The 72089-nt window shown below is 34.3% G+C and overlaps 2 protein-coding genes and 1 pseudogene across 6 annotated transcripts; 2 read left to right on the top strand and 1 right to left on the bottom strand.

The window, feature by feature from the left end:
• The first annotated feature begins 28773 nt into the window (after window positions 1-28773).
• LOC138348551 (uncharacterized) lies at window positions 28774-30619 on the top strand (annotated as a pseudogene).
• Window positions 30620-45379: 14760 nt separating this feature from the next.
• Window positions 45380-62509, top strand: LOC101250798 (uncharacterized). Of its 4 annotated transcripts, none has more exons than XM_069297990.1 (11): window positions 45443-45576; window positions 45675-45779; window positions 55710-55818; window positions 56237-56298; window positions 56393-56476; window positions 56591-56622; window positions 56744-56825; window positions 59241-59469; window positions 60563-60790; window positions 60891-61183; window positions 61881-62509. In XM_069297990.1, exons 4-11 carry the CDS (start codon window positions 56288-56290, stop codon window positions 62239-62241), a joined length of 1320 nt encoding a protein of 439 aa, XP_069154091.1. In that variant the 5' UTR covers window positions 45443-45576; window positions 45675-45779; window positions 55710-55818; window positions 56237-56287; the 3' UTR covers window positions 62242-62509. The 4 variants fall into 4 exon arrangements, with proteins under 4 accessions (XP_004239295.2, XP_069154089.1, XP_069154091.1 ...); XM_069297989.1 differs by having other exon boundaries at window positions 56393-56479; window positions 56579-56622; XM_004239247.5 differs by lacking the exon at window positions 55710-55818 and having other exon boundaries at window positions 45380-45576.
• Window positions 62479-69218, bottom strand: LOC101259046 (transcription factor JUNGBRUNNEN 1-like). 2 transcript variants are annotated; one of them, XM_026031164.2, is made up of 4 exons: window positions 68805-69171; window positions 64455-64559; window positions 64294-64388; window positions 62479-63155 (listed from the first exon to the last, which is right to left on the bottom strand). In XM_026031164.2, the coding sequence occupies exons 1-4, from the start codon at window positions 69028-69030 to the stop codon at window positions 62769-62771; spliced, it is 813 nt and encodes a 270-aa protein (XP_025886949.1). In that variant the 5' UTR covers window positions 69031-69171; the 3' UTR covers window positions 62479-62768. The 2 variants fall into 2 exon arrangements, with proteins under 2 accessions (XP_025886949.1, XP_019069297.1); XM_019213752.3 differs by having other exon boundaries at window positions 64294-64559; window positions 68805-69218.
• Window positions 69219-72089: the final 2871 nt, after the last annotated feature.

Raw genomic sequence — 72089 nt, 5'->3', positions numbered from 1 at the left:
TGATTTCTCATATCTATGGTAGTGCTTCTTAGAGTCATTGAGATTTTCCGTTTCCATATCGTATTAAAGGTTCATAATCTTGATAAAACGTCAATCTTTGGTAATACTCCTTGTTGGTTCACGTTGATTGTTCTATTGAGTTATAAGATATGATTTTAATTGCATTTTGTTGATCATAATATTCTGCTCGTGCATAGAGTTATTTATCATTTCACCAAGTCCCGAGCCGGGTAATGTTCATGCGGAGTTTCTTGCATATGTCACTGAGTCCCTCACTAGAGGGCCGGGTATGTATACTATATATATAATTTGTTATGAGGATGGTTATGATGATGATGATGATGGAGATGATGTGATGACTATTTCACCGAGTCCCTCAGTAGAGGATCGGGTACGTATGATGTATATATATGATGATCATTTTGCCGAGTCCCTTACTAGGGAAGCTGGAAACCTTATATGTTAAAGATATGCATGATTTTCACTTAAAAGGTACATGTGTAGCGATATCTTGTTTCGACTTATCATGTTGGTATCCTTTCATCTTTACCTTATGCTCTACATACTCAATACATTGTCCGTACTGCCCCATTTCCTCGGGGGGCTGTGTTTCATGCCCGCTGGTATAGACGCACAGTTCGGTGATCCTCCCGCCTAGGATATCTACTCTCCTGATTGGGAGAGCTCCACTATTCCGGAGCCCAGTCGTTTTTGTACATAACTTTTTGTGTAGTCTTTTTCTTGTCTATGGGTATGGCGGGGCCCTTTCCCGTCGAGTTTCACCACTATACTCTAAGAGGTCTGTAGACATTATGTTGGTTGCATATATATGTTTTGGATAATGGTCTGGACATGGTTTGTTTAGGATGTCCACTTGTACCGGGGCAGCCTTGTCAGCTGTGTACATAATTGTGTACTGTGTAGTGGCAGCCTTGTCGGTTTGCATATGCTATTATGCTTTGGATAGTGGCGGCCTTGTCGGCTCGCGTATGTTGTTACGGTTTAATGGTTATGACTCCTTATGAGACAGGTCCACTTTATATATATATGGCGTTGGGGTTGTCTTGATTTGATTAAATTCCATATTGTCTTAGTTTCAGTTGGTTAAACTTCGCAGGTTTGTATGTGAGTGTCCAAAACGGGCACTTGTCACGGCCCATCAGTTTGGCTCGTGGAAATATTATAGGAAAACTTTTTTATACCCTTTTTGTAACAACGAACTCACCTACCTAAGTAGACACTATAACAGGTTCATGTAAAATATCAAACTTTTGGCTACTAGAGGAGGAACAAAGGATAAAGTAGCGTCGGGATCAAGTAAGACATATACATCAATAGAGAAGACTTTCAACATATCGGTTACCACGTCGGGAGAAGTCTCTTGCTCACCCCTAGAGCAGAGAGCATAAAGGTGGTTATTCTTTTGTGACTCATTAGAATCACTTGCTTGAGCTTGACCACCACCATTGTCCTAACTCCTCACATTAGAGCAATCCCTCACCTTATGCCCACTCTTGCCACAACTAAACCAATTATCCGTCCCCTTAAGAAAATCACCATAGTGCTTCTTGCCACACTTTCCACAAGTTGGCTTCTCGGTTGGTGAGCTAGTACCTTTTCCCTTCTTGAATTTAGGTTTAGACGCCCTATCACCACTGGCTTTTGGGAACTTTAAATGGACTTGACTTGAAACCTGCTTCTTAAATCTAGGCTTGTCTTGTATCTCAAGCCTATTTTTTGAAGAACCTCCATCAAAAGATCTTTCCCTCTTAGCATCATTACTCTGCTTCCTAGCCCTTGCCTCTTCTATATGCTTATCATGCACCATAAGACTAGAAATGTTCACGTTTTCATGTAGCATAGCCAAATGACACTCCTCTTGCAATTCATCTGGCACCCCCATTGCAAAATGGTTCATTTCATCCCTAGGATTGGAAACCAAAGAAGGAGCATATTTCAACAACTTACTGAATTTCCAAGAGTATTCAAGAACACTTATACCTCCTTGGATAAGGTTAATGAACTCTCCCCACTTTTTCCTCTCTCATCTCTCTAGGAAAGAACCAATCAAGAAAATTCTTCTTGAAGATTTCCCAAGTCAAAGGACCACCTCTCAAGTGCCTATTATCCCTCAATTGCACAAACCATTCTTGCACCATGACCTTGAGTTGATAAGTGGCTAACTGTCCTTCTCACTTATGGGCAACCCCATAGATAAAAGTATCTTTTAAACTTCATAGATGAATTCTTGAGGGTCTTCATCAACCTTAGACTCGTGGAAAGTAGGAGGGTTAATCCGAGTGAAGTCCCTTAGACGGGAAGCCATAGTAGTGACTTGTTGATGAGGACGGGGCATAACCTCCCGGTTTGTTTGGGTTGTCATAGCTTGGGCTTGATCCGTGGCCGCTTGTGCTTAAGTGGTATAATTTGGTCCATTTGTAGAAGAGTGGTTCTTATATTCTCATCCTTCAAAGGAGGAGGATTTACAGGTGCTTGCTCCATGTTAGCACCTTGTTTAAGTGGAGGAACTTGATGACCATGGGGAGGAGCTCCCACATTGGTAATTTCCTCTTCGAGTCTCCGAGCCGCATTTCTTTGAGTTCTCAACAATAGCATTAGATTCAAAAACACACCATAAGTATTCTCTAATGATACGATATAGGATTTCGAAGAAAGAGAGTGATTCCTAAGCATCACATAGGTTCCTATGTATAAGTGTGGCGCGCTTCACAATTATAAATACAAACCTACATAGACGTGGTAGAGACAGAGAGAGAGACATAACTCAACGATATTCAACCTCATGCTCTGGTACCAAGTTTGTCACATCCGGGTTTACCCCCTAGACATAACCAGTGTCGTCGTCCTTTCTCAAGGACTAAGACTAGCCTCTTAGTTTCATGTCATTACATTCATAGGCTGAAAATGTGGAAAAAGTTCAAAACTTTCATCACACGTACTTGGAGGTTTACATACACCTCTAAAGAAGTCATATATAGGATTTTACAAGTCGTACACAATGAAAGTGGAATGAACATAAAAGTCTTGGAAAAAATAAAGGAACTTCGTAGGCAAGATATTGGCATTGCCCTCGGAAAGTGAGGACCTACCCACTTGGATGATGGAGAATATCCAAGCCTTCTTCAAGTCATCTCGAACGAGCCTTCAATGATCGAAACCTAAAATTTTTGGGAGAAAGGAAGAAAATGGGGTAAGTACTCCACATGTACTAAGTATGAGACCATATGCACATATAAGAGCAAGAGATGCTAAAAAGGGAAATTTAGTAAAAATATGCCATTTTACCCTTTTAAAAGTCTAATGCAAAGTCAAGAAAGTCATACCAACCATCCAAACAAGCTTACCATCTCAAACAAGTAATATGCATCCCAACATACTGTAACTCATGATTTACTACAACCCTATCATCAAGGAATAACATCACAAGTATGAAAAAGAGTCAATTATATCATAATAAGTAAGACAACTACTCATGAATACATATCAAGTCAACAAGTGCAATGACCAAGCAAAGCCTCATAACTTTACTCAATCAATTAGCCTCAACAAGAAACTATAACCCATGTAAAACTTTACATAATATAACCTTTAGATACAAATTTCATCTTAGGTTAACAATATAACCCAATGTATACTCATAAGTGAATTAACCAACCTATAGTATCAACAGTGTGCAATTTTATCATGTACATATCACATATCATTATAACATAAACATATATAAGAACATCCTCCTAAGACTCCCCTCAAAGCTAACTAGTACAATGCTTAGGTAGAGTCCCATACCCCTACCTAGACTAAGTTAGACCCCTTAGGTTATCCATTTAGAGTTCAAATACTTTAATTCATTTTACCTTTTGGGAATATCTTTCCCTAACCAACATATACCACATAAGCTAGTGTGGAATTCGGTCTTATGAAACCCTACACCGAAAGTAGGCGAACTACTTACAAAGGTAGTACCAAAACATGAAACATAGCAACTACGTGGATCCACTAGCTAGTATTCCTATGGGACAACATAGTTCAAGAACTAGGAGATATAGTTGGGACCCTCTTTATGCGCTATGCATTATAGTCTCCAATTTCAAGAGTAATGTAGTGCTCTTACCTTCCTATCTGGGAAGATATACTCTTCAATCAACTTTACTCGATGCTAAGCTAGAGACCCTTTTTGAAATGTGTTTAAGCCTTTAATTATCAATCATAGCTTAGTTAGGTTATAGGTGAATTAACACATTACATATAAATTCATAATAAGGCACATTGGTATACATCACCGTCCGTATAGAATTTACATCTTAATCAACCTCACAACCATAATCAAGGCATTTCAATTCAACATCATTCCACCCTATAATCCTAATATAAGGCATACTCCGATATAATATCATGACTTAACCATAATTAGTACCAATTGGAAGTAAAGATAGAGATTCTAAAACTTACCAAGTCTTCCTCATAGTTCATCATTTAGGACTTACCATAAAACCTCAATTCAATAAAATTTAGATGTTTAACATCATAATTCAATAATCAACATGGTAACAATAATAGAAGAGTCGCTACACCATAATTCAATACCAAATCAATGCTTAAAACAAGATTACCTAGGCAAATTTTCATAACCTAGATCACTTCTCAAGATTAGCATGTACTACAACAATTCACTCTAATTTGTTAATTATTGGTGTAAAAACATCATATAGTAGTGATTTAACCTATAATCAAGAAAATAGAATCAATCACAACCCAAATATACATCAAGATCAACCTAAGGTTAAGGGTTAAGGATCATACTCTTTCAATTGAACCAAACCATCACAATTGATCGGAATGAAGTTAAAATGCATGTTAATATATAAATTATACCCTAAAGAAAATCATAAAAAACTTAGTTCACAACATAAATTTCATAATTGAATGAAACCCACATGAAAACACAACTTTACAAATCCATTTTAAAGGAGCCCTTTGAGGAAAGAGTCTCAAAGGTTAAGATTTGATGGTGATTCCTTCCTTTTCTATCCCCCCAAAACCTTCCCCTATATCGTCTTCAATGGTGGCTTCAGAGAGAAGATAGAGGAATTGATTTTAGAGTTCTTATTAGTATAATCGGGTTGAGGACTTTATATACGAGATTAACTAACTCAATTTGACCCCCTTAACCCCTTAATTAACCCCTTAACTAATTAAATGAACTTAATTTAAAATGTTCACGAAAATCAAGACCCTCCCAGATGGAATCCCGTCGATGGGCCTCTGTGAATCGATAGACTGACCCCTCCCCCCCCATCCTGCACATTCGTAGGTAAGTTCAGAGACTTGTGTAGGCGAGGTCTTCCTCAAATTGGTTAAGTGTGGGATGAAGGTGGAATTGACACCTCATCAATCCACACATAGAACGTAGCTTTTCTCATCGATGCACATTGCCCAGGCAGTGTTGCCTCAACCTGCAGGGGTCCTCCTTTAGGACCCTTGGTTTGTCCTTGGGGAGTTGTACCCGAAAGGTTCAACCATGAAACAACTTAAACGCCTATTAGCTACTATTTTACTATTTTTCATGGATTTCCAACTATTAAAAGCTAGTCAAATAGGCTAAGGCACGCTAGTACCTCTTAGAACTAGTTTCCGAACGTCATTGACGTTATTAGACATTTTAGTTCTTAAACCTCCTATATGACCTATATTAATTAAAATAGTTCTTAAAACAGTGCTTAGACCCAATGGAACCTATGTTAGGATCTAAGAGTCATCTTGAATTTTCAAAGTGTTACATGTCGGGCATGGACCGATCGTGGCCTGTGCACATCACAGAGCATTTTCCAAGCTTGGTCTCGCAAAATGGATATTCGAAGCGAACGTGGTCTACCTTAATTCTCCCTATATTGCACATTTCTCAACCTACGTTGGTTGTGGACTACTAGCATCGGCCGTGATATATGCCCATCGCATAGCCACTTCGGGCTTGGACTTCCCGAATTGCACTTGGCCTCCAAAAAATATTTAGGTGACATCAGGTGTTGACTACCTCCATTGACTTGTGCCTGCACAACTGTCAACTAAAGTCAAGCATTGTGTGCCCTCATCACCTTTGTCTAGCAGAAAGCTTAGCCGATGTTGAGTGTGGCCTTCCTTCATCACCTTTGTCTTGCACACAATAGTCAGCAGACGTCGAATGTGGCCTTCCCGCATCACCTTTGACCTGAACACAATGGTTAGTTGAGGTCCTACTGGCTTGCCCGCATTGCCTTTTTAATTCACACAATGATCGGTCGATGTAAGACGTGGGCTACAACTTTGTTCTGTGACGTGCACACATCGATAAGTCGACATCAGACGTGGCCTCCCAGCATCATCTGTATCCTACACACATAAGTCTGCCCACGTCTGACTTAACCTAATCGCATAACCTCGGGACTGCATATATCAGTCAAGAGTCATTGGGCGTTGCCTCCCCCATTGAATTTTACCTTCACAACGATCAGTGCATGTCAAGCGTGGACTGCCAGCATCGTCCTTGTCCTATATATCGCTTCCGCCAATATCGAGAGTTATCTTCCCACAATACCTTTGTCCTACACAGAATGGTCAGACAATGTCAAGTGCGGCCTACCCGCATCACCTTTGGCCTGCACACAAAGGTCAGCCGAAGTCAAACGTGGTCTTCCTACCTCGTCTTTGTCCTGCGCAGAAAGGTGTGTCGGCATAGAACGTGGATTTACAAATTCATCCGTAGCTTGCTCACAGTGGTGAATGGAGGTCGAACGAGGCCTACCAACATCGTGAGTTTTCTGCACACATCGATCTACCGATGTTGGATGTGGCGTGCCAGTATTGTATGTAGCCTAAAAATATCAGTCTCAAGATGTCGGACAACAACATATAGCATCAACCCAGGCTTACACGCATCTGACATTGAATGTGCGCATCTTGAAAGAGACGTCAGCCAATAACATGCAGCTTTAGTAAAGGCCTGCACACACAAATGTGGAATGTGCATATCTGGAAAGCTATGTCGACCAATGGCATTCAACATCAGCCAAGAGTGCATGTAGAGATGTGGTATATGCAAGTCTGGCAAGTAACGTGGGCCAATGAAATGTAGCATCAACCAAGGCATGCACACATCAGCTATGTCATGTGCACATTAACTAGGCAATTTCGGTCGTGATTTGTGTTCATCGACTAGGACATCACCCATGGCCTATGCCATTGGCAAACAAGAGGAAGCAACATCAAAGGTGTGCACGCACTAGTCATGTCGTGTGTATATCAACTTATGGACATGAAACCTGTCCTAGGCATAGTGGTTAGGAGATAACGTCTAACGGCAAGAAGTATCAGCCAAGGCATGTGTGCATTAGCCGTGGCATGTGTGCATCGACTGGGCGAATTTAGTCATGGCCTGCATGCTTCGTCCAAGTGACATCAGCCAATGGCAGGAACACAGAGCCAACGTCTTCACACATCTTTCATTATTTGTGCGCATCTGGAAACCGACATCAGTTTACGACATGCAATATCATCCGAAGCATGATAACACAGCATGTAATGTGTGTGGGTCTTCTGAGCAACATAGGCGTAGGCCAAAAATAGGCACCATCAACCAAGGATTGTGCGCATCGAGTAAGAAACATCGACAAGCGATAATGTAATACCTCTAAATTAACTCAGGTGAAACTATAGTCTAACATGGTTTCCATGAGGTTATAATATCCTAAAGTTGTCTACAATATGGTATTGAGGCAATGTCTAGAGTTTTGAGTGATTTGGAAGTGAGAAATCAAGGGACGACTAAGATGATCGACGACTAAGTCACCTATGTGCCTCGTATGTGGTTATATGCTTAAATGTGTGTTTTATGAGTTAATTAGGTCATCATATGTGTTATTATAGTTTTTATAGGCAGTGTGTTATTTTTCATGATGTTTGGAGGTCAAATGTCCCAGAATATCCATGACGTTTAAAAGGTTTGCCTTGAAATGACCTTGTGTGTCTTGGCATATTTCATCAAGTTTTATTTGTTCAGTTTTGATGAAATTGATGTCGGAGGTCCTAAACTCATATACAAACATATTCTAGTTTGAAAAATCTCGGTGAAAGTCCCCAAGTATCAACCAAGGGTCCTTGAGGGAGGACCATTTCCTTGAAAACAAGACAACCAAAACAGCCCCAAACGACGGAGGCACTACACGTCTTATGGGCGAGTCGATGCCCCGTCTATGGGTATTGTGAATTGAAACTTAGGCGTGAGAGAAGTACATCAAAGGACCATCCTCATTCCAAAAACACGGACCAATAGAATGGTACGTTGGTTGGGAGACGGTCCATTGGTGGCCATCCGTCTGTGAGGCTGTCTCATGCGCTGGTAAATGTTAATCAAGGGGTAAATTGGTAAATTCACCCCACGTCCAAAAAAGAGAAAGGGCGGTTACATAAGGGTCTTTAGGGTATTTTAAACATGTTTATAATATTTTAACACTTAGAAGAATTCATTCCTCAAAAAATCAAAACACAAAATCTCTTAGAAATTCTGTAGAACTCCATTGGAGCCAAAACTCAAGGAAGTTCTTTGATTGGAGATTTTAGTGTTTATTCTTCATAAAATTGGTGTATTAACATAAGTGAGGTATGGTTTTTTATCCTTAAAACTCTATTAATTAAGGAACCCAACTTCCAAAGAGTTTTTCTAAAAGTTTTCAAAGATGAATTGTCCAATTTCATGATCTATCCATAGGTGCTTGCATTAAAGGTTTTAAAGCATTGTATATTTATTAAATTGTTTTTAAGTAGATGATTAATAAACCCTACTTTTTAACAACTTTTTGGGTTCATTGATATTGATCTAATGCTTATGAATTCTAGTGTAATTTTCTATGGGCTATTGAATTATGTAATAATTGTATTGAATTGATTTTAGGTTGTCTTATATTGATGAACCAATATTGAATTGTCCTAGTTTCATTGAAATCATAGTTTATGTATTAAATTATTGGTTATAGTCATGGGTAAAGGCCTTATGGCATTGAATTGGATGATTTACTATGGATTGAAGTGGTGAGAATGGATTGGTGGTATGCTTCCCTAATTATCTTTATTTTATTTTAATTATAGTTTAATTATTTTGTGATTGGTATGGTACACTTATGGTGGCGGTGCTATGTGCTTTACTTGTAATTGATGTGGCCTTGTCGACGTTACTTTATATATAATGATGATCATCACCTTGTTGGCACTACTTGAAGTACTATGATTATTTGTTTAGTTTATTTATGTGAATTATGATCATATCTATCTACATTTGATGTAATGTGAAAGTATGTGTTCCTTCTATGTACATTAGGAGATCATGTTACACTATGACTATGTGTTCATGTGTGTAGTCGTAGAGTTGATGCATGATGGTTCCTACTTGACTATATGAGTCTATAGTGGTTATATTGATGATGATATGTTATATGTAATAAAGTAAAGCATGTTGTGCCTTGTTTTGGTAGACTTGTGTCCCTTACTTGATACATGTATAAATGATATGTTAATACGATATTTCTTTACTAGGTAGACATAATGCACCCTTGTCATGTATGAATGATATGTGAGACCTTAAATAATGTCAAGAAGGTCATGAAAGTGGAACCTTAAACATAGTGGTAAGGTTGTGTTATGAATTTGAAGTCGAGAGTCGTAATGGTATCCTTCATGTAAAGGATGATGGACTTAGGGTCGATTGGCTGGAACGGCATCATATCATCCTTAAGGAAGTCATGATGAACTATCTATGTATCCATTGTAAGGAAGCCCTAGTGGACCTCTTTGGTAGGTGGAATGTGATTGGGTTATGAACTAGATATGGAACCCATTGGTATGAACCTTTAATGTATATGACTCTTATAAGAGCACCGAGTGATTATGTCATGGGAAGTAGCTCTACTTGAGAAGGAGACTAGAGTAAAATGTAATTCTACTTGAGAATGAGACTAGAGTGCATAAAAGCCCTCATATTCCTTAACCATGTGCCTACATGGTATGTGTCCTAGTTCTACACTTGGCATTTAGAACACCTCATCCTAGTAGGTTAAAACTCCGAATTCCATGTTTACCTATCATGGTCTATGTGGGTTATGGACTATTCTCATCATATGGTATACCTACTAGCATTAGAGAAGTTCTATGAAGTTTAGGTGGTGGTATGGATGCTATCTAGACATTGAACAATAGGCTATGAAGGTGTTAGTTAGAGTCCCTAGGTCTTGTCCAAGACCATTACATGAATTTTCTTATGTAATGAATGAGTCTTAAATAAACTAATGAATGTAATGGCTTATGTTAAGAAAGCATGTTACATGAGTAATTACTTATCTAGATTAGTTAAGGGTTGTCTGGTTAAGGTGTGACCTGCACATAGGAATGGTCGCTTCGTATCTTACCAAGATAAGTCTTAAGAATGACTCTAATTAGGGAAGATGATTGATTATGTGTACATGATCTAAGCGTTAGGTAGTTTTAAGGATTATTTGGGTAATTTTGAAGAGGTCAATCATGGATATTATCTTCTTGATTTACTTAAGTAAGTGTTTGATAGCCTTTGGAAGGAGAATGTTATATTATCTATATGTTGATGTATTAAGTGAGAATGATTCTATCGTAGGTAGTCTATAGGATCTCTTAAGTGTGTGTAAGGGATTGTATGGGCGGTCATTTCACAACTCACTCAAGTGAGACTTAGAAACACCATTGGTAGAAAGAATTGCATGTTCATGTGTATGATGTCTTGTAAGTCTGTGTTGGTATCATTATAGGTGGTCTTGAGGATCATTTAGGTGTGCCTAGAGAGGGTGTATGGGCGGGCTCTATTTGTCTTACTTAAGTGAGTCTTACGATAGCTTTTAGTGACAAGATTATATACTAGAAGGTTTCGAAAGTGAAGTTAAAAACATCACTATAACAGTGAAGGAGTTCACTGTACAGTGATGTAGTTCAATGGAATGTTGTTCATAAAAATGTCATAAATTTATTAAGTGATTTCTTATGCGGTACTAAGATGTAAAATGTTGTTCTTATGATTATACTATGGTATTTAAGTAAAAAAGATGCATATTTTTAATAAATGTGCAATTTCATGATTTTATGCATTTTGCCATACTTAGTACATGTATTTGTACTAATTCCATAATTTTATCTATCTCTAAAGTCATTCATAGGTGAAAGTGCTTTTGGAAAGCTAAGCTTGGATTAGAGGATTTTTCAAGCAAGTTGAAGTATGTTATCATTTGACTCGAGGGCATAGATGTTTTTTATATCTCTTATTGAAGTATTGTAATAGACTAAGTATTTATATATTCATATTGTACGGCTTATGTCCCAAAGTATTCTTGTGTCTAAGATTTGATGATATGAGACTTAGCTTTTCCTATGAGTTTTATATGAAAGAAATTTTATAAACATATAAAATGTTTATGAAAAGTTTTAAATCAAACTACTTTTCATGTGTTTATATGCGATAACCGATATGAACGGGTTTGTACAAGACCTTTGAGAGGTTAAGTACGCCGATTGCCCTCTAAGAGTGCCATAGCTCCTAGTGTGTTCTCGGGATATGAAAAGATTCGTATCAGAGCATAGGTTATGAATGTGGTCTTAGGAATTAAAAAAAGTCTCATCTTGTTACGTCTATTAAAGTCTTGACCATCGGCATGAGTTACGAGATATCTATAGGCGAGAGGCTATAGGACAATAGAGTTTCCCTTCTTTTTTACTCCTATGTCGTGCCATAGAGTAAAAGTTATGAATACTCTTTTTCTTATGGTTTTCCTTGTGTTTCTAGAAAGATTAATATGAGGAGAATACCGACTAAGAGTGTTGAGGAAAATGATATAAATGAGGAGATTAATCCTCAATTTGAGCAATTTTATCGAGTTTCTTAATGTGATCAAGTCCCTATCATGGGTGGAGGTAATGAGGTTCCATTTGTTCCCCCGGAAATTACCAATGGAGATATTAGAGATGCTTTCCTTTACTTTAGCCCGAGCTTGGACTACCCATGTGAATATGGGTCTTGCACCTAGAATGAATGTTGTGTAGAGCACTCTGACCTCAAGGTTGGGACTTTGTGAGGATGAATCCTCCTATATTTCTTGGTTCTAAGGTGGGAGAGTATCCCAAAGAGTTTCTAGATGGTGTGTGAAAGGTGTTGAGTGCCATGGGGGTGACTTTTAGGGAGAGAGTGGAGTTGGCTTTGTATCAATTGAGGGAGGTTGCTCAAGTGTGGTACACTCAAAGGGAATATAATAGGCCGATTGAGTCGGATCCTATAGAGTGGGAGGAGTTCAAGAGGGCTTTCTTAGAGAAGTACTTTCTTCATTAGATGAGGAAGGTGAAAATTGGGAGGTTCATTGATCCTAGTCAAAGTAAGGTGGAAGTTGAACAACCTAAACTTAGGAGAAGAATGAGGATTTTGCAGAGGAGCATGAAGACTTAAAAGAAGGATAAATCCAATAAACAAGGTCAACCTATGTATAAGAAGAAATCCAAAATCAAGATGTAGCTAGTACTACAAAAGAGAAGCTTGGGATAGGTAGGGATTCTCAAGTTATTAAGCCCATTTGTGCTACTTGTGGAAAGAAGCATTATGGGGAGTGTCTAGTTGGTACCAGGAATTGCTTTAGTTGTGCTAAGGATGGAGATAAGGTGAGAGATTGTCCTACCATTGTGGCTAGAGGAAGAGAGGCTAAGCAAATTCCTCCAAAAGATGGATGATGATGTGGATGTTGGTAAGTTCTTGTATTTCTCTAAGTTTTATGATTTCTTTCCAAGTAGGGGAGTATGATGAGTAAAGGATTTTTGATTGATTGTCTCATCTCTTCTATTCAACTCAAGCTTGAGACTAGAAAGTCATAGGAGTATTTTGCATGAGCATTGTGTGTAGGGGTCTTGTTGAAATTAAATTTCATTGATTCTTTGCATTGTGCATTTCATGACGTTATGACTATGTTGTATAAAGGGTTTATGTGGTTCTACATTGCATATTAGCATGTTTCTATCATAAATTGCCTAAATTTGCATTTTTGAAAAATGTTGAAAAAATTCACTATAAAGTTGCCAGGGATTTCTGCTTACTGTGAAAATTTTGAGAAATTGACTAATTCATTCTTTGGTCTAAAATTGTTGTAATATAGTTAGAACTGATATATATGACCATGATATTGAATATAAAATGAGTTTTTGGTATTTGGAATGAAGGATGTGACTTTTATGGCATGATGAGTTGTACAATTTATTCTAGCTTCTTTATTTGTTGTGATTCTCTGGATTATGTGAAATTGATTTTTGTCCTAGATAATGTGTTATATGGTATGTTCATCATCTGTTAAATTGAATCTCTATTCTTGGAAGTGTTCGGAGACCGGCAAACTGTCATTTGAGGATGAATGTTGTCCAAGTAGGGGAGATTGTAATACCTCGAAATTGACTTAGATGAAGGTAGACCCTAACATGGTTGTTATGATGGTATAAGGTCCTTAAGTTGTCTATAATATGGTATTGAGGCAGTGTCTAGAGTTTTGGATGATTTTGAAGTGAAACGTCAAGGGACAACTAAGACGTTCGACGACTAAGTCACCTATGATCCTCATATGTGGTTATATACTTATATGTATTTTTTATGAGTTAATGATGTCATTATATGAGTCATTATAGTGTTTATACGCAGTGTGTCAGGTTTTGTGACGTTTGGAGGTCAAACGTCCAAGAACATCAATGATGTTCGAAAGGTTTGCCTTGAAACCACCTTGTATGTCTTGGCATGTTTCGTCGATTTTTACGTGTTCATTTTTTATGAAATTGATGTGGGAGGTCCTAAAATTATATATTAACATATTCGGGTTGGAAACGTCTAGGTGAAAGTTCCCAAGGACCAACCAAGGGTCCTTGAGGAAGGATCCTTTCCTTGAAGCCAAGACAGCCCCAAACGACGGAGGTAGTAGACGGCTCTTGGGCCATTCGAAGCCCCGTACATGGGTGTCATGGTTTTACACTTAGGTGTGGGATAAAGAAAGACAAGGACCAGCCTCAGTCCCAAACCACGGACCAATACAACGGTTCGTTTGTTAGGAGACGGTACGTTGGTGGCCATCCGTATATGAGGCTGGCACTTGGGCAGGTCACTGTTAAGTCAAGGAGTGAATTTGTAAATTCACCCCATGTACAAATAAGATAAATTAAGGTTAATTAAGGTTCTTTTAGTTATTTTAAACATATTTATAAGATTTTTACACTTTCATTCTTCAAAAATCAAAACCCAAAATCCCTTAGATATTCTGCAGAACTCCATTGGAGCCAAAACTCGAGAGAGGCTTGGATTGGAGATTTTAGTGGTGATTCCTCATCAAAATTTTGGATTAACATGATTGATTTATGGTTTTTGATCCTTGAAACTCTTTCAATCAAGGAGCCCAAGTTCCAAAGAGTTTTTCTAAAAGTTTTCAAAGATGAATTGTCCAATTTCATGATCTATCCATGTGTGCTTACATTAAAGGTTTTAAAGCATTGTATATTTATTGAATTGTTATTAACTCAATTAACCTATAAACTCATGTAATTGATGAACCCTAGTTTTTGACTACTTTATGGGTTTAGTGATATTAATCTAATGCTTAGGAATTCGAGCGTAATTTTCTACGGGCTATTTAATGATGTAATAATTGTACTGAATTGATATCTATGCTGTCTTAGATTGATGATTATATATTGAATTGACCTAGTTTCATTGAAAATCATAGTTTATATATTGAATTATTTGTTATGACCATGGGTAAGGGCCATCTGGTATTGAATTAGATTATTTAGCTATTGATTGAAGTGGTGAGAATGGATTGGTGGTACGCTTCCCTAATTCTCTTTATTTGTGTTAATTTGACTTGAATTATGTTGTGATTGGTGTGGTCCACTTATGGTGGCGGTGCTATGTACTTTACTTGTAATAGATGTGGCCTTATCAGCGTTACTTTATTTATTAGGGTGATAATGGCCTTGTCGTCACTACTTGAAGTACTATGATGATTTGTGTAGTTTATTTATGTGAAGTATGAGTATATATATCAACATGTGAAGTAATGTGAAAGTATGTGTTCCTTCTATGTATATTAGGAGATCATGTTAGACTATGACTATGTGTTCATGAGTGTAGTCGTAGAGTTGATGCATGATTTTCCCTACTTGACTATATGATTCTATTTTGGTAATATGGATGATGATATAATAATGTATAGGATGACATAAAGATGATAATGGTCATCCCTAAGTTCTTAAAAGAATGATATGTTATATGCAATAAAGTAAAGTATATTGTGCCTTGTTTAGGTAGACTTGTGTCCCTTGCTTTATACATGTATGAATGATTTCTTGACTAGGTAGGCATAGTGAACCCTTGTCATGTATGAATTAGTGATATGTGAGACCTTAAATGATGTTAAGAAGGTCAAGTACGTGGAACCTTAAACCTAGTGGTAAGGTTATGTTATGAATTTGAAGTCGAGAGTCGTAATGGTATTCTTCATGTAAAGGATGATGGACTTAGGGTTGATTGGATGGAACGGCGTCATCATCCTTAGGAAACTAATGATGAGCTATCTATGTCGCCATTATAAGGTAGCCCTAGTGGACCTCTTTGGTAGGGTGAATGTGATTGGTTTATGAACTAGATATGAAACCTATTTTTATGAACCTTTCATGTAAATGACTCTATGATAACAAAGACTAGAACCAGTGATTATGTCATGGGAAGTAGCTCTACTTGGGAAGGAGACTAGAGTACAATGTAGCTCTACTTGATAATGAGACTAAAGTGCATAAAAGCCCTTCATATTTTTTAACCATGTGCCTTCATGGAAGGTGTCCAAGTTCTACTCTTGGCAAGTAGAATACCCTTATCGTAGTAGATTAGAACTCCGAATTCCACGTTTACCTATCATGGTTAATGTCGATTATTGCCTATTCTAATCATGTGAGATACCTAATATCATTAAGAAGTTCTATGAAGTTTAGGTGGTAGTATGTAACGCTATTTAGACATTGCACAATAGGCTTTGAAGGTGTTAGTTAGAGTCCTTAGATCTTGTCAAAGATCATTACTTGAATGTCCTTATGTGATGAATGAGTTTTAAATGAACTAATAAATTTAACGGCTTAAGTTAAGAAAGCATGTTAAATGAATTAAGTACGTATATATAGTAGTTATGGTTGTCTAGTTAAGGTGTGAAGGGGGCATAGGAATGTTCACTTCGTATCTTACGTAGAAAAGTCTTAAGAATGACTCTAGTTAAGGAAGATGATTGATTATGTGGACTTGATCTAAGCCTTAGGTACTCTTAAGGATTATTTAGGTAATTTTGAAGAGGTCATCATGGATGTTATCTTCTTGATTTAATTAAGTAACTCTTTTGATAGCCTTTGGAAGGAGAATGTCATATTATCTATATGTTGATGTATTGAGTGAGAATGATTCAATCTTAGGTAGTCTATAGGTTCTCTTAAGTGTGTGTGTAAGGGATTGTATGGGCGATCTCTTCACTACTCACACATGTGAGAATTAGAATCACCTTTGGTAGAAGAAGCTCATGTTCATGTGCATGATGTCTAGTAAATGTGTGTTGGTCTCATTATAGGTGGTCTTGAGGATCATTTAGGTGTGCCTAGAGAGGGTGTATGGGCGGTCTCTCTTTGTCTTACTTAAGTGAGTCCTAGCAATTTTTTAATAAGAAGATTACATGCAAGAAGGTGTCTAAAGTGAAGTTAACAAACTTCACTGTAACAACGAAGGAGTTCCCTGTACAATCAATTAGTTAACTGGAATGTCGTTCATAAAAATGTCATAAATGGATTAAGTGATTTCTTATGTGTTTCTAAGATGTTAAATGATGTTCTTATGATTATATAATGGTCTTTAAGTCAAAAAGATGCATATTTCTAATTAATGTCTATTTTCTGATTTTATGCATTATGACATACTTAGTACATGTATTTGTACTAATTCAATGCATTTATCTATCTCTGAAGTGATTCATTGGTGAAAGTTATTTTGGATATCTAAGCTTGGATTAGAGGATATTCAAGCAATTTGAAGTATATCCTCATTGACTCGAGGGCATAGATGTCTTTTATGTCTATTATTGAAGTATTGTAATAGACAAAGTATTTATATATTTGTATTGTATGGTCCGTGTCCCAAAGTATTTTTGTTTCAAAGATTTGATGAAATGAGACTTAGTATTTCCTATGAGTTTTATATGAAAAATATTTTTATGGACTTATAGAATGTTTATGAAAAGTTTTAATTCTGAACTACTTTTCATATATTTATATGCGATGAACGATACGAAAGGGTTTGTACAAGACCTCCGAGAGGTCAAGTACCCCATTTGCACTTTGAGAGTGACATATCTTCTAGGTGTGGTCTTAGGATGTGACTAATAAGCAGCATCAGCCAAGTTCGGCGCGCATCTAACATGGAATGTGCACGTATGGAAAGCGACATTTTCTTATACAATGCAACATCATCAAAGTACTATGTGCATCTTCCATGGGATGATTGCATCGAATGAGCGCTATTTGCATAATCCAACGTCAGAAAGTATCATCCTAATCCTCTTCGCTTCGAGCAAGTGATGTTGGCCAACGGTAAGCAGCATCAACAAAGGTATGCACGCATCATTCGTTGCGTGTGCGCATCGGCGGGGCAACTTTGGCGTCATCCAATTGAAGGCAGCATCACCAAAGGCATCCGCGCTTAAGGAAAATCACATCGGCCAACGACAAGCAATATCGGCCAACGAAAAGCAACATCGGTTAAATGGTATTTGTAGTGGACTGCAGCATTGGCCATTGCCTATTCATGTCGCTATGTTGTCGCTGGGCGTGGACCTCTCGCATCAGTTGTGGCCTGTGTACATTACTCAGCGGTCGTGGAGCTTGACTTTCCCGCATCGCTTTTGGCATGCATACAATGGCCAACCGGTGTCAGACGTGGGCTATCCGCCTCATCCGTAGCCTCCATATTGATCAGCTGACATCGATGGTGGACTTCATGCATTGACCGTGGTTTGTGCACATTCCTGAGCAATCATTAGGCGTGGACTGCCTGCAAATAATGGTTAGCGATACTAGCCTTTGCCTGTCCCCATCGCCTTAAGCATGTACGAAGGTCAACCAACATTGGGCATGAGCTTCTTCCATCGCCTTTTGTTTGCACAAAACAGATAGCTCACGTCAGACGTGTCCTTCCCGTATTGTCTTTTGCCTACACACAATGGATAACCGACATCGGGCATGGACTGACTGCATCGTCTTTTACGTGCACACAATTGGCGGCCAACGTTGAATGTGGGATGCACCTATCATCTATGGCGTACATACATTGGTTAGCCGACGTCAGACGTGAACTTTCAGCATCGTCCGTAGCCTGCACTCATTGGTCTGCCAACATCAAACATGGCTTGCCAACATCTTATGCATCCTACACACATCTGTTTGTAGATTTCGCCCAACGTCAAGCACCTCAGCAAAGCCTTGCATATATCGATTATGGCATTTTTGCATTTATTAGGTTACATTTGCATAGACCACCGTCAAGCTACATCAGCAGTGACATGTGCACTTCGGGAAAGCGACTATGGCCCATAAAAGATAAAATCAACAAAGACCTGTAGGCATCAGCCGTGGAATGTGCACATTAAAAGGGCGACATCACCCTCAGCGAACGACATAAAGCATAAGCCAAGGCCAGTGTGGTTCGAGTAAACGACATTGGCCAACGGCAACCGGCATTGGCTAGGCGAAATTAGTCATGGATTCCTTCATCAAACGTTACATGTGCACATCGATGTTGGGCTTGGATCGGATGTATCGACCGTTGCATGTGTACATCCTTTAGAGGTCTTCGGGCATGGCCTTCCTGCATCACCCTTGTCCTGCAAACAATGGCTAGTCATCATCGTCAATGGCTGCTCGCATTGATCGTAGCATGCATATTGCTAAGTTGAAATTTGTCGTGGACTACTCACATCCCTCTTGGATTGTGCACGTCGCTTATCAATAATCGGGCATGGGCTACCCACATTTCCCCTTGCCTGCGAACAATAATCATGCGACATTGGGTATTGGCTGTCCTCATAACCTTTGTCTAGATCAACGGTTAGTTGACGTCGAACGTTGTCTGACCCTATCGCCTTTGGCTTGCATATGGTCAGTAGACGTTGAGCATAGTATTTCCACGTCACCTTTGGCCTCTACATAATCTTCAATTGACGTTGGACGTGACCTTTCCACTTCGCTTTTGGTCTGCACATAATGTTTAGCTGACGTCGAACGTAGCCTTCACACAACGATATGCCGATGTGGGACATGGGTTGCACCTATCGTCTATGGCCTGCATACATCAGTTAGTCGATGTTGTACATGGGTTGTTCCTATCATTTGTGTCCTGCACACATTAGGCTGCATATGCACATGTCGCTTGCAAATTACATCCATAACATGCACATCTCAGTCTACCGATGTCAAAGTGACCTAGACGCGTCGATTGTGTCCTGCACACTTTGGTTAGCCGACATCAGATGTGCCTACCCGCATCGCGTGTTGCTTTCACTTCTCAGACGAGTGACCTCACATGCAACTACATTGATCAAGGTCTAGTTGACAACATGGGGTTGTCTATTCCGTACAAAAAAAACAAAAGAGTGTGAAACGCCTTTCCTGCAAAACAACATATTCACCTATTTTCCATCATTTCTTATCAAAGTTTCTGCCTCACATGGTTCTTCGTACTAATTTCATCACGTTTCGGTTCGTACGATACTGAAAGTTCTTCTATTTGTAGAAATATGTAATCTATCATTATTTTTCACATGTTTGTAAGTATTTTTAAGCAATTTCATATATTTTTTACTTTTATTCACTACTAAAAATTTATTTATACGGTTTTCATTTTTTACATAACATTTTAAAAATTCAAATTTATAAAATTATTTAATTTAATTCTTTATTTATTTGTGAACTTTTAGCATTAATTTTATATTTTTTTGGTGAAATTTTCCTATTTTTATTAATTGATTACCCATTTCGGGATTTATCAAACAAAAATAAATATAATTTAAGGTTACTCTTATATCTGAGAAATATTTACGTTAAATTTTATATTTTTCCTATTTTTTATTAATGAATTACCTATTTTTGAGATTTACCAAATAAAATAAATTACAAAATTGTTGAATTTCTGGTTATTATATTAATTTTGAATATTTGGCATTGATTTTATATTTTTTTTTAAAAAATCCTACTTTTTCTATGAAATACACATTTTAGAGATCTATTAAACTAAGCTAAAAATAAAAAAAAATGTTGTAATGATTGAATTTAAGGTTACTATATTTATTTGTAAATTTTTGGCATGAATTTTTTATTTTTCAGTTTTATTAATGACTTACCAACTTTCCACATTCATCGAACCAAACTAAAGATTAAAAAATTTGAAATTGATGAATTTCAGGTTACTAAGTTATTTGTTGAAGCTAATGTGTGTTTGTACCTTAGAAAGTGCATATTACTATTGTAAATGTTTAAAATGAATCTTTGGAAAAACGATGTCTACTCCTATAAGTCAGAATTTGTGCCATACAATCAAACGCTCCAAGTAGGACATGCATCAGATGTCGCATATTGTGACCAAGAAACCAATATTGGCCAACGACAGATAGCATCAGTCAAGGCCTTCACGTATGAGTCGTGGGGTGTGCGCATCAGCTAGGCGACATCGGCGCCGTGAAAAGGCAGGCTCCATTAGCCAAGCCCTATGTTCTTTGGGAAAGAAATGTCGGCCAACGAAAAAAGACATCATCCATGCGACATTAGTTGTGGATCGCCCGCATTGGTCATGGATTGTGCACATTGCTCTATCGACGTTGTTTGTGGTGTGTCCATATCGGTCGTGGCTTGTGCACAACTCTCAGTCATTATTGGTCCTTGGTTGTGCGCATCGGTCAGACGAATTTAACCATGGTCTGAGCGCATCGGTTAGGGGACATATGTTATGGCCTGCGCACATTGACCAAGCTACATTGGACGATGGCAGGCAACAACAGCCAAGGCATTCATGGATCAATAATTTCATATGCACGAGTTGATGAGATCAGTTTTAGCCTACGCGCATTGACTTGGCGACATCGTTCAATGTCACACAACATCATTTAAGGCATGCATGCAGAAAACGTGGTGTGTGTGCATCGTCTTGGCAACAACGACATTGGCAATAGAAGGCACCATCGATAAATACTTGTGAGCTTTGGGCAAAAGGTCAGCCAATGGTAGGCAGCTTCAGCTAAAGTCTGTATGCATTTGCTAGCCGACATCGGTCATGACCTGCATGCATTGGCTAGCCGACGTTTCCCATTGACAGTTGCATCAACCAAGGCCTTCAAGCATCTGACATGGTTTATGCACATGTTGATGGCAACATCGGAGAACAACATGTATTATTATCCAAGGATATGAATTCATAACCTGTATTATGTGTATATCATCTTGGAGGCATCGACATCCAAAATAGAAAGCACCATCGACAAATGCTTGTGAGCTTTGGGCAAAGGACGTCAGCCAATAATAGGCAGCTTCAGCTAAGGAATGCATGAATTTTACATGGCATGTGTGCATCTAAGAAGCAACGTTGTCTAATGAGATAAGTATAGCCAAGTCCTGCACGCAATTGTCTTGGCGTGTGTACATCGGTTGGGCGACCTTCACATCAGCCTATGTCAGATAGCATGAGCTTAGTCTGGTACACTTCGAGCAAGCGATGATAGATGAATCTAGGCAACATAAGTTATGGCATGTGCAGATTGTCATGGAGACATCAACGTAGGCTAACAAGTGGCAGGATCAGCCAAGGCATATATTTATCAAGAAAGAGACATAGTCCAACAACAAACGGCATTGGCCAGTCGACATAGGCCATAGACTATCGCATCAAATGTGGCATGTGCATATCGGTCAAGCGTGGACCAGCCTTATTGGCCATGGCTTGTGCAAATCATTCAAGAGTCATCGAGCTTGCAATTCCCACGTCTCTCTTGGCGTGCACACCTTGGCTAGACGACGTCGGACGTGGTCTACCCGCATAGACCGTCACCTACACATTGTTTAGCTGAGTTAGCAGTGGACTACTCACATTGATCATGGTTTGTGCACATCATTTATCCATCTTCACGTGTGGACCTCGGAACTCTTTCTTGACCTACAAACAATGGTAAAATGACATCAGGCAATGCTTACCCTACTGAATTTTTCCTGCACAATGGTCAGCCGATGTTGTGCGTGGCCCTCTAGCGTCTCTTTTGTCTTGCACACAACGATAAGCCAAATTTGGACGTGTCCTTCCTGCATCGTCATTGCACTCCAAACAGTGGTCAATTGAAATTGGATATGGATAGCCCACATCGCCTTTTGACTTCACACTAAGTCCAGCCGACGTCGGATATGTGCTTCAGCTATCGTTCATGGCCTACATGCATTAGTCAGCAATGTCGGACGTGGCCTTCCATCATCATCCATAGCCTGCACACATCGTCCAGTCGATGTCGAATATGGCCTACCAACATCATACTTATCCGGCACACATCAGTTTACCAAGGTCAAGTGTGGCTTAGCTGCATCACTTTTGGTCTGCACATATCAGTCAGGTGACATCGCTCGTTGCCTACCTCCATCGAGTTTGTCCTGCACAATGGTCTTGCAATATCTTGCATGGACTTATTGAATCTACCTTGGCATACACATAATGGTCACCCAACGTTGAGCATTGCCTGCCTGCATTACCTTTGGCCTACACACAATCATCATCCGACGTCGAATGTGGCCTACCCGCTTCACCATTGGACTGCACATATTGGTCAGTTGACGTCATACGTGGTCTTCATGTCTCGTCTTTATCCTGTACACAACGGTCGCTGATGTTAGACGTGGGCTTCCAGCATTGTCTACATTGTCCACAGCCTGCACACATTGGTCTTTCACCGTCAAACTTGTACTGATAGCATCGTCCGTAGCCTACACACATTGGTCTGTTGACTCAAACGTGGTCTGTCAGGATCGTCTGTAGCTTAGACACATCGGTCTGCCGACATTTAATGCTCCCTACTAATATAGTTTATTGCCTGCACACATTGGCCTAGAGATGTCGACCAACAATAGAGATCATCAGTGAATTCCTACATGCATAAACATGGAATATGTGTATCTGGAAAGAGATGTCGGCCTTATGCATGCGGTATCAACCAAGGCATGCATGCATAAGTTGTGGCGTGTGTGCATCCACTCGGCGACATCATTTGTGGCTTGTATGCCTCAGCCATGGGACATCGATAAATGGAAGAAAACATTATCCAAGGATTGCATGGATCATACATGTCGTATGTGCATCCATTGGGAATCATTGATCATGGCCTGCATGCATTGGTCAGGCGACGTTGTCAAATTAAAATATTTTGCATAATGCTCAATTTAATTACCAAAAAAGTTCACGGTTAGTATTTTGGCATATCTAAGAATAATAATTATGAATGAATGACTTGATTTTTGTGGAATTTGTTAGTTTTCTAATAAATTCAAGAAATATGATGAAAATTGTTTACTTTTAAATAATAATGAGACTTTTAAGATTTAAGTTTGAGGTATATTTTAAGAATAGGTATGAACAACTCAAACATTTAACAGGTCAAAAAAGTGGGGAAATTTTTTTTAAAAAAAAGTGACATTAAGGTTTCAAAATAAATGGGTGGTGACATAAGTATTAAGTATTGGGTATAGGTGACAATTATGTGATTAATGATTAAGGATTGTGGAGTTTCCCTCAAGTTTATAAGTTGACAGTTTGGTCCACTGAATTAAATGAAGGGTAAAAAGATAATTTCAGAATACCTAATTTAACCAACTTTTGGTGCGAATTAAATGAGGGGTAAAATGGTAAATTGACTATACCAGACCTACTTTAATCAATTTTGGTGGGAAAATATCGAGCCAAAAGTAAAAGCTTTTTTCTCCCGCCTCCATCCATCGTATTCGTCCTCTTCTTCTTCTTCTGCTCTCGTCTTTGTTTGCTTGCTTTCCTTTCTTCTTGCTCTCTTTATCTTCCTCTTCTTCTTCTTCTTATTTTCGTACATTGCGGGTCTTCGCTAGTAATGCTTGTGCTTTCTTCTTCTTGAATTAGTTTTTTACCTAATTTATAACTGGTGGACCAAATTTGGTTTTGTTCAATTGGAATTACTGCATAAGCGTTATACACCATTGTTTCTGGTAAGTACAATTAATAGTTATTTAGAATTAATTCATTATCATCTGATTTGGGTACCTGCAATTTTTTCAATAATTTGCATTCGCATTTCCAACATATTGTTATATATGTTGCAACAATTGACTATTATAACATATTATAGTCATATGTAGCAACATGTGATTTATTTTCACAACAGAACTGTCATATGTCACGACATATGACTTACATCTCACAACAAAATAGTCATACGTAGCAACATGTGATTTATTTTCACCACAGAATAGTCATATATAGCAACATATGACTTAATCTCGCAACAGAATAGTCATATGTTGCTACATATGATATAACTAAAAAATTTATCAACATATTTATTTTTCACAACAGAACAGTCATATGTAGCAACATATGACTTACATCTCGAAACAGAATTGTCATATGTTGCTACATATGATATAACTAAAAAATGAAGCAACGTGTGATTTATTTTTCACAACAGAACAGTCATATGTAGCAACATATGACTCAAATATACCACAGAATAGTCATATGTTGCTACATATGCTTGTTCTTCATAATTAATAATTATTTTTTAATTATTTTCTTCAGGTACAATGTCATTATTTGTAGGGATTGATTGTCGTGGTGAATGGGTCGAGAAGAAAAATTGATTCATATGGTGTTGGGAGGATAGTAAAACACGAGGAGCGGTTCAGTAGGGATGTAGGTTGAAAGAAATATTTTGTATGATGAGTTCTTCAATTTAGTCGTGCAAATGTCAGGATACAATTGTAAACCGCAAGATCTTGTCATGAGTTACATTCTCCATTTTTTCATAATGAGAAGGTTTTACCTTTTAGAATAACTGATCCAATTATTCTTTTATTCGCATAAAAGTTTGGTATTTCTATCTTTGGTATCTCGATTTGTTTCTCTATCTCTTCCGGTATAATCATATCTCTGGTCAGGCCTATCTTTACAACTTGTATCGGTGACTTTATCTCCTCGTATAATATCTCAGCTGGTCCAGTATAGAATTTTATATAAAATAGGTTTCCTTTAGTAATTCTCTGATATGTCAAAAATGCTCTATGTTATTCCAATTATTTCTTCTCCGGTATATGTATATACTATATTTAGTAGTCCATAGCTATAACATGTTTTAACTAAATTTGGACTTATTTTAGGTTGTGCTATAAGTTTGTTATATCCCTGTAACTTCTGGGTTATATAGTCTTCTTCGGAGTTTTTTGTTTGCGTAGATCTTGGGTTCAAGTTTAAATATGTCTGGATTTTGTATATGTTTTCGATGTAGAACTGCGTAATGTAGTTGTATCTCTTTTTTCATTCTGTAGACTAACTGCATATGTGGATGTTTGTGGTTCTACGGGTATCTGTACTTGTGGTTTTTGGATAAATGGTTTTATGAATAGTTGGTTTAAATTTGTATTTTTTGGTTTCTCACTATCTTTTTTGCTCGTACCTGCAGCTGTATTTAAACAAACTTTGTTATGGGTTTTTTGGAGTTTCCCAACGTCTCCTTCTAGTTCTAGCTGTTTACCGTCCGTCGAACGACGTAGCTCCGCATGTTTATAGTCATGCTGCTGACTGTTAGCTTTTCCTTTCAGATCTTGTACATCTGCTTCTATCTTTTCTATTTTTTGGCATAGATTTGTCATCATAGCCAATAGTTCTTTTATTGTATCTTTCTCTTGAGAGGTAGTCTGCAACAAGGTTTTTATCAGTTTTGATTACCTCAATTGTAAATGTAAAATTTAATATATTCAATACTAATCTCTTTATTTCTTTTGTTGTAACTGAATCATCTACCTTTTTAGTTATCCACCATTTTACCTGTGTGTTATCTGTCCTTACGATAAATTTATTGTAAACAATATATGGTTCGAATGCTAATAAACATCTATATAATGCAAATAATTCCTTTCTATTTATCTCCCATTTCGTTTGTGCTTCAGTATATGTTCCTGAGTAATACCTGCAATGATGTTCTATCTTTTCTTTGTTATATTTATATTTTAGTACTCCTCCGTAACTGTGATCACTTGAATCTGTTTCAACTATATATGTAAATGCTTTACTTTCATCAGGAAAGTATAGTTTTGGTAATTTTTTACATAATTTTTTAATATTTTTTATATGTTCTTTATCTTTATCGTCAAAATAATATTCAACGTCCTTTTTAAGTTTTTTATGTAGTGGTTTTAAATGTTCTACTAATTTTGGTATATATTCTCTTACTTGGTTTACTAATCCTAAAAATGATTGTAATTTCTTTTTTGTATCTATATTTTCGTTAAGGGTAATTATTTTTTGTATTATATGGGTTTGCATTTTTATTCCATTTTTGTCTATTTGTATTCCTAGAAATTCTACCTGTGGTTTCATTATTTCTGCTTCACTTTTACTTAAGCTTATACCTGAATGTTTAATTATATGTATAAATTTTTCTAATAATCTTATATGTTCTTCTTGTGTTTTAGAATATAATAATATCTCATCTATGTATACAATGCAATTTTCTAATTGGTTAAAATAGATATCCATGAAATGTTGATATCTACCTGGTGCATTTTTATATCCAAATGGTAATACATTCCATTCATAGAATCCTTGTGGTACTGTGAATGCTATTAATTGTTTAGATTCTTCTTCTAATTTTAGGTGGTAAAATCCTGATTTGCAATCAAATTTACTAAAATAGTTGTATCCTTGTATTTGTCTTATCTTTAATATTTTATTTGGTATTGGGTAGTTATATGTTTTAGTTTTGGCATTTAAATTTCTGTAATCTATAATCATTCTACTTTTACCTCTTTTTTGTTCGTTGTGTTTTATAACTATAAATGTTGGGCTTGTGTGTTTGCTATTACTCTCTTGATGTAATTGTTTTTTAGTAGTTCATTTATATGTATTTTAAATTCTTGTAAATCATCAAAGTTATATTTTAGTGATTTTTGTGTTATTATACTATTTTCGTCTATTAATTCAATTTTTATTTTTGTTTTATGTTTTTCCCATCCTTGTAGTGGATCTTCATTACATAATTGTTCTAGTTGTTCATTAATTATTCTTACTCTGTCTATTGTAAATATAATGATTTCTAATTGTGATATTTGTTTTTCATTTATATTTTCCATTTCCTGGTTTATTTTTTCACTACCTTTTATCCATTCCATATATTTTCGTTGTTTATTTTTTACTCTTTTTGCTCCTATTTTATTGCCACATGGCGTAGTAAGCCACCAGTGCGTTTTTGTTATTATATGTGGGTAAAATTTGTCTAGAAATGGCATTCCTAGCAACATATCTTTTGTTGTGAATTCAAAATTATAGATTTCTTCTATTGTTAATATTTTATTCCATATTTGTATTTTTATATTTTTTGCTTTATATTTAATCATACTTCCTCCATTATTAAATCCTGTTACTACCATTGGTGTTTTTAATTTTTCCCATTTATCTTCTGTTAATAATTATATTTACATATATTTGCTTCTGCTCCTGTATCTATCATAGGGGTATAATATCTGTTGTGATATCCTTCTATGATAATTTTTGCGAGTATATATATTTTCATTATTCATTTTGTTCTTTTTATGATTATCTTCTTATTTTGACATGTTATTGTTAATTGTTCGTTTTCTATATTATATGGTTTAACTTTCTCTAGCCACTTTATTCCTAATGAGATATTATGGTTTCCTTGGTATATCTTAATTGTATTTTTAATGGAATTTCTCCTATAATTATTTCTTTTTCTGTTGTTTCTTCATTTGTATTTACTATTTCACTAGGTAATCAAGGGCATATGTGTCCTGTTTTCATAATTTCTTCTTCTAATACTAATTCTCTTGTTATATGATTTTCTTCTTGTCCTGTGTTTATCAAGATTTTATATTTTCTTTGGTCCATCATTCCCGTTATAAAATAATGATATGGTGTCGTTTCTTCTAATAAATTTTGTGGTATTTCATATTTTCTTTTAGATGTACTCATCCTTGATGAGGTAGCTCTAGTCAACATATTTAATGTACTTGTATTTGGTGTACTTGAGGTGCTTAATCTTTCTTTTACTATTTCCAAATCTCCTTCTGTATCAATTTCTTTATAGCTATAGTCATATAGTTTTTACCCAATATTGTAAGTATTCGTAATTTATCATTGGTCTCTGAATATATCTATATCTTCATATAAATCATGCATATCATAGTAAAGTTCATCTTGTATACTTTGTATGGTTAACTCAGTCCAACCTTGGGTTGTTATTTCTATTATTTCATATGTTACCAATTTGTCATAAATTTCTCTTTTTATATCACTACTAAGATTTTTTTAGTATATAGAGTAGTAATAACTTATAATCATCATCATCATCTATTAAATAAGTAATTGGATACCAAAACCAATAAGTGAACAATATAATTTCTTAGATCTAGATTGTGTCACAGACATAAATAAAGCATTATTACTATGGACAGGAAATATATCTAAATAGTTAATAGATAACAAAATAGAAACAACAAAAACACCGAGATACATAGAAAGAACATTCGTAGGAACAGCAAAATTATGGATAGAAAATCTACCCCCAGAAAGCTTAGAAGTACTTAAAAGTGATAAGAAAATGGATGGATCCCCATCAGCAACAAATATAGAAATATTAGATAAATACGAATCGGCAATAAGAAATGAATTTGGAGGTATGACCATAGATATAAAAGAACAAAACAGAGAAAAAAAATAAACAGACAGCTTATGACAAAATTATCTATATGTAAATGTGTTACATTGAACAATATACTTGTGCATTTAAAGAATATTACTACAAATCAAAATATAATTTAGATGAAGCAAGAGAGATAAGACAACAATATTTTACAAAATTACCAGAACCATTTAGCACAAAAATAATTAAAGATTGGGATAATGAAGGGATAGTAGATACTTTAGGAGCTAGAATAAAATTCCTATCTCAATGGTTTACACAATTATGTGAAAGCCAAAAAGAAAAATTAAAAATGGAAAAAGTACTAAATAAAAATTTAGCATGTTGCAAAAATAGAATGGCACCACAATTTGGATGTACAAATAAAAAACAAAAATCCAAAAGATATAAAAATTATAGAAAAAATAAAACTAAGTATAAATATAAACAACCAAGACGAAGGTATAATATAAAAAATTATAAAGTAAAAAGACCATATAAACCAAAGAGAAAGATATCCCAATGTACTTGTTACAATTGCGGAAAGATAGGACACATAGCTAAGGATTGTAAATTACCAAAAGATCCAAAAAGAAAACAAATAGCAGAATTAATCATAGACAATGAAAAATATATGCAAATAGAATACATAGACTATGAATTAAGTGATAACGACAGCATATATGAAGTATCAGATATAGAAACTGAAAATGAAGAAGAAAATTTAGATAATGAAATAGAAGAAGAAATATAATGTCTGAAAACGAAATAATATCTAAAGAAAATTATGAAAATGAAGAATTTCACACCAAAAGATTATATTTGATAATACAGTTTTTGAACAAATAAAAGGAAAAGAATTAGATTTAAGTGTTGAAAAGATACTTGAAATACCTACATTAAAAAACTGGTTTAAAAGACAAAAAGAAGAATACTATGTAGTTAGTCAAAAAGAACACGTCATAGACTGTAAATATACAAGCGGAAAAGCATATATACCTATAATAAGCAAACGAATAATAAACAAAGAAATACAAGACATAAAAAATAAAGCAGCTATAAAATATGTACATTTAGGAGGAACAGAAATACTAATAAAAGCTTGTTTCAGAGAAGGAATAGATACACCCATTGAAATATATTTAGCAGATGACTAAATAATACACCCTATAGAAAAAAGTGTAATAAGAGCAGTTAAAGGAAATTTAATATAACAAAAATTTAAATTTATAATAAGTGCTAATTATACAATAGCATTAACAGATACAAATATAGATAAATCATTAGTATTATATTGGAAAATGTCAGGAATAGAGTTAACACCAGGAAGTAAGGTATTCACAGCAAGATGTAAAAATCTATATATATTAACAACAAAACATAAAATAACAGCAAGGAATAAAATTGATAAGATAAAAATAGAAAATCCTTTTGAAAAAATAATTACTGTAATAGATAATAATGACTATAGCTATAAAGAAATTGATACAGAAGGAGATTTGGAAATAGTAAAAGAAAGATTAAGCACCTCAAGTACACCAAATACAAGTACATTAAATATGTTGACTAGAGATACCTCATCAAGGATGAGTACATCTAAAAGAAAATATGAAATACCACAAAATTTATTAGAAGAAACGACACCATATCAAATGGTAATACATTCCATTCATAGAATCCTTGTGGTACTGTGAATGTTGTTAATTGTTTAGATTCTTCTTCTAATTTTAGGTGGTAAAATCCTGATTTGCAATCAAATTTACTAAAATAGTTGTATCCTTGTATTTGTCTTATCTTTAATATTTTATTTGGTATTGGGTAGTTATATGTTTTAGTTTTGGCAACAGCCATGATAAGAATAACAAAAGAAAATGAAGAAATAGACAAATCAAGAGAAATAGAAAAAATAAAAGTAGAAGCAAAACAAGAAGTACAACATTTAGAAGAAATAAAAAAATACAAGAATAAACGAACTAGAAAAAGAATTAGCAAGATTAAAATTGTTATATGAAAATAAACAAAAAGAAAAACACGTAGAAAAAGAAAAAGAATTAACAAATAAAATAAACGAAATGGAACAAAAATTAAATGAAGATCTTGAGGTAAATGAAGTAAATGACCTTACTTCCTGGTGTTAACTCTATTCCTTACATTTTCCAATATAATACTAATGATTTATCTATATTTGTATCTGTTAATGTTACTGTATAATTAGCACTTATTATAAATTTAAATTTGAGCATGGGTACGCAATGCTTAATGCGTACTGGTATATGCTTGAAGTTGCGAATCCAGGAAGCAAGACGGCATTGTCGCTCGATGAAAATGGGAGGTTCCAATACTTTTTTGTATCATATGTTGCTTTGATAATTGGTTTTAAAGAAATGATAAAAGTAATACCCATTGATGGCAAATTTAAAAGGAGCAAGTATGGAGGAGTTCTGCTATCCGCGGTGGCACAAGATGCCGAGAATCATATATTTTCAGTGGCTTTCTGTGTCGTGGACAAGGAATGTCATGCCTCATATGAATATATTTTCTTAAAATATGAGAAGCTTTGTACATAATACTGATGAGTTGTTCATTATCTATGAAAGGCATCCAAGTATTCAAAATATGGTTTCGAGAATCTACCCTGCATCTCATTATGGTTGTTGCATGAGACACCTGGGGGAAAATATTTGAAATAACTTTCACAATTTAAAGGTAGTATCCCATTTTCATAAAGCAACAAAGGCGTACGATATATGTAAGTTCAATGATCATTTCAATCAAATAAGAGATTAGGTACCAAAGGCCGCTGAAACTCTTGAACGTATTGGATTTCATACAAAGAGTAGGGCATTTTGCCCGGGAAATAGGTACAATCTGAATTGAGTTTATTTTTACTTTATGTGTTTTGTTTGATTTTATCTGTTGTTGTTTAGATATAGCATTATGACGCCAAACATCGCGGAATCGGTGAATGTTATGTTTGATGTTGAAAGAGAATTTCCCATTGTCTCTCTATTTAATGAATAAACAGGAGATTTGCAATGTTATTTCACCAGAGGCGTATGGAACTGGTGCACTCCGCAAATAGATTTGTTACTTCAATTGAAAAAGACATATCAAAGTATGTCAACGCGGGCAACAAGTTATTGGCCCATCAAATCGCTAACTACAAGTTCAGTGTCATTGGTTATTGAGATGTTGCTACTGTGGATCTACAAAGAAGAACTTGCACTTGTAGAATTTTTTATTTGGACAAACTACCTTGTCCACATGTCATGGAAGCAATTCGATCCCAACATGGTAATGATTTTGGAAAACTCATATTTACTTGTACTCCTCTCCATATTGTTTAGTGGAAAAACACATAATGGCATATTGTCAGGAAATTCACCCTGTGCCAACTGAAGATTCTTGGATTGTCCCTTTGGATATCATACAGAGAGAAATACCTCCTCCATATGTTGATCCAAGCAAACCCAGAAGAAGGACATATAAGAAACGGCGTGGAGTTGGTGAATAATTTCCAACAAGAAAAAATATGTGTTTAGTATGTAGGTACTTTAACCACAAAAAAACTACATGCCCAAATCGAAATGCCCCATAAGAAGTGTTAAGTGTTGTGTTGTTGAATTTTAATGAATATTCATTCTTATATGAGGATAATCTCTATTATATAATCTTATTTAGAAATGCCCCAATTCGTGATTTTTTACTCTTCTTTGTTTTTGTGTCAACACATGTCAAATGTTGCTACAGGATATACTAGATGTGGCAACATATGCAACAAATGTTGCTACAGGCGAATCATCTATAGCAACACATGCCACATGTTGTGATTCGCCTGTAGCAATATTTGTTGCATGTGTTGCCACATATAATATATCTAAAATCACACTCCAACGTAATCATTATTTAAAAGAATATGTTGCCACAGACGATTATATGTAGCAACATATGACTCAAATGTTGCTACATATAATCATATGTAGCAACATATGACTCAAATGTTGTGACGAATGAATATTGCCATCAGCTGTAGCAACATTTGACTCAAATGTACTACATATTATCATTTGTAGCAACATATACTTCTAAATAATGATTACGTGGGAGTGTGATTTTAGATATATTAGATGTGGAAAAATATGCAATAAATGTTTCTACAGACGAATAAGTTGTAGCAACATATGCCACATGTTGTGACGGACGAATGTTGCTACATATAATCATTTGTAGCGACATATGACTCAAATGCTGCTACATATAATCATCTGTAGCACTATATGTCTCAAATGTTACTACATATAATCATCTTTAGCAACATATACTTTTAAATAATGATAACATGAGAGTGTGCTTTTAGATATATTAGATGTGGCAACATATGCAATAAATGTTGCTACAGACGAATAAGCTGTAGCAACATATGTCACATGTTGTGACGGACGAATCTTGCTACATATAATCTGTAGCAACATATGACTCAAATGTTGCTACATATAATAATATGTAGCAACATATACTTTTAAATAATGATTACGTGAGAGAGTGCTTTTAGGTATATTATATGTGGCAACATATGCAACAAATGTTACTACAGGCGAATCAACTATAGCAACATATGACTCAAATGTTGCTATATATAATCATTTATCCCAATATACTTTTAACTTATGATTACATGGGAGTGTGATATTAGATAATACCTTTTGTTTAATAATTACGACTCTTCAGTTCACTTTTTATAATGTCATGTCTTACAACATTTCAATATTGTTGTCCTTTATAAGAACACGAGAAGCGAGAGATAAGTCAAAAGTTATCTTCTCTTCTTCTTCATTCTAAAAAATGGCTTCAACTAGTTTAAACCTCTTTGAACCCCTCTCGACTGAACTAGTAATTCTTATCGTTTAAAGGGTTGCTTTCTACTCTCTAGAAGATTTAGTTAGTGTTAAATTTTGTTCTAGGTTCCTCAATGAAGTTGGTAATGAACGTTCTGTATATCAGAAGGTTACATTGGTCAGCTTTCCCACTTAACCTACATGGACGACGAATCAACATGTCGTGTCTTTCATGAATATTTGCATAGCATTGGAGAACTTAGAAGACATATATAGAAAAGGCGTGGTAATTTTACTGTTTTTAGTTCTTTTTCACCTTGAATCAATTTATTTTGTAATCTTAATGTGTTTTTTCTTTTATGATTTGATTTTTTCAATCGTAATGATCCAACTGCACTGAGAATGGTTAAAAAAGCAGTATAAGGTGGCCACCTTGGTGCAGAGTATGTGCTTGTCTTTTATAAGAACACGAGAAGCGAGTGAGAAGTCAAAAGTTGTCTTATCTTCTTCTTCATTCTCAAAAATGGCTTCAACTAGTTTAAACCTCTTCGAACCCCTCCTGACTGAACTAGTAATTCTTATCGTTGAAAGGGTTGCTTCCTACTCTCTAGAAGATTTAGTTAGTGTTAAATTTTGTTCTAGGTTCCTCAATGAAGTTGGTAATGAACGTTTTGTATATCATAAGGTTACATTGGTCAGCTTTCCCACTTAACCTACATGGATGAAGAATCAACATGTCGTGTCTTTCATGAATATTTGCATAGCATTGGAGAACTTAGAAGACATATACAGAAAAGGCGTGGCAATTTTACTATTTTTAGTTCTTTTTCACCTTGCATCAATTTATTTTTTAATCTTAATGTGTTTTTTCTTTTATGATTTGATTTTTTCAATCGTAATGATCCAACTGCACTGAGAATGGTTAAAACAGCAGTAGAAGGTGGCCACCGTGGTGCAGAGTATGTGCTTGCCGTAATTTTAATCGTTGAAGGAAGTATTTCCATGAGAGAAGGCTTGATGTACATTGCCAACATGAAAAAAACATGCCAGTAATAGTGAGAAGATGTCGACACCATTTGCGGTGCATTTTAAATCGAATGTGGGTGCAAGAACCTAATTTTTTGGTGTAAGACCCATATGTTGCAATGTGCATCAACCCCAACAAAATGCCCGCAAGATTGTTTGGCCCAGAGGAAGTGACGATGAAGATGATATTCATTGCGAATTGTGTATTTGTGATTTAGAACTAGATTATCTAGTTAAATTTCTTTCGCATGCTACTGTGTGGGAATGATTTAATTTAATTTCTGTTGAAGATGGTGTTGATTTAATTGTTTTTTTGTATTTATTTTGAAATTATATATGTGGCAACATATTATATTCCATATGGTGGAAATGTTGCCTTAACTTGTTTAGTACTTATTTTCGAATTATGATTTAACAAATTATGGTCGTACACAACACTTTCTATTGTTATACCTTATTATTATTGATTATTTATGTTCTAAATCACTAAATTTTGGTTCAAATTTCCATTTTTCCTTTCCTAAATCGATCGAATCATCTATTAGTGTCTCCTTGATTTTTATCTGTAGCAACATATGCATTTTCTGTTGTTAAATTCGCAACATATAATGAAATTGTTGAAACATATAATTATAACAAATGATCTTTTGGGACTTAATTTAATTAAATTGTCACGTAATTCGATATGTAACACCAATATATAGTCCTACAACATCTCTAAGTAACAAATTATGGTCGTTAACAACACTATCCATTGGATTATAGCAATTATATTTATAAAGACAATCATCTCACTAGTTCATCATACATTGTCCTAGTAAATCCATATGTTTAGTTATATAACACCCTTCTAAATCATTGTTTGAAATGTTATATCTTATTATTATTGATTATTTATGTTCTAAAACACTAAATTTTGGTTCAAATTTCCATTTTTCCTTTCCTAAATCGATCAAATTGTCTATTAGTGTCTCCTTGATTTTTCATTTGTAGCAATATATGGATTTTGTGTTGTTAAATTCGCATCATATAACGAAACTGTTGCAACATATAATTATAACAAATGAATCTTTTGGGGCTTAATTCAATTAAATTATCATGTAATTCGATATGTAACACCAATATATAGTCCTACAACATGTCTAAGTAACAAATTTTGGTCGTTAACAACACTCTCCATTGGATTATAGCAATTATATTTATGAAGACAATCATCTCACTAGTTCATCATACATTGTCCTAGTAAATCCATATGATAGTTATATAACATCCTACTAAATCGTTGTTCCACATGTTATTCCTTATTATTACTGAATATTTATTTTCTAAATCACTAAAATTTGGTTCGAATTTCTATTTTTCCTTTCCTAAATCGATCAAATCGTCTATTAGTGTCTCCTTGATTTTTCATCTGTAGCAACATATGCATTTTCTGTTGTTAAATTCGCAACATATAACGAAACTGTTGCAACATATAATTATAACAAATGATCTTTTTGGGATTAATTTAATTAAATTGTCACGTAATTCGATATGTAACACCACTATATAGTCCTACAACATGTCTAAGTAACAAATTACGATCGTTAACAACACTCTCCATTGGATTATAACAATTATTTTTATAAAGACAATCATGTCACTAGTTCATCATACATTGTCCTAGCAAATCCATATGATAGTTATATAACACCCTTCTAATCATTGTTTCAAATGTTATATATTATTCTTATTGATTATTTATGTTCTAAATCACTAAAATTTCGTTCAAATTTCCATTTTTGCATTCCTAAATCGATCAAATCGTCTATTAGTGTCTCCTTGATTTTTCATTTGTAGCAACATATGCAATTTCTATTGTTAAATTCGCAACATATAACGAAACTGTTGCAACATATAATTATAACAAATGTCTCTTTTTTAAAAGTGGTCCAATGATAGGCAAAGCCCATTCTGTTTAACAAAAAGTAAAATAGGCCCAACCCATTCTAGAATACGTTTTCGTTTTCATTTTTATTTCAAGAATAGGATTTTCAAATTTTTCATCTTTGCCGCTTCAGTTTTGGTGCCTTTTTCACTCTCTCTCTCTCTCTCTCTCTCTCTCTCTCTCATAGGATGTCCCAGATAAAACCTGTCGCTTCACATTAAATGTAATGATCTTATTTGATTTTCTGTCAGTCACACTGTTATATATTTGATTCACCTTTAGTTCAACCAAATTTCAATACTCCCATGGTATGATGTCAAATGCTATACTTAGTCGAATTTGATGATGAAAATGATACTACATTGAATGTTAAAATGTATTGCAAACATGGAGATCTACTTTCAATGCAAACTTTATGGTCAAAAGACAATCCAGGTCGCAGATTTTGGTCTTGTCCATGATATCGTGAATGTATGTTTATTTCTAAAATATTTGGAGATTTCAGTTCTCTTTATTTTTTTAATTAAAATTTATTTCTTTGTGGTATTTTACCTTTTTATTTTTCTTTCATTTATACTAGAACCATTGAATTCCTTAGATACCGATTCCTATCCCGAAAACGCATTTTCTCCTCTTTTATTTTATTAACTATCTTCTATAGGAGACCCTTTCTTTGTCCAATCGAAAATGATTTTATCATTTTTGAAGGAGAATTCATGCAACTTCTTTAGATGGAGAGATCACGAAGATGTTTATGTACGATCAAAGTTCGTTATTTCCGATTGCCGAACAAAATTAAGGAGTTGGACAATGTTGATGAAAGTCAGTCATATCAAAAGAAGTACCAAATGCGGGATGAAGGAGAAGAAAAAGATCAAATATTGTAGCATCTAGAAGCTAATGTTGGTGTTCTTTGTTTTTTTTTCTTGTATTTTTAAGAATTACCAAAAGGAATTTTGTAGGTGATACAAAATTATTATATAGTTGTGTACAACCAATACAATTATCATAGTTGTGGAATTAAATAGACGTATTTTTGCACTCCTAATCAACAACAAATTATTATGTAGTCGTGAAAGACGAATGTTGTGATATACGCTTTAGCTGTAGCAACATATAACTCAAATGTTGCTACATTTGTAGAAACATTTGACTCAAATGTTGCTACATATAATCAAATCTAGCAACATATGACTCAAATGTTGCTACATGAAATCATTTGTAGAAGAAACATATGACTCAAATGTTGCTACATATAATCAGCTGTAGCAACATATGACTCAAATATTGCTACAGAAAATCATCTGTAGAAACATATGACTCAAATGTTTCTACATATAATCAGTTGTAGCAACATATGACTCAAATGTTCTTAAATAAAATTATCTGTAGAAACATATGAGTCAAATATTGCTACAGATAATCATATGTACCAACATATGTCACATATTGTGACGGATGAATGTTGCTACATATAATCAGTTGTAGCAACATATGACTCAAATGTTGCTACATAAAATTATCTGTAGAAACATATGACTCAAATGTTGCTACATATAATCAGTTGTAGCAACATATGACTCAAATGTTTCTATATAGAATCATCTGTAGAAACATATGAGTCAAATGTTGCAACAGATAATCATATGTAGCAACATATGCCACATGTTGTGACGGACGAATGTTGCGATATACGCATTAGCTGTAGCAAAATATGACTCAAATGTTGCTACATATAATCATCTATAGAAACATATGGCTCAAATGTTGCTACATATAGCAACATATGTAACAAATGTTGCTACAGGCGAATCATCTGTAGCGACATTGTCAAATGTTGTGACAGACAAATTGATAAAATAAACATTGCCTTTAATTACATTGTATTTAAGATAAAATAAAATAACATAATTGATAAATTAAACATTGTCTATAATTACAAGCATAATGTCAATGTTTTAAGCTCTGAGATATTATCCCATAAGCCCAAATGTATTGCATCCGTTCAATTGGATTGTCATATAACAGTGAACTGGGTGGATGCAAATCTGTTTGACTAATCAAATGCTCAATGAATGCAATGGAATATGACCCGCAACCGATCCACTTGTATTTTGTACCATTGGTTAGATTCGACCGTTAAATTCTCATGGTTGAGTGATCAACTTCTCTAGCAAATTATTCATTATTCCATTCTGTTTTAGCAATTTAGGCAGCAACTTGAAGACAGGTTGTATGAGTGTGAAAAACTTGTCATGTTCCATAACCACCAGGTTGCAGTATAAACATTGATTAATCCCTCGTGCAAGAGAATTTTCGAGAGTCACTAAATGGTTACCGGACGTGTTCACGGCTGTCAAAATCCTTTTTGCATCAAGCCAATCCATGCCTCTAGGAGTTGGCCTAATACCCCTGACATAGTCAATCATATCATCATCCCATACAAAGTCATCTAGTAACTGACTCATGCTTTTATCACCTGACATTGTTTCCCCATCTCTCATTTGATTATATTTATGTAGGAAGTTCGTATAGAAGTTGAGATCAAGGATTCTATCTCTGGGATCATAGTCGTCTGGGTATTTCCAATGCCTCTGATGCATGAGGTTAAGGATTTCGTCAATATACTGAAATAAAAAATAATATTAAATAGTTAGAAAGAGTAGTCACTAAAAAGACATAAGAAATAGTTAATAATATAAAAAGTAGCATTACCCAGTCTTCCCACCAAACGGTTAGGCTTGTCATGTTCCTAAAATCTTGACCGGTAAAAACATGCATGTCGTATTCCATTCAAATATCCTTTGCACTGGTCACCTTAATTACTGCTTCTTTTTCAACTACAAAGGGATGCCTATAAATATTCAAATTTTTATACTCTATCACAACTTCCTCCATTACCGCCCTTGGAATTTCTCCAAACATCTTCCTCTTCAAATTTGCATTGCCTTCGCAAATGATTCTTTTCTCCGCTTGGCCTTTGGAGTATATACATGCCGCACATTCTTTGATACAATGCCCTTCACACCCCTCTTATTTTTTTAATTCATTGACAGCTTTACTCAATTTTTATAGATACATGATAGAATCTTCATCATGTTTCTTACACTTTTCATAGAGAAATACACAACATCATCTACAAGTGGTAGCCCCTTCGTGTTGTCCAGCACCAGAAGCACCAACACCAGCACCATCATCAACACTAACACCAGCACCATCATCAGCATCAGTACCATCAAAAACAACTAATTCATGAATGACTTCATTAGGAACTCTATCTCTTTTGATGGTTGTTGCTCTAGACAAACACCATTTTAACTCTATCCACAACAAGATCAAAAATGTTTTCAACCAACCTTAGAGTTATTAGATATGACATTTACAATTCCTCTTCTGTTAGGGTAATCCATGGATGGAAAACCTAAAATTGTAAAAATGAGTCATCAATAAGAATTATCTGTTGCTACAGATGAATTGTTTGTTGCGACATGTGTCACAAATGTTGCTACAGATGAATCATCTCTAGCAACATGTGTCACATGTCGCAACACATGACTCATCTGTAGCAACATTTGTGGCACATGCCACAACAGAAGAGTCATCTGTAGCAACATTTGTGGCACATGTCGCAACACATGATTCGTCTGTAGAAATATTTGTGTCACATGTAGCAATAGATGAATCATTTATTGCAACATTTGTGGCACATGTCGCAACAGATGAGTCATCCGTAGCAACATTTGTGGCATATGTCGCAACTCATGATTCGTCTGTAGCAACATTTGGGTCACATGTAGCAACAGTTGAATCAGCTGTAGCAACATGTGACACAAATGTAGTAACATATGCCTATAATATACTAATAATAACTTACTGCATCAAAAGGAGGGTTAAAAATATCTGGAATATGCCCTTATTTGGTAGTTTTTGTTCTTTCCATCAACCATCTCATAATCCTTGGGGATGATCTCTCTTTTTCTGCAATTACTTGATGGGTCAAATAAGGAATGGCTTCAAATGCTCTGGCCTATAGAAAAGGAAAACCTATCAATAATCAAATGTTGAATTATTACTTAATATAATATAAAAAGATTAAAAAATATTCAGCTTTACCATGAAAGCCCATGGAAACCCAAACAAGTTACTGGTCTTTTCTCCTAAAGGCCTCACCATGTAGTCGACAGTTACATGAAAACTCTCATGACCCCACGGATAGTTCTTGAAATCTTCAATTTTCTGACAGAAATGGACATACTTTAAATGTATGTTGTTGCCTGGATCCTTCGGCAAAAGTATATTATGTGTAAACAAAAGTAAGAACAATGACTCCTTATGCTTTCTTGGTGTATCCACCCGTTCAACAAACTTAATAAGTCAAAATTTTTAAAGCTTTCAGCAACAAGGGATATCAAGTCCTACTCCTCAGTTGGCAGTGATTGTTGTCCTGCTTCTGTTATTTCTTTAACTACTTTCTTTCTTCGTGGTTATGTTTTAATTAGGGATGGGCTTAACAAGAGGATGACATTTTAGCTCTGTAACTATGGCAAACTCTCTTATGCCAAAGAAAACTGGCATGCCACAATAATTGATTAGAATCTCATCCTACTTATTGGGAATTTCAAAAATGAACCCTTCTTTTTAGAAATTCATACACGATGGTCATTTGGAAACGTGAAAGTGGATCAATGGGTTAATCAAGAAAATGACCAAAACAGCTATTTCTGAAAAAATCTTCCAATTGATTTCTCCTGAGGATATCCCTGAATTTGACGAAAGGTCTTCCCAGGACTGACCTAATAATGCTGCCTGATGCACAGGAAAAGTGTCTGCATTGATGATTTTAATCTCATGATCACGATTAGCATTGAACTCTTCATGAAGTTATTGTTCTTCTTCATGAACTTCGTTTATTTTTTCTTGTTGTGCCACAATTTCTACTTCTGTATTTTCCCCTTCTTCTTCCTGAACTTTATTTATTTTCCCTTGTTCCTAGACCTCTTCTTGTTTTTCATCTTCTTCCTCCACTAATTGTCTTTGTTCATATTCCTTTTGACAAAATTCTACTTCTGCTTGAGAAGAAGAAACTGCTTCAGTTGCAAGATTTTTTAAAAGTGTAGTATTTTCGTTCCTCTTCCTAGCAATTTTAGACCTAGCCTTCTTCTGTATTTTTGTTTGGTCAGATGTATCAATATCAAGTTTTCTTTTGACAGGAATCCTTATATTTGCATCTGCAACCACAAAAATTAAAAATTTGAAAGCTCAAAAATGAGGTACAACCACAAGTCCAAACAGGGCAATAAGGAGATAGCAAGCAAATGCATTTCAAATCCTAATTAAATATTACATGATAAGATATATATCAACGATAAAGTAGAAATTATGAGGACAACACAAGCACCGCCTTTGCTATAAAAGATGATCTGTGAAAGAAGGAAGAGAAGAAGAGAAGAGAAGGAGAAGTGTATTGTACTGGCAAAGGGAGAGGAGAGGAGAAAACTGAAATTAATTATTATTATAATAAATAAATAAATCTTGGAATACGAAACGACACATTTATAGAAGAGAGGAGAGAGGAGTTGAGAGGGGAGAGGAAAATGAAAATTAAAGTCATTTAATTTTTTTAATTAGGACGATTCAGTGTGACATATGTTGCCACATATATACTATATGTTGCTACATATATACGATCTATTATCACATATAATTTTGTCGTGTTTATTACTACAGAAATTACATATGTTGCGACGCATATACTATCTGTTGATATAGATGATTCGCTCTGTTGCCACATATAATTTTGATCCTTTCTATTATAATTGACATTTGTTTAAACAAAATCAAAATAATCATAAAAAAATATTTTAATACATAACCACCTATCTAATCAATGGTTGTAAACACAACATATTCATCGATCTTAACTTTTTTTTTGTTCTACGCATCTCTAGGTCTTCATTGTCACTAACACAACCATTTTGAGCCTTTACAATCCCATAGTTCCATAGGAGTGAAGCATATCTCAAGCGAAGGTGTCAACATTAATTCCACATGATGGTACTTGTAATCCATCACTCAAATACTCAGCGTATGCAGCAACAAAAATTTCACAATCTCTGCATGGTATATCATCAATCAGAAAATATAGTAATATCATATTTCGATAGTCGTAAGACAAAATAATATTGTGATACTTACAGACTACTGCTTTCTTGTTGGGAAATACCACTAACATGACTGACTTCGAATGGGTGAGATTTGTTCTTTCCTTGGTGACATTTAAGAACTGACAGTTGGTTCACTCATTTTTGCTGAAAAAATCCACTCAACTCAAGGTACTTTGGCAACATTGTAGCCGTCTTTTGAATCTCGGAGGATAGTTTTCTATTAGACCTATTTGAGGACATGGAATCATACACTAATGCACCGTTCCTTCAAGGCAACAACTGTCAAGACCCAATGGAATTCCGCATTACTATTTACAGAGAAATAAACATCATTCGTCAAGTGTCAAGGCATTCCAGAAGGTATATCATACCCTTTGATTATGTCAATGATTTTATCCTCATATTCACTATAATTGTCAATGTATGTTTTGAAAAAACAACTAGTGGTTGTATATTCATATTTAGAATGAATCTGCTGCTTCGACTTCTTAAGCATATAGAAAAATATGACATCCACATACTGCACACATAGATGAAACAAGTGTATCAATTTAATTATATATATTCATGTACTAAACAATAAATATAAAAGTGGGCATGAATTTACCTCATCATTCCAACACCTATTGGGTTGAGACATTACATAGAAACAATCCTTATTCATTGGAAATGCAACTACTAAATCAAGTAGGTTAAATTCAAGTTTTGAGCAATTGTCTAAGTAGTGATCCTCCTTGTTTTCTCTGCAATTTTGTAATCATTATAAATCATTATTTATTGGACAACAAGAAAAAATTCTAATAATAGTTGAACGACCTTACTTTACTTACTTTTTTGCATGATGCTTGTAAAGACCCTCGTTTATCCATTGCGAAAAGAATGACATTAGTTCAGTTGGACCCTCACCGTCAATGTTAAAACCTTCAAATGGATATTGTCGCTTCACATCACAACTGACAACTTCAACTTTCTTCCCTTTCTTTTTCGCTTTCGCCTTTTCTTTCTCCTTCTCCTTCTGCTTCTTCATCTCCTTTGCCTTCTTCTTCTTCTCCTTCTCCTTCTCCTATTTTGCCTTCTTCTCCTTCTCCTTCTCCTTCTCTTCATTTGCCTTCTTCTTCTTCTCCTTCTCCTTCTCCTGTTTTACCTTCTTCTCCTTCTCCTTCTCTTCATTTGCCTTCTTCTCCCTCTCCTTGTCCTTCTTTGCCTTCTCCTCCTTCTCCTCCTTTGCATTCTTCTCCTTTTCCTTCTCCTCCTCCTTCTCCTCCTTTGCCTTCTTCTCCTTTCTTTCTTCTCAATAATCATAGTAAGTGTTTAATAAATAGATTTTTTCAATCTCCTACATTTCAAAGGTTGTGAAGTCTTCTTGGATCTTTGCACAACAATATTATGAGACATTTTTTAAAAAATATCAGTGAGTTTTTAACACGATCAATAAAATAATCATATTGCTACTCACATTTTTCGGATAGACAAAAAGAGCATTTCATGTTAGAACATTGAGTTGTTGTCATGAATGAATCTTCTTGTATCATTTCATCTACAAGGTAAATAAAAAATGTTGAGATTTTACAATTCATGATAAAATAATAATAGCAGTATGTTGAAACCGATGGATAGTTTGTTGCGATAAAATTAACATTATGTTGTCACATATGTACTTGCTGTTGCACAACATATAGATCTTATGTAGCAACAGATGCATCATATGTTGACACATCTGTACAGATTATTACAACATTTGAATCTTATATGGCAACAGATGACCAACATATCACTAAAGTGTGGAACATACACTAAATATATTTTGGACGCCTGAACAACACTATATTTCTAAAATCAAATCAATAAAATCGCCAAAAAAAGAACAACAACAAAAAAAATGACTTATCACTAAATGATAACATTACAGATACAAATACATGAAGATAAGGATTTTTTGAGTTGACTGATTTTCTTTCAAAAATAATAAATAATACATATCATTAAGTCGATTATTCAATTTTTTTTATCCACATAACATTTTATTATTCATTAATCTAAGAAAAAAACTTCAAAACTGTAAAATATTTCAAAAAATAACTTACCCATTTCTAATCGAACACAATTACAGTTCAAAAAGATGAGAAAGTAATGGAGGACTGGAGAAGAAAAGTAACGATGAATTTCCGAATTTTTAAAAAAGAAGAAGAACATCCCAAGGAAGGAAGAAAAGAAGATAGAGAAGAGAGGAGGAAAGATGAATTTTTTTTTCTTTTTAAATGATTTAAATTATAAAAATGTATTTTTTTATTTTATAAAAAGTTAAAAAAATTTAAAAATATTAATTTAATCTCATATTTACTTAATTACATTTTAAAGAGCATTTGATCGGCTCTTGATACTTAATTATATTTTAAAGAGCATTTGATCAGCTCTTATACCTTTACCTTAATTTTCTCAGAAAAGTGAAACCTACCAGCTGGGCCTTAACATTTTCGTTCTTCCTAACTAAACGCCTTCCAATTTTCTTTCATTTCTTCAAAGCATCTTCAACAATGGCTTCTAATGGAGCTCCTCAGGCAAGTGTTCAGCTTTTTTTTTTAACCCTAATTTAATACCTTACTACAAATGACTTTCATTAGTAACACTGTAAATTGGGATTTATTTTCTTCTTCAGGGAGATGCGTATACAAAGACAAGTCTAGAGAATATCAAACGGCAATTGGCTTCTGGTTCTGGCAGGAATTTACTACAGGGGCCACTTCTCAAACGATCTGAGACTGTAAGCCATGTTTTCTTACTCTGGTTCTCTTGATTCGTAATTGTTTCTCCTCTTTTTTTATAATTCGAACTTAATTGTGATTGAGGACGGTTGTTGTTGTTTGATGTCTGATTTTACTGGAGTTTATTCTTTTTACCATAGATCATGTGGGTCAATGGTGTAACCCGAATTTTGACGCTTTTCAATTCAGATAGTGGTTACGAACTGGTTATTATGCTGGTATACTTGTGCATTATATAAAGAGAGACTATGTAAAGAAAGATTATAGTGAGTAGTGAGCTGATTCCGACACCACAAATCACCCTTTCCTGTAGTAAACTGGATGGTATTTTGTTGTATGTAATTTAGAAGTTATTAATTATGAATACAAGTTTAATTTTATGTGCAAACATTTAAAGGGAAGTTTTGCAAATACAAGTGCTCAAAGAACATCCTAAAGGTTTATGCTTGATCTGAAACACTCTTAGTGGGGTAGAGGGGTCATTGGAGGAAGCTGTGGGGAAGGAAGAGCTCCTTGTTGTCAAACACTGGAAATAATTTTTCTTCTCCAATTTGGGCAACTGAAAGAAACAATAGAATTCTTCATGGCGAACAGTGCTACATACATAGCCTTAAATACATGTATTTTCTTTGACTTTTTAGTGCAAGCTGGATTTTGTTAACCATGTAAATACCTTGTGAGATATGATCAGGGCCTACAATCTGTAAATTTTGACGCACTATTTAGTCCTGATACATCACTTATGAATTATGATATTCACCATTACCCATAAAAAAGCTTCCACATTGCTATAAGACGACACCTTTTATTTTCATTTTTAGGAGAGACAGGTCCTAGCAGTAAATTATTCACAATCCAGCATGTTTGTTCTATCTTTAATTTCAAAGTTGATATGCAGTTAGTTAATATTGGTAAAAAATATTGAGAAACAAGAGAATAACAATGACAATGTGTTGCAATTGAGTGAAAGAAAGAGAAAAGGGAAGTCATATAAAGCGATAAGTATTAAGTTTTAGGTCGGGATTGCTATACTAGAAGCTTTCCTTTTTTCATGCTTAACCCAAACTTTAGTGTTCTCCCAATGTCATAGATTCTGCTTGAGGCTTCCTGATTTTGATGAACGTTTTACTCAAATGTCGCATGATTAATTATAATATTCAATAATGATTATACCACACATAGATAGAGTATGCTGGAATGTGAAAATATGATTTCTTATTATACTTGACAGCCCATTTTGCCAGTGTTTCAAAATGTGCTTATTGTGGATTGACATTCTTCCCAAAATGTATTACATTCTAGCCCTTAAATTGAAGGCCCTAAAGTTTAAGTTGAAGGAATGGAGCAAAACAGGTCAAGGCAACTTGGGTATACAGAAGCAAAATGTCTTATCACAACTGGTTGAGCAGGACAGGTCGCAGGAACCGACAGAAATGAATGAAGATAAAATTTCTTCTAGGCTAGTTCTGGACATGGAGTTGAAGATATAGCAAAAAGCGAAGAGATAGCATAGAGGCATAGGTAGAGTGCAACATGGTTGAAACGAGAGTAGGGGGGGGGGGATAGAATACAAGATTCTTCCATAGAACAACAAATGCTCATATGAGGATGAATACAACAGACAAGCTCAAAGTTTAGAAATGTGTTAGTGACAGAATTAGAATAAGTGGGGAAAGAGATAGCTTCCTACTATGAGAACTTATATAAGAAACAAAAGGGTGGAGGCCATAGTCGGAGATGAAAGATTGTCCCAGTGTTGAGAAGGAGGATATAAAACTTTTTTTATGGCTGATATTGAAGAACAGGAAATCCTAGAGAGAATTAGAGCTTGTAAAGGAGACAAAGAACCTGGACCAGATGGCCTCTCCATGGCCTTCTTTAAGCAGTGTTGGGAGGTTATAGAGAAAGATCTGGTTGCAGCCATTCAAAACTTTCATGAGGAAGGCCTCTTTGAAAGAAGTTTGAATGCAACACAAGTCTTTAATTCCATAGAAGGTGGGAGCAGTGGAACTTAATTATTATTCACCCACCAGCTTCTGGGTGATGTCTATAAGATTATGGCAAAACTACTGACTGAGAGGTCGAAGAAGGTGATACAAATGGGTGGACTGACAACATATGTCATTTATTCAGGGAGACAAATTATGGATGCCATCCTAGTAAATGATTGTGTGAAGTGCTGATAAAAGAAGCAAGATTTCATGGTTATTAAGGACCCATTTTGCCATATTTCCCAAGTAAAATTTGGGGGGAAATTTGGCAAATAGTGTTTGTCCATATAATTTGTCATTATTTGGCAAATAACCCAAATTCCCAAATACTAGAAAAAATTAGTATTGGGCCAAATCTCATTATCTGGAAACTTTTAAAAATTCTAATTCCAAACAAACTTTTATTTCTTACAAAATCACCCTCTATAGTATTTGTTTCTGTTGTATTACATAATTTTTTACGTGAACACCAAAACAGTGATGATATTTAGTGAATATGAAAGTGATAATATGGTTGTTAATAAAAATGACGAACAATCGACTTAGGGTAATAAAGTCATGTGCTTTGTCTACTTCACAATGTATGGAATGATGTTTGTTGCACTTACTCCAAACTACCACATTGCTTCAATGTCATGGAGTTGTTATTTGCTACAACGAAGATCCAATTGACTTGTTGCGGAAGTCATGAGTCTTGTTACATCGACGTTTCTATCGTGCTTTGTAATAAAAACCTATGGTTAATTTTGATAGTTTTTAAAACTTATTGATATAAATCATATTTATTAAAAAAGTGAAATATATTTCCTAAATATTATGGCCAAACACATGGTGTAAAGTTTCACCCAAATTTTCATCTGAATAATGTTTGCCAAAAATATTTTGAAATCTATAGCCAAACACTAGCTTAGTAAACTAGATAACCAGAAATCCTATGACCACCTAAACTGGGATTTCTTATTCACATGCTAGAAAAATGGGGTTTGGCGCCAGATGGGTCAAGTGGATCAAGCATTGTGTTAGAACAGTGAGGCTTTCAATATTGGTAAACAGAACACCCAAATGGATTTTTCTGTTCTCAAGGGGGATAAGGAACAATGATCCTCATTCCCCCTTTCTATTCATCTTGGCAATGGAAGGTATGAACAACTTGCTGCATCCAACCAAGGGTAAAAGGTGAATTAGGGGCTTTTAGGCTGGAGGTGACAATAACATGGAAATTACTCACCTGCAGTATGCATATGACACTTCAATTATCAGGTAGTGGAAGAGAATAATTTGTATACTGAGGGCAATTAATAATTTTTGAAGCAGTTTCTTGTCTCCATATCAACTGGATTAAGAGTCTCATTTACCTTATTAATGAGGTGTTGGGATTGACAGGCTTGAAACAAAGCTTGGTGGCACTGGGAGCAAATAGTAACCCAATAGATAGAATGGGGTCATTGAGAAATGTGAGAAGTTATCAAGTTGGAAAGTCGATACTTATCCTGGGGAGGTAGACTGACCTTGGCAAACAGTATACTAGATGCACTACTTGCCTATATGGTGTCAATTTTCCCAGTCCTTGCTAGTGTGATAAAGAGGTTTGATAGAATCAGAAGAAACTGTTTTGGGAAGGTAGTGAAAACAAGAACAATACTTAGTGAAATGGGAGGAGTTGACAGTGGGAAAGAAGGTTGGTGGAGGGGTGTCGATTAGAAATATGAAGTTGCAGAACCAGAGTTTCATGATGAAATGGTTGTTGAAATTTGGATAGCTGACAACATTTTATTGAAGGATTTTATTTGTGCGAAGTGTGGGCTGGAAGACAATTGGGACAACTAATATAGCAACTATTTGTCTATTCCATATGGTTTTGCAGTGTGGAGGCTATTAGGAATCTATGACATATGATGAAAGCAAAGGTCAATTTCAAGGTAGGTGATGGGCAGAAGGTTTCCTTCTGGAATGACAATTGGATAGGTCAAGCTCCTCTGAAACAGGAGTATCTGTATGTCTTCAGTTTATATTTGCAACAATTACTAAAATGTGGACTGGGCAAGGCTGGAACCTATATTTCAGAAGACACCTAAATGAATGGGAAGTGGTAGAGTAGCTGCTTTATAGTTCAGTATGGCAGCTTTCAAGAATCTGAATGAAGAAAGGGATGCCATGCAATGGAAGGAAGAAAGATCTGGGATTTTCTCAGCTAGCTCAGAATATAAATCACTAATCAAGTCACGGAGAGATGAATTGGCCATGAAAAAAACATAATACCATACAAAGTGAATTGCATCACTTGGTAATTGGCAAAGAAACTGTCTTGACACATGAGAATCTCAACAAAAGAGGATTTCATCTATGCTCATGATGCTTTCTTTGTGGTGAGCAAAGGGAGACAATCGACCTTCTCTTTGTACATTGCTAGTGGACAAATCAATTATGGACATTATTTATTTGTCTAAGGAAGATAAACTGGGTGAAAACAGCTAGCATCGAAGGAGTGTTGAGTTCCTGGAGCAATGAAGGCAATCCATGTACAAAGGGGTAGAGATGGAAGATTTTCCCAACATGCATATGGTGGACAATGTGGAAGGAAAGGAATCAGACATGTCCTGAAGACAAGGAAAGCAAAATGGCTTTCATAAATTCAAGGTGAACGGTCTATTACCCTTCGGGGTGGCCCAGTGGTTTGGGTTTGGGACTTCCATGTTGGAGGTCTTAAGCTCGAAAACCCATTGCCAACGAAAGCAATGGGTTTGCCTTCTTGGTCTAGCTCGTCGCACCGGGCTTCCTTAGTGTGAGTTACCTCTCCTATGTGGTTTGCGAGCTATTGCATAGGAGCGGGAACCCTGTGCGCACCCAAAGAGTAGCGACTATGGATTTCCCTTGTCATAAAAAAAAAAGATGAATTGTCTAACCTTGTTTTATTTTTGTGTAAACAAGTTATTTTAGTACAAGCTGAAGACATTTTTGATGTCCTAGACTACTTGTAAGAAACAAGGTAGATAGAAGGACAAATGTAGTATGTAATACTTTTGAAAGGGCATTACATATTTTGGATGTAGTGCTTCTGTGAATATTGCTAACTGGGTTCTGGAAGGTATAGATCAATGGGGAAGTAGACTCTATATGTCCTTGCTGTGGACATATCCTCCTACCACGTATTTGAACTTGTTTATGTAGAGAAATGTTTAAGGCACCAAACTCTGAAACCCGTGATACTAAAATTGGAAGCAAATATGGAGGGGCTGGAAGATATAATTTCTTCAAAAGGTGGAAGAGTCGCTCTCATCAAGTTTACTCTGTCAAAATATCTCACATATTTTTTCTCCCAGTTATTCACCGTAGTAAAGAGTAGTGATAATTAATGAGGGATTTCTTGGGGAAGGTGGGTATGAGTGAGAGAGAGACAATTCCATCTGGTAGGATGAGACAAAATAGCAACCTCGATGGAGGGTAGAGGCTTAAGTATACATAGTTTAAGCACCTTTCTTCAATCTTTATCAAATAAATGTCTGTTAATATTTGTTTGCCAGGAGGGATTAGGAAGGTGAAGGTGATACTGGTAAAATGTGGATACTTATGGATGCCTCCGAAGGAACTCATAACCTTGTACAAGACTAAATTATTTATTGTAATTTTTGAGGGATGCAATGAGTTCCTCAAGATGCATTAGCATTACACTTGAGACTTCAGCTTGAGAATGAAAATATATTCAATTGTATTAAGACATTGGGCATAGGATTGCAACTAGTAATGTTGAGTTCACTCTTTACATTTACTAGTCTCTGCACATGTGTTGTATCCCATGCTAACTAGTATAAATATCAGAAAATGGTAGTGGTCAATCTAAGTTTCAACTATGAGGTTTCCTATTTTTAGCATCAAAATGATCAATAAAATAAAATAAAAATATGTTACATTTTGAAATATATACTTTGTTAATTCTTAGGTAAAGTAAAGTTACAAGCACCTTTTTTTTTTTTTTTGATAAAGCAAGCACCTCACTTTCCTATGCTCGACTATGATAATCCATCTTTGTTCTAAATGTTGTTTACAATACTTATCAAATGGAGTGGCCAAAAACAAGGAAAACAACCAACTTAAGCATGGTGAATGAAGGTTATTAGATGAAGGAAACAGGGAGTAGAGAAGAATAAAGGAAGAGCACTTGTTGATACCTTCAAATAGATCACTAATTAATACTATTGAAATGGAGATAAAACAGTAACTGCAATACAATGATACATATGGTCTTAAACAGAGTTCCGTAAGGGATATATGAGATGCAAGCGTTCAATATTCTTCATTATATCTACCAACTTTTTGGATTTCTAGGATGTAAAATTGGAAAGAAATAAGCTTGAACATCACTTGATCAACTTATTCTTCAAGCCAAAAAAAAATGAAAACTTTGTGAATGATCTTCTCAACCGATTCAAGATTCCGATTGGAAATACAAGAAGACTTCAGCATAAAAATGGCTGTCTCTGCAACTATTTTCAAGTTGTGAAGTTATATGTACTCTCGCAAACAAAATGATCTATTTATATGCCAAAAACAACATATCAAATCAATCATTCAGCAGAAAAATATTAATTGCACACTTTACTAACCCAAAAGAATTCGTCTCTTTAATTGCCCTAATGTTCATATCACGTAATCAAATTATTAATTGTTCATTTGTATTTTGGTGAGTATATATATATTTAAGTGGTTTAAATATACAATAATGATAGATAATGGGGAAATCTTAAAAGGGATTACAAAACTCTTCATTACCCTCTTATACTACAACTCTTCAACAATGTCCTCTTTTGAAGTTATTTGTTGAAATCAGTATGAGTGGTTAAAAAATTTATATATTTCAAGAAGAGAAAATGTTGTCATTAATTAGTAGAAATAAATTATAAATTATCAATAGAAGGTAATTTTATTTTACTTCTAGATAAGGGTAAATTGGTTGTTAAACTTTTGAAGGGTAGGATAAAATGGTCACTTAGATTTTGAAGGGTATTTTTGTATTTTAACTTTCAATTATGAGGCTTCCCACTTTTAGTATGATATGATGATGTGATATAGTATGATATGATGATGTGATATGATGATCACAACACATAAGGATGCTACGATAGTTAATGTTTTGTTGTTGCAACCTTTTTCCTTGGGTCAAAGTAAATTTGGTTACTATGTTGCTCAGACTCTTCAAAAATGTAAATGAGTGTGTGCCGAATTCGCCACATGTAGTGTATTTTTGGAGAATTCGACACGGGGGCGACATCAAAAGTGAAGAGTCCGCGCAACTAAGGGCTTAGATGTGGGTGTTCGGTCGGTTCGGTTCGATTTTCACAATTTTGGTTCGGTTTTCAGTTTGATGAAATGTTAATCCAAACCAAACTAAAATTAATTTGATTTGATTCGATTTCCACAATTCGATTCGGTTTGTTTTGGTTCGATTTTTGATTTGGGTGATTAGTTGAAAAAATGCACAATGCAGCTTGCATGCCATGACAAGGGAAGCAGCCAAGCATCATAAGCACAACTGACTTCCGTCCTAACAACTAACAAGGACCACAATTCCACCACATGCTCACTAAACAAAGAATTAACGGTGAAGACCAGAATTTCACTGTATGTGTATTAAACAAAGAATTAACTGTAAAGACCACAATTCCACCATATGTTGTTCAACTATAAGACAATAAATTCTGCACCTACACGGGCTAGAGAATCACAATTCACATTTGTAGCTTCCAATAGGTAGAATCACATAGAAATTAATCAACCAACAATTATCTAGTAAAAACGAAGAAAAAAAAACACATTTAACTTTTGTAGCTTCCAGCAGGGCTTAGAAATGTCTGTCGAGAACATCGATATCTCTGACTCTCAGTCCCAGTTCTGCTTCTGAGTTCTGAGATAAGAGAGTGAGAAGAGTCGAAGATTGCTGAGGGTTGACTATTGAGTGAGACTCCAGAGGTGAGCTGCGATATGAGACGTCCACGGCGCAGTGAGCCGACGACTATGACAAGTGAGTTGCAACCTGCGACAACGAGACAAATAGATGATGAAAGTCGACGAGAGATGAGCTGCGGTCTATTAGTACTTGGTCGACTGTCGAATTTAGGGATTTTACCTTTGGGAATCGGCCAATTGGGTTAGGCTTAGACAAAGGGAAATTTAATATTTGGGCCAGGCAAATTTGGCCTCTACTTGAGAGTAATTGAGTAACTGAATAAGATATCCTATAATAATTATATAAATAATTTTGGTTTTTCAGTGAATCGATTTAAAATAGCTAAAAATCGAAAACCGAACCAAATAACTGAACTTTTAGGATTTAAAATCGAAACCGACCGAACAAACCAGAAAATGGAAATTGAAATTTAATTTTTTTTGGCTCGGTTGGTTTTTTTTCGGTTTGAACCATATTATGCCCAGCACTAGTTAGGTTTATTTCACCTTTTATACCTAACGTTTATTTGCTCAAAGTGGGATGAGTTAATCTTAGAAATCTTATGTGTTTCTTTTCTCTAAACTACGATAAAATTGTGAGACTGCTAGAAAATACTAGTTGTTTCAAGATTTTGCGGAGTTTCACTTTTTCGATTTGGTTGTGCAGTATACTTTATTCTATACAAGTGATAAGTAATACTAAATTGTTCTAGTGCCCATATTGTCTATAGAGGGGGTTTTGATGAATTAATTTTCCCTCTGTTTCATTTTGCTTCTTATTTTCTTTTTAGTTCGTTTAAAGAAGCATGTCTCTTTCCTTTTTTGGCAACTCTTTGCTTTTCACTTTCCACACAACATGGTTAAGAACACAAGATTAATGGGAATTTTGGTACATTCCATATATCTTTATATTATTACCACGAGATTCAAACAACTTATTTACTTTCTTAAACTCCCTCCAAGTCAAAACTAGTCAAACAAATTGAAATGGATTGGGTAATTGATTAGTTTGATAGGAAAACCACCACATAGAAGATGTTATAACAAAGTAAATAATCTTGTTTATCAAAAGGATAATAGGTAAAGAATCTTCACAGAGACAAAAATCTCCCTCAAACAACAGAAATTTATAAAAGAAATATCCTTCATATAACAGAAAGAAGCTATCAAACAACTACTTCTCAATATGTTGCTGGTTGCTTGTTTTAATGTTTTCCACCTCGGTAGTACATTCCCTTGAACTTTACACAAGCCTGCATTTCACTTCGGGGTTGTTTGATAGGGTCTATAGAAATAATGCTAAACAGAGTGTATTAGTAATGCTTGTATTAGTTACGCTTGCATTAATTATACATATATTATTTCTCATGCATTATTTGGTTTGGTGTATTAAAAATAGCATGCATTGAATAAAAATATTTATTTACAAAGATATCCTCTAAAATTATGGTGGAAAAGATGTAAAAAAGGTTTTGAGGGGTAATTGAGTCTTTAACCAGGTAACGCCTGCATTTGATCCCTTAGATTACTAATACCTAGAAATCCATGGTATTAGTAATACACAACAAAGTGTATAACTAGTGCACATAGCATTAAAAAGTATACTAAACAAGGTATTATTAATACACAAAGTTAATGCATGCATTTTTTTTGTTAATACACTCTACCAAAAGGCCCATTATTGAATCAAAGGTGAAAAGCACAAGACAGCTCTTAGCTTCTTTGGGCTTTAAGGGCAAAGCATAAATAAAGCTTCGCCTTTAATGATAAAAGGTGCAAATGGAGGACAAAAATACAAATTTCCATCTGCAATCCAAGACTAATGATACTAAGCATGAGTTACTTATCTATGGACAAAGAATTTTTAAAAAAGATTAAGATAAAGTGAAATATCAGGTGTTGTTTCTTCCGGATTATGCTCATTGGCAAGGAAAAGTATGTCTTAAAGCTTCAACAAAAATACTAAAGCGCTCAGCATGATTTGTATGTTGCTCTCAGGGCTTAAGCGTCTTTGACAACACTGGATAGTGTAGACCATGTGGCATCCAGTTGAGCTGTCACTTAGTCAAGTCATTCTTATCTCTTTAATCAAGTGTTGTTTGATGAGGTATTATCTCTTTAAGTTTTAGTTTACACAATTTGAGTTGAACTTGAAAAAACAAAATTATTTGAAGTTGCTGTTGATGAAATAGTTTGTGGAAGTTGAGTTGCGTTTGGATAGGTGTAGTTTTTTAGGGAAAAGTGGATTTGTGAGTGGCAGTTGAAAATATATATTCGAAGTTGAAATACACTTCACACCACTATTTGAACTTAAAATAATATCTTTCCCAAAACTTGTGGAACAAACTTCGACTTGCGACTAATATGTAAAAACATTTGGATGTGAAGTTATTAAAAAGGGGGTCCTGAATGTATTTGATGGACTTCAAATTTGTCATTCTATATTTTGTAGTTAAAATTATGTGTTGGAAGTTCTTGAAATTTCCTGATTTGCCAATTGACTACTCTTTTGGCTTTTTGACCAGCTGAGGAAGTGGAACGAGAGATGGGTGATATTGGATCCAACAACTGGAAAAATGGAATATAAGTGTGTTTTTTTGGCTCGACATTTTCTTAAAGTTTCTAAATCTCTATCATGTGGTAGTTGCCCTTGTTCATGTTTTCTTGCATTTGGTTTCTAGGGCTAGGAGGAATGAACCAACAATCAAGGGTACCATAATATTTGATGCCAATAGCACGATATCCATATCTCCTGTAAACTTCCAGTAAGTTTTTGACATAATTTTTTTGATGAGTAAAAGAAATGATTATTTGAAACGCTGGGGTACTTCCTGATGACTAATGCCATTTATTTCATGTTCCATGTATCCGGGTTTCAGTGGACTGCCAAAATATAATAGCTGCTGTTTTTGTATCCAACTTTGATTTGAGATTCTTGTCCTATATTCCCTCCTTTCCCCTCTCTCTGAGGTCTGAGTGGGGACTCCCAAGTAAGTTCTTGTGTTGTTTCTTTTATTCTTAACTGTACTCAGATATTGGCACTCCACAAAAGAAGGAGTACTTCCTATGTGCAGAAACTCCTGGCGCAGCTAAGGCTTGGGTATCTACATTGCAGTAAGTTATCAGTGCTTTCTTTTTCTTTAGTGCTGTGGATATTACAATCCTGTCATTGTTCTAGATTACCTCAACTGACAATGACACAATGCTCTTCAGTTGGATATAGTTCGTACAAATACCATCAGCTAGTTGTGCAGATATTGTTCAGATTACATATGATGTTTATAGTAGCTTCATCTATGATTGTCATTGAAAGAAACTCCTAGTGATTTCATCTGCGCTGCATGAATGAAATCACCCTTGTACCTCTCTGTCTTCTCTGAATCTGCTTTCTCAAGTTTCAATTTCTCCCTTTGGCTGACCATACAAATGTTTAAATCTAAAGGAACATTGCTTGTTCTGAGGTTTAATCTATAAGTTATGATGGTGGAAGGAGTACTTTGTTGTCATTTAGGAGGTTATAAACGAGCATTTGGTTGTTTTCCCGCAAAATACAATAAATAGAATACAAGGTAAAAAAACATGATCTGATTGAGCAATATCAGAAGTTAATAGTGTACAATGGTTGACATTTTCCTAACACTCATTAACTTATGCCAAAGTGGACCCATACAAATGACTTGAAAAGGGACCAAAGCTTTTCAAAAACATCCCAGCTGTGTAGCTGCCACCAGATCACATGTTGATAGGTGGAAACTTTTTATCTAGGTTTCCATGTCCTTCAAATGTTTGATTTGCCATCCTAATAGAATTAAGATGCTACAATGATGTGGGTGAGCCATCTATGATGAAATGACTACATTGACTTTGTTCTCTAGTGAGTAAGAGATGAGGGAAGGGAAAGAAGACGAGGTATATGTCTGTGGCTTCGTGTATAGGTGTTCAGTGGCTTTGTTGACCCAGGGTTTTTTATTTTTCTTTATTTCGTACTGTTGGCCTAGCAACAATCTTTAGCTTTATAAAATCACTGACAGTTCATTTTATAATAGACCGTGTTGACTCAAACTCTCTTATTTTATTCCCACCACCATATTTAAAGTGGATTGACCTTTTTGTATAGGATTATATAATCCAACAAGCACCATTGTAGCCTTTTTTCTGGACATCTATAAAACCCTTTACATGTTTCAGAAAAAGAATAAAAAAGGGGATTGGCCTTGGATAACTATTGGTAAAGCAAAAGTTTTGCTAAAGCTGCTTGTTTCGTTTGGGAAGCAGCACATGAAGCTTGCTTAACTCATGATAATCTGCAAAGAATAGGCATTGTCATCTGCAGTACATGTTACATATGTGAAGAAGCAAATGAATCAGTTAATCTTCCTGCATTGCAAATATACGTGAAAAATTTGGACCATGTTCATAAATTTGGAATTAATAGGCCGTGCCTGGTAATATACAGCAAGTAATTATTTGTTGGAATGGACAGAAGATCTGGAAGAGTCAAAGACAGTGCTACTTGAATGCTATTCCCACTTGTATAAGGTGGACAAATCTGGGTCAAGAGGAATATAGGAAAGTCTTGAAGGGAAAAAATAACTCAGTTTTCATGTGAAATTTAGATGTTCAATGCATCTTTTCTTTGGTGTAAGAAGTATGTTGTAAATGACTTAGACGCTCATGAAACCTTCTATATTCCTTATACATAAGAAATCATCCTTCCTTTTTTAGTTTTTAGCACCATCTTGATACCCTATCAGTAAAATTTATCTTTCATTAAAAAAAAAAGGTTGCCATCAACGTTTAGGATAATAGAGGTTAACAATAAACAGAACATACACCATGGGATTTCTTACTTTTATTCCCTAAATATGCTCATTTAGGTGTTGGCCTGCGTACATCCTACCCTCCCCAGACCCCACTTGTGGGGACTACACTTGGTATGTTGTTGTAGATAATTAGATTGTGTGGACACCATACTCAAGTTATGTGCATTTTATCCCTATCTTGTCCCAGGAATGATATTCGTTTACATTCATGTACCCCGAAATACAGAACCAGACAAGTTTGGTACCTTTGGCCAAGCCTCCTAAAAGAGTTTGTGTAACAGGCTACCTCACATATTATATCTAAATAGATTTAGTTAAGCTCCTGTAACAGTTCGTTTCTCTTATGTTTTCTTCATTCTTTGAGGAGGGAGAAAATCCTCTTTGAAGATGGTGGGTTGGGCGGTTTGCTCTCTCTTGTTTGGATAGAATGACTTAATGATGTGTTCCCGCAGGCACTCTATTTTACATATGCCAGTCTCATTTTGTCTGCTATTATTAATTCTTATCTGCTTTTCTGTATATTAAATCAGTTGAACAGTTCAATAGAAGAGCTTTTGATGATATTACGTTTCACAAGGCAGATTTTCTCTTCTTTGTTTTTCTCTTTTTCTAAATTTGTACAGGTTATAGCAGATTGTTTATCTTAATTATGATAGCATCTTCACTCGCTTATTCCTTATTTTCCTCTTTCAATGTATACAATCAGTGCGACACAGCTTGTCTTAAAGGCTCACAAAGAGGCTGTGAACTCATTAAGTGGAAATGGGTCAGCAAAATTGGGAACAGTGGCCACTGTTGTCGCGGCAGCTAATTCAACTGCTCTTGAAGCTTCGAAGGAAATCGAGGCAGCAATGCAGATTGCAATGAGAAATGCTTTAGAAGCAATGTTGAACCGTACACCTGATAGCCCTATGGATGACTTATCAATAATGAAGGTAAAGAAAGCGTGCAATTTCCTTTTTCTTTTAATCAGCAAGATTTGTTTTGAAGTACAACTGAATCTAGTCAAACACGCTAAAATGATGTGGTCCTTCAAATGTTTAAATTTCTGCTATGTTGTCTTAGATGATTTTCTCTGTAGGGCCTTGGTTTTCGTGAAAAGTAGACACTAGCTGTTTGTACTTTTCGTTTCAGAACACGTTTTTCTTTTGATGTGACTGAGTGACTCTGCGTCTTTCTTATGTTATATCTCCTATAAGAGGGATTAGATTTTAGGGGTCAGCTTTAAAACCTTCAGGTTGTATGTAGAAGCTTTATTGCAGTTGTCTGCCACCTACATTTTCGTTGGGCCTACTGGAAATAGGCATGTTTTTCTGGCGCTTTCACTGATTTATCTCAACATCATTAGTGAAGGATTTCTAGAACTCTAGTCAACACTTACACCCCACTTCTTTTGTACACCTTAGTGTGTTGAGCAATTGGGATAATAAGGGTCTGATCCCACAGAAAATGAAGTTTGAACCAAATACAGCCCATCTTTTTTTCTATTTTCTTGTCAGATAATATAGGACAGCTTACTTGCTTTTCAAATTACTTCTAATCAAAACCCTCAGTTGGCATTTTTATACCACATCATTCATCCTACTTTTGTTGCCAACAATCTGAATAATTGCATTCATAACTGAATGTCTCACTGGATTAGGGCTGAATACACCAGACACCACTAATCAGCTAAATTAGTTTGACGGACTCACTCTGTGATTGTGGCATCTTATTGAATAGTCTAGCGACTTGGTCTGCCACTGGATTCGATAAGATTGTATTTATCACCTATTTTTTTGACTCACATCATCAAGAATTCTTGATGCGCTAGAAAATCTACAAGGACCTTGCAATCTCAAAACAGGGGACTTGAGAATAAAGTGAAAAGGTAGAGACTCTTGGTAGAATGCTAAGCAAACAATCCTGTTTCAATTCCCGAAGTGGGCTCTCTATGTTAAGGATTCAGATTATACATATTCACAGTTAGTCAACAACAAACTGAGTACAAATTTACAAAGGCATTGCTTTGTTGACTGTCTACTGCAGGAGACACTGAGAGTTAAGGATGAAGAATTGCAAAATCTGGCCAGGGAAATACGTTCAAGGGATTCGACAATTAAAGAGTTAGCAGATCAACTATCTGAAACCGCTGAAGCTGCAGAAGCTGCTGCATCTGCAGCTCAAACTATGAATGAACAAAGGAAAATTGCTTGTGCTGAGGTTGAGCGCTTAAAGGCAGATTCAGAAAAGCAACTGGTTTCATCAAAGTCAAAGGTACTAATACTATAACACTACCTGCAGTTATAACATGTATATCATTGATGATCAGCTATTACATTGATTTGACTCATGTTCTTGTCTGTTATATTTGTAGCTGAGGGAGTTCGAAGAGAAGTTTATGACCCTGAGTAAGGAAATGGATCAACTGATAAAGCATAGAGATTCGGCAATTCAAGAAGCACATTTATGGCGTTCTGAGCTCGCAAAAGCTAGAGAACAGGCAGTAATACTGGAAGGGGCTGTTGTTCGGGCAGAAGAAAAGGTCAGAGTAGCAGAGGCTGATGCGGAAGCTAGAATAAGAGAAGCTGTACAAAGAGAGTCTGCTACTGCAAAGGAAAAGCAAGAACTGCTGGCATATGTGAATATGTTACAAGCACAATTAACAAGGTTTATTTTATTCTGTGTTAAAGATTTCACCTGAATACATTGTTGCATAATCCTTTTGCCTCATTCTGATTTCCTTGAAACATATACATGAAATTTCATCCATTCTACATTTTAGTTGGCTTTGAGCTGGAAGAAGGTTTGGGGGAGGGCATGTCAATCAAAAGCTAATCTTTGTAGGAAGACAACATACCCATGTGAACCAATCATTGTTCTTCGTAGGAAGTGTTACCTTTTTTTTTTTTTTTTTACAAGGATTGTTTTATGGAAAATTACCTTACATCTCTTTCACTTGGTATTAGAAGCTTAAAGAGTTTATGTATAGATACATCATAGACATATCAGTTAAATCTGCTGAAAAAGTAACTATGATTTGCATTAACCAATGGAGGATAAAGCTTGTAGCACACACGTTCCTTCAAGTGCTGCTTTACAAGCTTAAACAGAATTTTATTTTATTTGATATTTTAGTAGCTTCTCACATTCACATGATGAAAATCATAAGTTGAGTCCCAAGCCATTGTATCCACCCTCACTTTAAGACAGTGAGAGTGGTGTTTAAGCGTTTGGGTAGGTGAGTGTTTCAAATGTAGGGTTTCAAAGTTGCCTTCTCTGCTGTATTTTCTATATCATTGATGTTGTTTTCTTCTTACTTGACTTAGAGGTTAGAATTACTTTAACAATGGTTTTCCTCTTGCAGGCAGCATGTAGATATGAATCAAGTGTTTGAGAAGACAGAGTCTTGCTCAAGTAGTATTGATAACTTACCACAAACCAAGCATGTGGATTTATCAGAAGAGAATGTGGACAAAGCATGTTTAAGCGTTTCGAGGGCCATCGATCATGTGCCTCCAGAGAATGTAGTTGATCTAACAGTAGATCAAACGAACCATCAGTCAATTGAAAATGGTGAGTGGAGTGATATTCAACCAACAGAGTCCAGAATAGCTGATGTAAGAGAGGTAGCATCTGAAACAGAAAGGACCAGCTTAGACATACCAGTAGTTACATCGCCTTCAAACGTGCATCAAGATCAAGGGCATAACTCTCATCAGCCTTAGTTTTTCAATGCTGTCAAAGGCGCGTCGTACATCACATAGAACCCCATATAACTCTATGTCAAATGTGCCCCAAGCAGTAGCAACTTTTGTTGGTCTTTAGGACCTCATAAGTATTACACTTACAATTATTGCCTGTCAGTGCGTTTAACTTTGTGCATAGTATCTCCTCTTTCCTTTTAAACTTTTTTTATTCTTAAATGATGACGTAGCTGAGTCGTTTGTGATGTTTGAAGAATCTAAATAAAATATCAGCTGATTGTGGATATCATATTAGAAGTTTGTATCAGTCCTGGACTTGTGTGGAGTCCAGTGCATCACTATGTTCCCAAATGTTTGCATCTGATACTGTGTTACAAGGTTTTGACCCAAAACATACAAGCCTTGTCTTAAAGCCTAGTGTTGTATGACTGTTGTTATTAGAACAACCATACATGCACGAATAAAAATATTAGAACAACCACACACTAATATACTACTTAAGAAAAATTCTGAATTCTGCGAGCGCATCGTCACCTTTTTTTCCACATCTACATCATTGTTGCTAAGTCAACTATTGATTTGAGGTCATCCCATTTATTCCCATGATCACCAAACAAGTAATCCTCTTGAGTACTATTTGTGTTCCAAAAGCTAATTGAGCTTGATGATGGGAATGTAGACTCATGAGGTATTGGATTTTGTTGGTTCCTGGTTTCATCCATTTGAGCTACATAATTATTATAATTTTGGTGTGGAAATGACATATCTCTAAAGCTGTTGGAATGATCATGATCAGTACTGTTCTCATCAGATTCCAAGCTACATGCTTTAGAACTTGCATCCCCAATTGGATGCTTCACTTCTTGTGTATTGTATGATGACCTCGTGTAAGTGGAACTACTCCTCTTGAATATCCTACATAGGGTCCAAACTTCCTGCGATTAATAAAACGACGATTAAACTATATCACTCTTAGAATATATCTATATGCAAAATTAAAAGATTGGAAAAATACATTTGAAATGACTATAGTCTATAATAATAATTAATAATAAAGGTAGCTATAGGAGTCAAGTAACAAATCATCTCTTGATTTGCTATATTAAATCAGTAAAAGTGTGTTTATTTTGAGTATATGATAGATAAATATAAATAAACGAATGAAGTATTAAAGTGATATGATTATACTGATTCTAAAATGTTATGCTTACTTGTTTATATTTGAGGTGGTATACCTCTTGAATATTCAAAACATAAGCTAAAAATGCTTCTATTTTAAAAAATGTTTACTTTAGAAACTGAGATATCTAATCAAGCATTAAATATTTTTGAGTGTCAACAAATATTATCCCCCAGAAACTACAAGAGTAAGTTTTCTCCTTAAAAACACTATCAAATTAGAAGTGAAAAAGTTTGAAATGTATTGAAACTTTAATCAAAATTGCTATTACGATATGGAATTTTATGGAGAACTTTTTACCCCTGCACTATTATAGTGTATTTTAAACGTATAGAGATGTCCACGTGAACATTATAAATATTTCATCATTTTGTGTCCACGTGGACACATATATACCTTTAAAATAAACTTTTAAATAGTGTAGGGGTAAAAATCCTCCATAAAGTTTGGTATAGTAACAGCTATTTCGGTCAAAGCTACAGTATTTTTCAGACCTTTTCCCAAATAGAAGATTGGTTTATGGCCAAACACAAGCTGTTATAAACAAAAAAAATGTTTATAAACTAGCCAAGTCAAATACAAACAGTTATTCTCCAAAAGTATTATTTGTGTAAATATACTTTTGACAAAAAGTACTTTTAAGATAAATAGATTTTAAAATCTCGATCATCAAACAGACTATTGTTAGATCGATGAAAAATGATAATATCAATTGAGTTTAATGACTAATTGGTGGATCAGGCATTATATCTAAAGATAAGTATGTCTAAAATTGATCATTAGTAAGAAAACATAAAAAAGTATGACGAAGAATAAATATAATTTTTTTAGAAAATATAAAGATAAAATATGATGGAAAATAAATTTAAAAAAAAGCAATTAATTAAACTTACAGCTTGTTGATTAGTATTGGAAGTTGGTGGGAGACGAAACTCATGCATCATCCAATCAGTTTTAGTGCCTTTGCCAGCACTTCCTCTATAATAAACTAAACATTTTTTAAGTCCAATAATAATGCATTTTGTAGTAGAAGAATAAACAGGCTTGTCAATACCAGTTGCTTTCCAAAATCCACCTTTTGTTACTCTATTTGGTCTTACACTGTTCTTGTATTTTCTTCCCCTCATGCAGAAATAATACATTTCTTTATCATCCGCTTCTGTACACAATATATATAAATTTCTATTTGTTGTATATAGATTATAAAATTAAGTAAATAAAAAAAATTATAATCTATAAATGTGGTTTTAGGTTTGGCTTTTAACTAATATATAGATGTCCTCTTATTAACTTTGGGTATACACAAGTAGACACTTAAACTTATATAGAATTGAACAGAAATTTTATGAAGGTTGTCCAAAAATTTTATAGGTAAAAAAATATTAATGAATGAATGCACTTAGATTTTGTAATTTAAACTATACAACATTCATGATTAATTTTTTAAATAAAAAATATATCAAAAAATTTAAAATCAAACTACATAATATTTTTAGCTTTAATGTTCACGTTTATTTGATAGAAAGTAAACCGACAAAGAAAAAAGATTTCACGAACTTCTAATGACTAACAACAAGAAATGAAAAATAAAGAGTAGAATCAAATGAGATATATTAAAAGAGATTCTATATGGAGTCTTTTCACTTTTAATAGTTTTATGGTATAAACAAATAAATAGGATTTGCTAATTTACTTTGAATTAAATAATTACATTTAAATTTTATTTAAATTTTTAAAAGAAAAAAAATCAAAAATAAAAAACATAGGAGTTGAACCCGCGCACATCAGGTTGCAAAGGACTTAGCTTGAGATAAACGACTAAAACCACTAAGCTAAGAAACCTTTTTGTTTTTCAAAGGTGTCCAAAGTTTGTTATTTAACCATTTAAAGTATCATTCTACTTAAAAATACAATGTAACTTTCACGTCCATCCGTAGGATACCATATAGGACGTAAATTGTCACGTAAGAACGTCATATAGGATGTGTGTCTTGTGCACACTTATAATTGGATTGTATAAATGTCAGTTAAGTCAAGTTAAATGATATATTTAAGTATTATGCCAAAAACAATACATATTTTACTTAATAGATTAAATTTTTAGATGAGATGATCACATATACTCACATATATCATCAATTCACTTGCCAAGTTCATCTACATTTTTGCCTTATGAATTTGTATCAAATATATAAGATAAACATAGGGAGATGATAGATTTTTCATTAATCAACCCCTTTTAAATTTTATCTTGCATCTCCAAAGAAATTGAACTACCCAAGGCTGTCCTTTGGGGCAAAAATATCGTCATTAATCGTTGCAATTAATTATGAAACGCCTCACAAATTTATTTAAGAGAATTATTCACTTTTTTCGGAATAAAATTCAAATATAATATGGCTAAATATGCTAGGGTGTAGTTTACCATATTAATCGATGTATTTTTCATTAATGGGATGAATAACGTTATATATGTATAATTGATATTTATAATAAAAAATTAATTACCTGTTATAAGTTAATGTAACTAATATATTGTGAGTGCATATATACTCTCAAATTAAGTGGTAGTGCTTGATTAGCTAACTACGTATATGGTCAACAAAGATAATTGAGAAATGTGTGTATGCTAATTATTGGTCTAAATAATTGCAGGACAAAGTCAACCAAAATCAGGTCCCCAATAACTCCAAAATGTATCAATCTATATTCTATCACTTTCTATAACAACAGGTTAATTTAAAAATTCTTAGTAAAGACTGCTATAAGACGTTTTAATTATTTATAAAAATAGTTTCGTTCGAAAAAAGCTTAAAAGATGTTAATTGGAAATAAACAAATTGATTTTGTAGAAAGACAAAAGTGAATTCACATTCTTATACATGAGAACTATGAAAGAAAATCTGCTATAAATTTCAATGTTCACCAATATGCCACTTTCTAACGTCTTATGATCTCAGCATGAACATGGAAGTTGTCCATATTCTCAAACCTTAACATTTTTGTTTCATTCAATGTCTGATATATATATTAAAATCTGATTGTTAATATTCTATTGGAATGAAGCATTCTTTATCACATAAGGCTAAAAAACGAGACTCTTGATTAAGAGAGAAGCAACATCATTCACTGCACTATATCCGTCAAAATACATTTACTTTTTGTTCTATTATATGATATTATTCTTTATTTATCTGTTAAAAAGTATATATATTTTTTGTCTCAATTTATATAATATATTTTTGTTTTGAAAAGAAGGTCAATTTTTTTTGTAATTAAAAATAATTTTTTTTTATTCTTAAAGAAATGATTTATAATAGCATATATAATTTAAACCATAAATTTAAAAATCTTTCTTTTTTTAATTTTTTTTTATGGCAAGTCAAATAATACCACGTAAATTGAAATGGAAAAAGTATGTTCTTATAGGAGAAATTATTTGTTTTCTACTTTTAGTTTTGTCTTTAATTATATGATTTTATAATTATATTCATGACTAAGGTCATAAATTTTAATTCTTTTTTTTTTCAATTCCATACCCAATTAAATCAACCATACAAATTAAAATGGATGGAATAATATATGAATTGTTTTTCCTTCTACGTTTATCCTATAATTATTTAATATTTAATTTATAAAATTAATTTTTTTACTTAAAAGGTGGTTATGAGCTCCTAGTATTTATTATTGGCTACTTTTTGTATACAAGCTCTCTCTGTAAGTCCGGAATTCAAAGGGCAATAAAATTTTTGAAATTTTCAAAAGACCAACTCAATAGATTTTGATATTAAAAGGGTAATATTTGTTACTTTTTTTTAACTGTGTTATTATAGGGCTTTAAAAGTAAGGCTAAAAAATTCACCAAGTCTTATAAGGCTCAAAAATTCATGAGTCTTGTAAGGCGTAAATTCACGTTATAATTTTTTTTTACGTTTTTTACCTTACGTAATATTTTTGTGTTTTATTTTTATTATTTCTTACATATGTACCTTTGTTGTTTCTTAATATGATAAATTTAACATGTAAAGTTATTTTTTTGCTTCGAAATCGTTTATTATTTTTAGTACTATCAGACCAACTTTGTAATTTAATTTTTCTTAGATTGTTGAAAAAATATGATTACAAATTTTATCATTTTACTTGCATAATAAACAATTCTGAAGCAAAAAAGACAAATTTACATGTTAATTTTATCATATTAAAAAACGACAAAAATATATATGTAAAAAACAACAAAAATACAATACACGTATTTTTTTTTGTGTGTGTCCTTCATTCAATTTTTAATTTTTAGTTTATAAGGAATGTGTATAAGTCCAAATCTAATAAGTAAAAGCCAACGGATGAGTATTAATTCGTCCATATAACATCCAACAAAAAGGACTTCAAATGAATCTCAACCTAAATTCTTAATTAAGGTAAGTAGCCCAGGATCCATTAACCAACTCCTAACGCAAATTATGAGGAAAAATAATAGTATTTCCTATAATAAAATATACTTATGACTAATGAGATCCAAATTAACAACACACACCAAAAATTACTAAAATGGAGGAGGTAATTTAAATGGGATTTGGGCTATCCAAATTTTCTTTTTGTTTACTTCGAGACTTCTATATTACCTAGATCATAACGTAAATAACGAATTAATGAGATTATGATCGTAGTGTTTTGGGTCAGCTTGAGCATATCTCGACTAATTGTTAGGATCGAATCCACGCACACACACTTGATGAATTAAGAACACGAGAACTTTCAACAGAAAAAGATGAGAGATCTAGAGAGAGAAAGAAAGAAACCAATATTTCGTGGTAACACCCCGTGAGTAAACTTCTACGGCGGTAGGGTATATATATTGATAAATCAGACTATTTTTTATTACAGATAATAAATTGTATAGCCTAAAATTTAGGTCGGGGCGCTGCACCGAACCCCTCCTTCGGATGGGGGGCTCCCGCCCCCATAATCCCTTGGCAACCTCACCGCGGAGGTTAAACCGCGTAAACAACTTCACAACCTAACACTAACTTCATGTGATATCTTACACCTCCCACCAGCAAACAATAGCGTAGCCACAACTATTGGACACCCTTGGTTGGAAAATTATGTTATATATATATATATATATGAAAAGTTTGACGCCCTTGACAAAATCTATGTCTTTGACGCGGTGGTAATGTGTGTCTAGCTATTTGAATGAAGGAGTTTCTAGTTTAAACCCCAAATATCACTTTTATTTTGACAATCACTCACCATTATTTTTGAACACCTTTAATAAAATTTCATCACTAATTTATTAACCAAAAAAAAATAAAATTGTTAGCTAGTTACCAACGAAAATTTAGCACGATAAAACTAATATGGAGTGATATTAGCATTTGTAGTGAAATGCTTATACACTTACTTGGAAGATCCCAAGGATCATATTTGTAAATATCAATGTGTCTGATGAGTTCCATGCTGATTCTTTTGTTTTCAACTTTGCGTCGTAGATAAAACCCAATAAGCTCTTCATCAGTTGGATGAAATCGAAATCCTGGAAGAATTACATCTTCTTCCTCTTTGGACATAGTTTTAATTTCATCTACCATAATTTCACTCCTTTCTTGCCCTTTTTTCACTCTATTCATAGCATGGAGCAAGAAATTAATATCATATATATATATATATGATATCTATATATATATATATTTTGTATGTAAATAACTATTGACTGCCCAAAGAAAATAAAAATGAAATGAAGTTTGTTTATAGCTAGGGACTAATTCAGTAGATCGAGGGAAAATAAAATGGTATATATTGTTGCTTGGTCAACCTCATGACCCTAGCTAGCATACTATATTATATATAATTGTATTTTCTTAATTTGTAACTTAGCAGATAAGTCAAGAATGACTAATAAGTGACTTTATGTTTGTTTTTCACACATATTGGAATTCTTAGTGTGTAATTGGGTTATGTTTGATTTACAGTAAATAGTTGTTCCATTTATCATCTATTATTGTTTTGAGTAAACATGAAGTTAAAATATTGATAGTAAAAAATATAGAGAAAGAAAACATTCACTACTACCAAATAAGGAATTAGCTGACACATAAAATAACAAAAAAAATTCATGTTTATCCCATTTAGCTACTGCTTGACGATGGATTGTAAGAAATGTAATTAGCGAATTGCGTTTAACGACAAATTTGTTGAAGGATACTCACAAATTTTGTTTGAGTGATTTTTTGTTAATACAAATAGATTTTATTGATATAAAATAAAGTTTAATGACTTTACTTTATAAATTCTCAAAGTTGAGCAACTTTTTGAGATATTAACTCGATAACTAGTAAGTCGGATAAAAAATATTTATTTTAATATTATAATTTAACCTGTTGTATGAGGTAAAAAATTTTACATTTTATTTGGGGTATAAACAAATTAAATTCTTTAATGTAATTAAAACGAAAAACTCTTCAAAATGACTAAAATAGAAAGTGTTACTACTCAAATATTACTACTATTTATCCTTGAAAAATGTTATACGTTTCCTCAATAAATTTAAAACTAACATATTCCTGTTATAAAAATGACTACCCACATATATCCTACCATTACATGGCCCAAATATCATCACAAGCAACTGACGGAGTCCACTAGTGTGGGTATGACATTGACTTAGAAAATACAAAGTTGGAAGAAAACATGCAATTTAAAGAAAAAACATTTCAAAGACTTTAGAAAGTGCCCAAGCAAATAAAATAAATTATAATAATATCATAACAATAATAAAAGCCAATTAACAACTAAGGACCGAGTCTGAAAGATAGTGAGATCATTGACCAAAGATGCATTTTTGTCAGACTCACCAGTTAACCAAGAAGAAGTAATGCGTCTGTCCCCATTGTGGACCTCATTATTGTCACGCTTGGAATATTGAGTCGAACTAAAATTTTTTTTTCTCCTATTCAACTTTTTCATTTTAGTTAATTAGATAGATAATTATTATAGAGTAAAAGAATAAATATACATGTGAATTATTGTAAATGGTATGAATATATCGTTATATTTTTGGAACGTTAATATTCACGTCGTCCTAAATTAAATCATATATGCCCTTCACTCTAGCCTACTAAAATATTTGCTTTGATTCCACGTATTTGTCATGCACTACTGCCTTTTTCAACCTACTAATATAAAAATAAAAAAAAGTTAAATCACCAAATAATGACTAATAGTTAAATAAAATAATGAACCTAATAATTCAAAATACGCATTCTCCGGAAATAACATTATAATTTGATACGTTCAAATTACACGTCCCAAAAAAGAGTATAAGACAATAGTTATTCAAATATAAAACATAACAAAGGTTAGGATCAATTCAATTAGAAATGTGATTAGGACTTGGTTCAATTTCTCTCAATCGTTCTCTTATCGTATTATTTTCGGAGGGTGGGGTGGGGGTTTGTATAATGAACATAGCTTTAATGTCGTCACAAGTAGAAAGTAAAAAAGTAGCAGGATCATGTGTTTTAAATTAATAAAATATGTGAATTCAGAATTCATAAGTAAGTAACACCCAATATAATTAACCCTTTCTATTACGTAACATGCAAGATCGGTAGGTTAAGTTCACCTAATTGGTTGGTCCCCTCAATAAGTAACTATCAGTTTAATCTATTTACAGGTGTATGCTTTACTAACTCGTGGATGTTTTTATGATTTCTATTGCAGAGTCGTAAAACTTAAGTTCCATTATAGATCTTTGAATATCCATCTATGAAGGCATCTATGGCTCGTCGTCCAAACCACATGCTCGTAGAATGTACTCGTGAATTCTAAAATATCAATGAACAACTCCTAATTTTGTACTTAGTAACTGAATCTTGTTTTTTCTATAAAAATATTACAAAACACATCAAATACTAAAACGCGCTAGAAAGCTTACCAACATTACAAGTTTTAAACATCAAAAGTGTCGTAAATCCGCGACACATCACTAGCCTAAAATTTTCAACTTACTTTCCAAAAGTTTATCCAAATTCTTTCACCATTGGTTTACCCATAACAATCTAAAAGGTCGTTAAACCCCCACCCCCACCCCTTACTTCCTCTCTCTTCTTCTTCTTTTTATTTTTGGATATTGTTCACCAATTTAAATTTTAACTTTTTTCAACTTATGATAAAACAAGGGGAAAAAAAGAGGAAAATAACGATGACATTATATAAAAATAATTACTTCAATAGAAGATGATTTCATTAGTCCACTATGTACGCATTTTGTATTTTTCTTTTGTGTGTACTATAAATTCAAAATAAATGAATGAATATTCTTTTCTCCTAATTAAGAATAAGAGATATAAAAACAATAATGCTTTTTTTAGATGAACAATCAGATGGAACAAATATGTATTTTAGTTGGATTCACATTTTTGAGTTAGGTTATAGTAAATTGGCAAAAAGGAAGATATCACGAAATTTATAATTTTTTGAATATTATTTTAAAGTGTTTAGGATCAAAATATGAATCAATTTTTGTTATTTATATAATAAGGATTAAATTAGGACTAATTAGATAAGCCAACATATTATATAAATTTTAATAATTTTACTTTGGTGGAATTGAAAAATGAGGTCAAATATGAGCCAAAGATTTACTATCGAGAGTATTTTTGAATAAAAAAGTTGACATCAGGAATAC

Source organism: Solanum lycopersicum, chromosome 5 (genome assembly GCF_036512215.1).
Source record: "Solanum lycopersicum chromosome 5, SLM_r2.1".
NCBI lineage: Eukaryota > Viridiplantae > Streptophyta > Magnoliopsida > Solanales > Solanaceae > Solanum > Solanum lycopersicum.
The sequence above is the reverse complement of the archived record's forward strand: the minus strand, read 5'-3'. Positions and strand labels throughout refer to the sequence as shown.

Excerpts from the sequence above, each read along its gene's own strand:
- LOC101250798 (XM_004239247.5), top strand. The coding sequence starts at position 45,553 with ATGGCTTCTAATGGAGCTCCTCAG. Across the intron at positions 59,470-60,562 it reads ATGACTTATCAATAATGAAG|GAGACACTGAGAGTTAAGGA; the intron begins GTAAAGAAAGCG and ends TGTCTACTGCAG. Across the intron at positions 61,184-61,880 it reads TTACAAGCACAATTAACAAG|GCAGCATGTAGATATGAATC; the intron begins GTTTATTTTATT and ends TTCCTCTTGCAG.
- LOC101259046 (XM_019213752.3), bottom strand. The coding sequence starts at position 69,030 with ATGAATAGAGTGAAAAAAGGGCAAGAAAGGAGTGAAATTATGGTAGAT. Across the intron at positions 64,560-68,804 it reads TGATCCTTGGGATCTTCCAA|AAGCGGATGATAAAGAAATG; the intron begins GTAAGTGTATAA and ends TATTGTGTACAG. Across the intron at positions 63,156-64,293 it reads CCAATACTAATCAACAAGCT|GAAGTTTGGACCCTATGTAG; the intron begins GTAAGTTTAATT and ends TATTAATCGCAG.